Here is a 72,089-nt window from a genome sequence, read left to right on the forward strand (position 1 = left end):
AGAAAAAAATGAGAAAATCATAAATTTTTACAAAATTCTTGTAAATTTGGAACCTAAATCAAAATATCATTTTTTACTATTTTTCTCCTTGTGCAAAAGAAAGCTTCTTTCTCCTTTTCTAATTGTTCTTTGAGTTGTTCCTAGTGTGATAAGGACCTTTCTTCTTCCTTCCTTTGTTTCATTTTGGCTTTCTCATAGAGCATCCATGGGATTTCATGAAAAAAACTTGGTTTTTAGGGTTTTGATTTCGTTTGTGGTTGCTTTTAGGTTTAGGGTGATGTTGTTGAGATAGACTTGTTGTTGGAGTGGAGGAAAGCTCCTCCCTTGGACCTAAAGTTCATCATTTTCTCCTCCATTTTCACAAAGCTTTATTTTGCTTCTATAGAGGTACGGGAAGCCTTACCCTTTTCTATGATTAGGTTGCCTTGGATTGGTTTAAATTTTGTTTGAGAATTAATCATATTGTTTAAAAATGGAACATTAAGCATGTGGGGGGTTTTTGATTATTTGATGAATATTGATGAAAAGTTTCTATTTGTAAATAGTTTTGATGTTCTGTAGTATTTGAATTGATAGAAAATAGTTTGGATTTGTTTTGGAATGATTTGAAAGTCATGAGAGACAATTTTATAAAATTTTAAAATTCTACCAAATTCACATTCACTGATAGTTTTGTGTCCATTCATCAATTTCGTGTCCAGTGACCATTATCAGTTTTGAGTTCAATAACCATTCTGAATTCAATGATCAATTTTTAAGTCTAATGACCAGTTCATGTCTAGTGATCATTTTGAGTATAATGACCATTTTTTGAGTCCAGGACTAGTTTTGAGTCCAATGACCAACTTGGATGTAAATATGATTAATGTTTGTTTTCCTCACGTAAGTTAATTATTTTAAGATCTTAATAAATTTATGATGATATGAGATGCAACTAAGGTTATGTTGTTTTATTATTAGAGTTGACTTTACATTGAGATCATGATATTCATATTCATATAAAATTTTGCGAGTTGTTTGTAAGAATTTAAGGTGTTGAAATGTTTTGCTATGCTTATTGAACTATATGTGGGTTCATCAGTGTGATGAACATATGAATGGTGAATCTATGATATTATAACATTTTATGATGTTGAGATTGGTGAATGAATTTGTGATGATGTATGATATTAATTTGAATGATCATAACATACATGCATTGATGAATGACATTGCATGTGAATAGGCACGTAAGTTGGGGGTGCTAAAAAGGCCTTTAGCCTAATACTGGAGGTTGATGTGGTGGCTAATGTCGAATGTGCCTATAGAATGAATGGGTGGGTGAATTCCTAGATAGTTTAAGGTCTTTGCAAGCCTTATTGGGGTAATCCATTACTCACACTCATCCATTTTTTCAAAACCACACTTCATTCGTAGTGTTAATTCAGGTCTCCCAATTGGTCAAATCATAGAGTACGACTATGTTAAGGGACATGTTTCAATTAACCGCTCTAAAGGTGAAATCTTCCAAGAGTAAAGATTCAACATGATATGATAAATATGTGCATTAATAATTGTGACTTGAGAATGATGTGTTACCTGATGAGTCATGGAAATATTGTGTTATTTGATGATTGGTGGACTGATGATGACGATGATGCATGATGATTGAACCTTTATGTAATGATTGACAAACTAATGATTGTTATGAGTTGTTCTATCACTAGAATTCTAAGACTTGTGTTTTATGCATAATTTATGCATGTTATGTCATATATGTGATAATAGTGGATCATGTTTTAATTGTTAAGTTCTATCCCTTGTTAGTGTGTTTGTTTTGGTAAACTTACCCTTGCATTGTTATATGTGTGATTCGTGCATGTGATGATCCCATATCTGACGTACATAGGGAGTAGATGGATAAAAGGTGGTTCTATGCCATTTGGAGACTCAATGAATATGTGTATCTGAACGTGATGACACATTATCCATTTTGTTTTCTCTTTAATTTTATGTATAATGTTCACCGACTTAGAGTTTATGTAATTTATCCTTAAAGTGTAGTTTATGTTTACATGCATGTATGGAGGAGATTTGAGTTATTATGATGCTTATATATATGATATGATTTTTCTTTTGATGTTCTATGTTTTAGTCTTTATCCTTTGAGATGTGAAAAATTTACAAATACTTTCATAAATAAATTAATTGAAGAGTTTTAAATAGATTAAAATAAAATTTTGGGCTTGAGATAATTCATAATACATGATGGTGGTACTAATTCAACAAGGAAAAATGACACCTTTACCTCTCTAATTCTAATCCAAACAACAAGCAAAACAAGGCAATCTAGTGCTCACATAACAATGATGATGACGAGCCTATTCAGAACCTCTCGACAAGGATGTTATTGCAAAATTACTCATTGAGGCAGTAACAAAGCAGCACAATGTGGCATAGTGGACCTGGCACACCGCTAACATCCACATGGTGTTGTTCCACACCTACAATGAGATCGAGGACTGCAAGGTTATCTCTGGCAAGGCCACCGGCAAGTCAATGGTCATGGATGAGGTTGATGCTATCAGATTGCCCATGGTCATTAAGAGCCAGAGTGAAAGTTCAACTCTCATTAACATAAATAGTCATTTAGCATAGGGGGAGTGTTCTCTTCTTGAGAATGAAGGAGAGTGTATACTTCATGGATATTTTTGAAAAAAAAAAGGAAGTGTACTAATAAAAAGGAAAAGTGGATATAAGAATTCCAAAAATTAGTTAAGAAAAGAATGATGACAAGTTTTAAATTACTTTTATCCTATTTATCTTAACCATGAATTAAATTAGGTGATATATTTTATTCTTCTTACCATATAAGACACCTAGCACATTTTTTTCACAAAAAAAAAATGAATATCTCCTTGGTAAGTTGTTTTGTCCCGGATACACCCTGCACCTCGATCACTCCATCATACTCTATTTGTTTTATTTTACTTTTAAAATCTTAAGAAAAACTTCAAGTTCTAATTGATTTCCAAAATCTTATAAATAATGTTTTGATAGGATTAAATATGATTCTGTTCCTCCAAATATTTATTGAAATTGATTTTAGTTCTCTAGAAATAATTTTATTCAATTTGTTCTTTGAAATTTTTTAAATTCTCCTTTTAAGTTATTTATTTACCTCTATTAACTTTTTCTTTTAAAAGTTTACGGCAGTAGTTATTCTATCATTAACATTTTCATTTTCAACGTTAAATTAATATTCAACGTGCTTTGCAAGAATAAAAAAAACTAAAATATATTTTTTATTTTTAATAAATATCGGATTTTTATGTTTACTTCCACATAAATATTTTATTTGCATTGGATTTCTACTAAAATAATAATTTTATTTTTTTTATTGACACTTTTAAGTATTTTATAAATTAATGAATTTTATGTTTGTTTTTTTATAATTTTTTTCATTTGTGATATGTCTTTTTAAAAAGACAAATAACAAATAATTTTTTTTTATAAAAAAAATAAATATAAAATTCGTTAATTTATCTAAGACTATAAAAATATCAAGGACTAAAAAAATTTTGTTTTGTCAGATAACAAAAATGAAAAAAAATTAAAGAATAAACATAAAATTTAAATATTTATTAGAAATTACAAACATATATTATAAAAAAATCATATTAGAGTTGTATTATTTTCAAACAGGTGCTTACAATTAACTCATATTATCTTTGTTCTTGGTGGAACATTATTCTAGGAACAAACATCAATTGATCAACAAGAGCATTGACTTGATTGTAACAATCATATTATTCACAGGGGTGAAGCCCGTTTATATTTAATATAAAAATTAACGGAATTAAATAAATGACATAAAATCAAAATTTTAGTGACTAAATGTAATAAAATTATTTTTGGAAGACGAAAAGCGAATATATGAATGACCAAAATCACATATAATAGAAGTGTTTGTGATGAGGTTTAGTCCAATTTTTAGTTAAAAATTTATTTAAATCAAACATAAAATTATATACAATTTAATTTAAATGTAATCTTGACAGAACTCTAATCGATCGATTTGTGTGATTTGATTTGGATCAATTTTATAATTTTTAATACTTTGAATTTTATCCTAATATAATCTTTAAAAATGTTTAAATTTAACTAAGAAAGAAACTGGCACAATGTAAAATCTAGTAATTAATTAAGTTATAATCAAAACTTGAAATTGGCATTTACATAATAATAAGAAACAGAAGAACAAAACATTACATACATGATAATAATTATATTATTAATCTCTTATACAAAAAAATTATTTGTCTAAGATACCTACTATTCAGTACCTACTATTCGTCAAATAAGTTGAAGCCTTGAATAGCCAACCCCACAATGATTCATTCATAATATGTTTACTTGCGTATAGTGCTAGCAAATAAGATTGATAAAATCATAGTGTGTTTAAACATGTGAGAATAAATACATATATCTTATCCATAACAAATTACAACTATGAAATAATTTGTTTAATTCACTGTACATTTCATTACTTCAGCTTTCTTTTATTAAAAAAATTAAATTATAAAAGAATAACAATACTAAAGCGCAGCGCATACTTGAGTATGGTATATGTGGTTCAATTTGATTTGAATGATGCCAGAGACATAAATAGGATACCAAATTAAATCGAATTAAACCGATTAATTTGAGCACAAAATTATTTAAACAAATTAAAAAGACATCAGTTTGGTTTGAATTTTATTTTTTTAGCAAATTTTGAATTTTAGTCTGGTTTGAATTTCAATACTCCTAATATTTAACCTTTTTTATATATTGTTGAAGTAAACTTTTTAATACTATTAATAAATTAAAATAAATAAATATGCCTTTTGAAAATAATTATTGAAAATCAATAATTTTCAACAATATGTCAATTCTATATATTTTTTTGATACATAGATAGAAAAATAGGACGAAACAAGGAAAGGAAAAGGATTTAATTCGGATGCCATTAGGCATGGGCCCATGACATGAGTAGTCTAAGTAAATCATCATAGACAAGATTTCCCAGTTCAACACCACTCTAGAGAATTGAGTCCAAGATTAGATAGATGACCCGAACATTGGTTGCCTTCACGCAAATATGGTAATTTTAGATTAGATCACAATGTATTTTTTTATAGTATTAATATATATATATATATATATATATATATATATATATATATATATATTAATTCTAAAGAAATAAGAATTTAATTAAAAATGTGTTGGCAAACAGTTTTTATATATTATCATTTAAATTGGTATATGTGATAAATTTGTTAACATTGATTGTAAATATTATATAAATTATCTTAAGGGTGATTTTTAATTATTTTATAGCGTAAATTTTTTATACTAATAATGTCAATTAAACTAAATAGTAATATCTATTAAATTTAATTAGAAGTAAATGTATTTCCCCTATCATTTAATCATACATTACCATATGTGGTATAATTATTAACTCTTATAAATTACTTTAACACATAAAAAATTCTAAGTATTTAAACAGTATTAAATTTAAACTCTAATTTATTACACAACTATATTTTGCCTAAAAAAAACTACATGCCATGATGTTAACTTAAAATAACTATAATGAATGTAAATTGTGATACCGAAGAGTTTATCAATATTGGATCATGTTCTTCTGTGGCAATTATTTCTTAAAAAACTTTTTATAGAAGAGGACCATAATGTTATGTAAATATCACCGTGGATTTGGAGCATACATCATTATCCATAAAGGTTCCTTATCATAAACATGATGCTAATTTCTTGCACACTTAAATATTGTAGTATGTATTTTTAGACGATAGGGTTTTGTGAATGAGTGTCGGTTTATGCGTCATGGCTTGGAAGTGGAAGAGTTGGCGTTTTAAACACAAATCAAAGAAAGAAGAGGTGATACGACAAGTGCCAAGATCTTTGTCGTTTTGATCCCAACGTGTCGTCTGGCACCGCGCCTCTCATTTCCCATAGATTATAGTCTTTGTTCTTTCACCCTTTTATTTTGCTTAATTATTAAATCTCTCGTTATTAACCTAAAAAGGAGGAAGAAAAACAAGGAAAACACCCCAAAAATCAGGAATAATTTACTCCTATCCTAACATTAAGGGGAATAATTGGGTGGTGGAAGGACCATGGATATGATGTGTGGGACACCCCCTTTTCAATTCCAATCTAAAAAAGTTCTCTCAAAATAATACTCACTTGCTTTACATTTTAAGCGATTCGAAATTCAATTTGAATTTCATAATATATCATCCCTTATTAATCACTAAGATAAAAAAAAACTCTAACTCTAATTGTATTAAAAAATTATTTTTACTAAATTTAATTAAGATACAATATTAGTATTTTTTTTAGATATAAGTATCTTTCATTAAAAATAATTACTTAAATTGGATATAGTCATTATGAGTGATAATTTTTTTTATAAATATTTAATACAATTGTATACCAATAAATTAGAGCATCTCAAAACCGTTAATTCAATAATTTTATTATACTATTCAATTACATATTATCATGCAGTAAAAAAATTTACCCATTATCATATATAATAAATTTAATAATTATAATAATTACTCATATATAAACTGATCTATGATTGGTTGAGAGTGTTTATACTAGTAACGGAAGAAAATTAACTGGCACTTTTATTTATTTATTACAAAAGCAATACAATTGTGCCTAGACTTTTTTGTATGGTACTATTGTTAGCGAGTGACTAATTGTGAGCGCATTGATCGGTTAAGAGTGAGTGTGTTAATAGCTCTTGAAGAAGCATAACATTCATTTTTGGGTGGTTGGTTCCCTTGAAAATGTCAACAGATAGCTTTCTATAAATGACCCTTCCTCTAATTTAGTACAAAACATCATTAGCAATAGCATCATCAACAAAACTCCACTCAATTCTATTCCACAAGCTTTCAACCAACTTCATCAAATCATCATCACCAATGCTGAGAGGGATGACCCATATATATAACAATTAAAATTTTAAGACCCCATTTTTGATAGTCCACAAAACAAAAGCCGTGTGTTCTGTCTGTCTGTCCCATTCACAACATACCAACAACAAGTTTCAATGAGCACACATGGTTCTTACAGCATGAGATCCAAGGCCTCCTTTGAAAATGAAGCTAAGGCCACAGGGAAAGAAAGTGGGGTAAGTACTAAATAAACAAAAGCATAAAACAAAACACAAAAGAAATAAAAAGAAAAAGATATCATTTTTTTATTATTGTTATTTTGAATATTGAGAATTTATGTAATGATGAGAGGTTGTGATAAAAATGGAAATCCAGGGAGGAGGAGGAGGTAGTGGTGGAGGTGGCAAGAGTGGGAAGACAATGTCCCCCAACAGCAAGGAGAATCTGTTTATAGTTTTTCTGGTGACACTTTGGTACTCTTCAAACATTGGTGTGATCCTTCTGAACAAGTACCTGCTTTCAAACTATGGATTCAAGTTCCCAATCTTCCTCACAATGTGCCACATGTCAGCTTGTGCTGTTCTCAGCTATATCTCCATTGTGTTCTTCAAGGTGGTGCCTCAGCAGATGATCAAATCAAGGTCCCAGTTCATCAAGATTGCAACTTTGAGCCTTGTCTTCTGTGCCTCTGTGGTTGGTGGCAACATCTCCCTCAAGTACCTGGCTGTGTCCTTCAACCAAGCGGTGGGGGCAACCACACCCTTCTTCACTGCTGTCTTTGCCTATTTGGCCACCCTCAAAAGAGAGGCTTGGGTTACCTATGGTGCCCTTATTCCTGTTGTTGCTGGAGTTGTCATTGCAAGTGGGGTATGTCTTGTTCTCTTTAATTTAATCTCACTGCTTTCTTTTGATTTGTTGTATTTGAATGTTGTGAATGATCATGGATGTGTTTCTTTTTGAGATTGGGATAGGGGGGCTCTTGATTGATTCATATTGGTGTTTGAAGGGTGTTTGTGTGACTATAGAGACATGTCAATGCTGCATCATGTTCCTTGTGCCACTCCAGATCTGGAGTGGTGTTGGACAGATTAGGTGATGGTGGTTTGTGTGATTTAGTTGATCTTGATTGTTTGAAAGGTATAAGGAATCTGTTTTTCATGAAGTGAAACCTGCTTGGAAGTTAATGAGATCTCAACTTTTCAAGAACTGCAAATCTATGACAATCACTGGGAAAATGATGCTTCTTGGCATTATTCTTTGTTGTCTTCTTCTTTTTGGATCTGCACTGTTCTAGTTTATTAGCTTTTATATCAGATAGCCAGGTTTTTGGGATTTTTTAAAAAAATAATCAACTAGCATTGAAGTTACTTAATTATCATTTTATTTTATCTAATCATGTTATATATATGATTATGATGCCTCCCCTAAAGCTTTTCATGAATTAGGCTTTTTGTAGTTATCTACTTATTAAATGCCATGGCATTCTGTGTATTGCACACCACAATATAATTTGTTATACGACTGGCAAGTGGCAACATCATAGCAGTTCCTTTCGACTGGCATCATGCATATTTTCCTTTTTGTTTTCCCGGCTTATTCATTTTGATTCTGTAGAGCTTCATATTTTTCTTGGTGATTGCAGGGCGAGCCAGGGTTTCACTTATTTGGATTCATTATGTGCCTAAGTGCAACTGCCGCAAGAGCCTTCAAGTCTGTCCTTCAGAGCATTTTACTTTCTTCTGAAGGGTAAAAATATTTTACACTGTGTCTACGATTTCTAATTTCCTCTTTTTCATCTAACTTCAAAAGCTAACTGGCTAAAAATTATAGTAGTATCAAAGATTGCTGAAATCTGCTATCAATATGCTTCCCTTCAGCTTATTTATTTGAAACAAGAAATTGTGCATCAATAGGGAACTAGCTGTCTAAACTTATTTTTCCTGGAAAACAACCATTGAAGGATGTTTCAGGAAGTTGTTAACTGTACTGTGTGTCGAAGATATGATGTCATGACTCATAAGACATACAATAGTATTTTTTTTTAATAAAAAAGCTGGAAAGTGATATGCTGTTATATGTAAAAACATACTTCAATTGTGATTTTGCTGTAATTGATCTGTAGCCAAGGTTGTGGAGTGACTAAGAACCAAAGTCACATTTGTTGAAAATATTAAGTTATTGTGCATTGTGGATTCAAGAACACATGTTTTAAAATTTTATTATATTGCTTTATTGGACAATGTTTATCCTTTCAGCTCTTTATAGGTATTATTGGTTTGTAATTGAAAATTGTGTCACTAATATTGCTTGCTTTTAACCCATTCCTTTAATCTCATTTGTGATATGTGAGGAAAAACAAAATCTTGTTGAATTCACTTTTTTCTGCAAACTACACTTTCATGAACCGGAAATCATTTGGTAAGAGAAAAAAAAGATACTCTTTTCCAACTTGTGTAATCATGCATGTTTTTTGTATCATGATTACTTGATGCATGAAAGATGGACTAGCAGAACACTTCTACCTGAGGAACAAGTTTTTCTTCTCCATTGTTCTTATACGATTGAAAAAAGACAAATGAAAGTTCTAATACCCTGATGTTTCTTGCTTAAAACTTTTCATTGTTTTTTATGTTTCCTACTTATTTACATTTTAGTCATGTAGGTATGTTTCCTTTTCATATTCATAAATGAATTATTCTTAAGCAAGACCTATTGGTTACATGAACTATATTTGTTTAAGTTATACCGTAAATTAGTAATGAATGGCCGTTTAAATACTCAGCTTCTTAATGATGTGTATATGTGGTTCTCTGCAAACTTAGAGCCAAAATTATAGCTTAACTTGAGTGGAGGCAGTCACAACATGATAATACAACTTGAGAATCAATATTCTTTTTCTTCATTATAATTGAAATCTTGGATGGTTTTAGATTTGAATAGTCTTCGTTGTCGAGCAGATTGTGTCTATCATGATACCATCTATGCCTTTTCACTTGGCTTTAATTTCGAACCCAACAAATAACTATTTTTTGCTGAAAGTTTTGGCTAACAGCATGTTACTTTGAGAGTTTTAGTTACTTGACAATAGGAAGTTTTTATACTATATGCATTTTGGTATATGATTAATTTTAAATATATAAAATAGGAAATGAGCAGTAGTTGTGAACAAAGGTGTGATTAAAACTTTCTCATCCGTAACTTAGATATAGGATGAGTTTGTTTAAACTTTTAAAAAAGCAACTTTAAAATAAGTGTTTTTTATATAAGCATTTTTTTAAGAAGCAGATAGATTTTGCTTCTTAAAATAAGCAGAAAATTGTTTTTTGTAAGCAGAAACAATTTAGGCAAACACACTATTAAAAATAGAAAGTTGCTTATTTGATTAAAATAAACACTTATTTCAACAAATAAGTTTAAACAAACTGGTTCATAATTCCACTCTTGCCTTTCTCTACAGTGAAACTGCTGCTTCTCAAGTGTCCTTAAAACTGTATTACATCACCTCTCATGTGTTATCCATATGAAATGCTTCAATTTTTGTAAAGGATTAATGCCTAACATTATAGTAAACACACATTCTTATGTATTTACTTATTGTGTTCAAGTACAACAGGGTGACTATCTGTTTCCTTTTTCTAACTTTCAAACTTTGGCTAAATTATTTGTACTCAAAACACAACTTAAGATACTGGAAATTTTTATGTTCTCCAAGTTATTAGTATTAGTATGACAATGACCAGAACTTGAGGTTCCTCCTCCCCATTATCTCATGGACTTCATAAACCATAATTGCATAAGCCTTTTTTGGCTGATACAAAATGCTTATAATGTTGCATCCCCTTCAACTTAACAGGGAAAAGTTGAACTCAATGAATTTGCTCCTGTATATGTCTCCAATCGCGGTTCTAGTTTTGTTGCCTGCAGCACTTATAATGGAGCCAAATGTCGTAGATGTCACATTGACGCTTGCAAAGGACCATAAATCAATGTGGCTACTTCTTTTTCTAAACTCAGTCATAGCGTATGCAGCAAACTTAACAAACTTCTTGGTGACTAAACATACCAGTGCTCTCACACTCCAGGTTTGCCTCTTTGTCACTACTAGAACTTATGAAAAATATTTAGTTAAAAGCTAAAATAATAAGACCAAATTTCTTTTATTCATTAAAACTGAAAATCACTTTTACCTAAACTAAATGTTTTGACCCTGTAACATTAGACTCGAAATCACATAGGCTAAAATAGAATTTCCTTTTGTTATCTATATTTTTTGTTTTAGTTTGATGCTCTAAGTTCTAAATTCCACTTTTGTCTCTTAAAGTGTCTTTCTTAGACTAAATTAAGTTCTTCTACCAATTTTTGGCACTATCAATGTCAATTTTGACTGATGTGGCAAATATTTATTTGATGTGACATCTTTCATTATTTGTCATGTATCTCTAAGTTAACCAAGTGTGATAAACTAAAGGAGTTGTAAGGTAAACTTGATGGTAAAAGAAAAAGAGAGAGGAAAAGATTATGGGTTTGATTTGCCTGCTAATAAAATACTAACAATTAATATTTATTAATAAAAAAAAAAGTGTGATAAACTAATGAAAGGATTAATTTAGATTACCTGAGACTCTTTAAGAAAACAAAGTGAAACTTTTCAAACTTAAGGATGAAACTGAAACTCTTAAAAATTCTATTTTATCCAAATCACATAAAAAATTCATGTCAAAGTGTGCTTAAAGCAAACTTGCTTTGTTACTTCATGAAATTCATACACTGAATTCCCTCTAAAATTATGTTAAACAGGTATTAGGCAATGCAAAAGGTGCCGTAGCTGTTGTAATCTCAATACTCCTATTCAGAAACCCTGTCACTGTTCTTGGCATGGGTGGCTATACAATTACCGTGATGGGAGTAGCTGCATATGGAGAAACAAAAAGGAGGTTTAGATGAACAATCTCTAACATTCACCGATTGTCTGATTCGTGTATTTTATTGTAGTTTATTTATATGAACAAGATTCTTTGTAACGTGACTAGGAGTAGAAGGGAGCCATTTTATAATGTTATTCTGTTGTATCTACCACATAAATATTTATTTATCACTGGTACATTTTGTCCTAAGTAAGTGTACCAAAAAAAAATTGTAATGAGTTGAAGCACGAGAATTATGCTTAGGAATGCGTCAGAGGCAATAGTTACTAATGAAGAGAAAGTTGATAGCAAACTAGGATCTGAGCACCATCTTGCCCTCCACCCTTAATGTCATTATGCTCACGTTCATTATAGACAAACATATGAAGCAAACAAATGAAAAGGGAATGATAAAATATAAAAGTTAAAAAAAAAAATAGAAGCCTCTCAAATAAAGAAAATGTAAAAACAAAAAAGAGATAGAGAAAAGTTATACTCATCTCAGTTTGGCTTTATATTTTTTCACCTTAAGAAAGACTTAAAGACAATGACAAAGGCAATAGTAGGAATCAATGCAATGGGGATGATTGTTCAGAACATGTAGTCTGAAAAAATTTCAATGTTGTGGAAATTAAAGGAGAATCTGAATAAATAAAAAATCAAATGCAAAAAATGAAAGAAGTAAATTTTTTTAAAAAATACTCATATTGGGTCTCTTTTAAATATACACATTCCTTATTTCTTCTTTCATTTGTTGCCTTTTCTTTTCCAACTCTGTTTGAATTTTAAAATAGAAACATTATGATACTAACAATTCCTATGATAAAAAATAATTTTAATTATATAGTCCATAAAATCAGGTTACATTAAATCTTAGATTGATGTGAATTAATAATTCAATTGAAATAAAAGAATGTATAGAAAGACGACACATAAGATTTTTATGTTGAAATGTGCTAATATAGATTGACATGGGATAGATGAGTAATTTAGGAGAGAACTTTTAGGATGAAATGCACTTATAAGTTGACATGTGATCAATAAGAACTCCAGATAGAATTATTTTGTATTAGCATAGATTTTAAATAGTAATGTTATATCCTCCTAGGCATTCTCCTACTACATTATAAAGCATTAAATGAAAAAATAAATACATTTAAGGTGTTAAAAATATAAACATATTTAATACTTATAATTAAAAAAAAGTAGTAATATTAGTGAGAGGATGTAGTTAGAAGACTTAGAAGTTAGAATTATTCATTATGAACTAAGGAAATATTTAGTTCAAAGGAGAAGAGGAATAGAATTTTAATGGAGGGGAGGAAAAAATTGTTTAGACATTATGTTTGGTTAAGAGGAGGAGAAAGATTTTAATAAAGGGGAAGAAGTAATCATTTTCTTGTTTGGTTCAAAGGGGAGGAAAAGATTTTAAAAACTAATTTAATTTTGTAATCTTACACTTTTAAATTTGAAAATAGAAATAGAAATATTTTAGTTATTATAGTTGAAATGTTTTAAATTTCCTTCTTTCCTCCAAATCTTCCAATATTAGAGGAGAGCAAAAATTAGATGACCCCCTTTATTCCCCTATCCTTCTTAAAAATTGAAACAAACAATAAAAATTATAAAAATATTCCTCCCGTATTCCATTTCCCACTAACCAAACACTACGTAAACACAATTCCAAGGTAGACACTACCTATCTACCAATAACATTTATTTAATATTAAACATGTAAAAAAAAGTATATTGTAAATTACAAAAATGTACCAGTGAACTATAAAGTTCGAGGACTACCTAGTTTCTGTTCAACAAATATGAACGCCATTATCTATGTAGCACGTGCTGAGATCTTTGTATTACAAGCCAAACGGACCAAACTCTGCTCAAATGCAGGGGTGCAAAATATGTGGGGTTCCCAATCGGCTTGCTTGGTAAAAGATAGGATGAATATCCCCCTCGTCATGCTGGTAAAGCAAGGGCGCAGGAAAGTTTTTTTTTTTTTTTTTTTTAGTTTTGCACAACTAGACTCTTAAATGAATTTATGTGAACTACGAATTGCAGAAGTTTGGAACTGTTCTCAAATAAAAATGCTCCTCAAAAACAGCTGGTTCTGACATAAACAGATAAACATACACTAGTTGCGTTCAGTGCGCAGAGAGGAGAGGACTGTTGTTGGTATTGCCTTCAATCATTTCTTTTCCAACACCCATATATGTTTTGTCATGCCTGGAAATTCCGTATGGTATCAAGTCTTTACAAAATTACATAAATTTGCAATGCCGTAAGGAATGACAGCATTAAAAGCACACTACACTAGTAGGAGAAATCAGCAGAGCAACCAGGGTAATGCCCTAATGTAAAAAAGTAGCTTGGTTAGGCATTCTTGTCAATGTTCATCTATCTAGTTGTTTTTCGTAAGGTTAGTGTCCTAAAAATCAAAATACGTAAACAAAAATGTTCATGACCCAAAAACAAAAGAAAAGGAAAACGAAACCATACTCTTATAATATTTTATGCCAGCTCGGGACCAGATGGCAGTGCTTCATAACCATCATGGTGCTGCTTACTAGTATCTCTTTCAACTGGGATGCACTTGAGGATAGCAGCTATAGGCATGCTAACTGCTCCGATTACCACACTTAGTAACCAGAATTGCCAGTTTAGAGGCACAGTGCTGGCAAACGTTCCAAGGAATTCAACTATCACCACTTGAAATGCCACGGTGGCGAAAATTATCGCCAAAAATATCCGGCTGTCAAACATGCCTCTGAATATGTTTATCTTATCAATATCTCTGCTGTTTATCTCATTAAACACCTGGAAGAGTAGAAATGGAAAACAGCTAGGTATATAAATGGAACCATTTTTTAACAGGTTTGAACTTTTATTTTACATGTTTGGAGTCTATTAAGTATAAACAACAATTAGGACATGATGCATGCAGAGTGTACCTGGCAAAATACAAAGGAGTTGAATATCAAAGTGTTGAGCACTTTCGTTGCATCTGAACCACTAAGTCCGAGTAGCCTCTTCCCGTCAAAATTTAGAATCCCTAGGATGATTAATTGATATATGCTTTGACCTATGATATTCCTCCACATAGGTTTGGTGATAAAGTTTGCTCCCCTTGCAACTGGGGGTCTTTTCAAAAGTCCATCGTTAGGAGGTTCAGTAGCCAGGGCTAATGCACCAAGAGTGTCCATGATCAAGTTGACCCAAAGCAACTGAACAGCGGTGAGTGGAGCAGATCCTGAAAGAAGGAAGACTATCAACCATGTTGCTTGAAACAAAGTCAACAGATTATAAAAGGGAAAACAAATTCTATTAACCAACAAACCAGTGATGCACGCAGAAAAGAAGTTGATAACCAGAGCAACAACATTAACTGTCAATTGAAACTGCACAAATTTTTGAATGTTTATGTATACTGCACGTCCCCATTTGACAACATTGACAATAGTCGTGAAGTTATCATCCATTATAATGACATCGGCATTTTCTTTGGCAACCTGTAAATGGTATTAATTATCAAGCACAAAAAATGCTACTAGATATGAATGGTAGCAAAGAGTCATTAATATAAAAAGAGGAAAAAGAAACCGCCACGTATGGGACAATTATAGGGGAGGATAGACAAGATAGCAAAGGAAAAATTAACGAATCAGTTAATAAATTATGAAACTAGAATAGAAGATAACGCTAACGCCTTATATCTTTAACATAATGTAGGACTATTATACAAAACTAAGCGTACACTTAACTGCCAGAATTATCGTAGTAAACAAGAGATACAAACCTCAGTTCCTGCTATGCCCATTGCAAGTCCAATGTCTGCCTCGCACAGTGCAGGAGCATCATTAGTTCCATCACCAGTAACAGCAACAACCTCACCAAACAATTTCCTCAAATTGGTTACTAATCTGTGCTTGTCCAGAGGTAAGGATCGTGCCATCACCTGAAACCATATCAAGTACATAAGAAACCATCTCAATAGAGGATACAAAACACCTAACCTACCCTTTTCCCTGTCCTCAAGAACTGAAAGTCACAGAATTTGAGATGAGATCAGAACCTGGATTCTTGGTATAACATCCTTCATTTGCTCAGGAGACAAGTCACGAAAATCTGGACCTTCTATGGCTAGACCACCCTCTGTAAGTAAACCACATTCTTTAGCTATAGCTTTAGCTGTATTTATGTTATCACCAGTAACCATGCGGATAGTTATTCCAGCAGCTATACAAGTTTGAATTGCTTCCTTAACCCCAGGGCGTACAGGATCCTTGATTCCTACTAAGGCTATGAAAGTATAGCCACTATCTGAAATGTTGGGTTCATGGGTTTCATTTATCTCTTTAAAGGCCAAGCAAATAGTTCTCAAAGCTTCAGAGGCAAAGGCATTTATAACAGCAGAGACATTATTTGCCCGGTCTTCAGGAAGATCAACAACTTCCCCATTGCAATCCATAATTTTGTCACACATTTTTAATATTATTTCTGATGCACCTTTGCAGAAAGCTCGGACTCCTCCATCAGGAAGACCCACAAGCACAGACATTTTCTTGCGGACTGAATTGAATGGCTCAACTTGGAGTATCTTATACTCTCTACGCTGTGCATACGCATCAAAATCAGCACCCAAGAGGCAGCCAAATTCCAATAATGCTGATTCTGTTGGGGTTCCCAATATAGTGTCCTTTCCATTTTTATCCTTGACTACTTCAGCAGAAGTATTTTGAAATATAGCCTGCAAAAGGATGTTTAGAACTCCTTCAGATGTACATGTTTTCAGTTCGTCTGCACTCTCATTACCTTTTATCTCCATGGATTTTTCGCATATCCATGCTTTAGTAACCACCATTTTGTTAGTGGTCAATGTCCCTGTCTTATCTGTGCAAATGCAACTAGCTGAACCCATAGTCTCACAAGCAGAAAGATGTCTTACAAGTGCCTTGTCATTCATTAGTTTTTTCATTGCAAAAGCAAGACTGAGTGTCACAGCCAGTGGTAATCCTTCAGGAACCGCAACAACTATTATGGTTACAGCAATAGCAAAGAAGTCCAGTAACTTCTTTGCATCATCTGAAGACCAACTGGCAAACTCACCATGAAGCGCTTTTTCGACCACAAACCTAACTGTCAACACCACAAATGTCAGAATGGCAAATGTCAAACCAATTTGACCAATAATAGTAGCAACTCCATTTAATTTAACCTGCAATGGGGTTTCATCCTCTCCTCCCTGGTTTAGAGTCTCCATCAATTTTCCCCATTCAGTCCTCATGCCAACAGTTGTAACCAACATCTTCCCCTGACCATCCTGCACTTTGGTTCCTGAGAGAAGAAAAGGTTTTTCTTCATTTATATTTACCGGTTCGCTCTCACCTGACAAACTCGATTCATCAATAAGCAAAGAGTATCCTGATATAAAAATCCCATCAGCGGGAACTTGATCCCCAGTTGACAAATGAACAACATCACCAACTACTATATCATAAATTGAGATCTTTTGTCTTTTCCCATCTCTATTGACCTGAACAAATATCTTTTTCTTCTCTTTGTCCAAATCCCTGAACTGCAGGGACTGCTTGTAATCACTGACAGCTGTAACAATGACGACCAAGAATATACTGAGTATGATTCCCACACCATCATAAGTTCCCTTTGGCCACCCTTCAGTGGCAATCCCTATACCTATAGAAACTACAGCACAAACCATGAGAATGATTAGAGTTAAGTCCTGCAATGCATCCCACACAAACATCAGGAACGACCTAGAAGGTTTTTCGGTATAACGATTGAATCCATAAATCTGTTGTCTGCTATTTATACTCTCTTCGTTGACACCTCCATCTACCGAAACTAACAATTTCCTTGCAATGGATTCAACTCCACCAATATCATTTAAGGTCTTGTTATCATGACCACGAACAATAGAAGCAATCTCATCTGGATGAATACCAAAACCAGCATCTCTTACCTCACTTGATAGTTTGTACTCGACTCGATTACCAGCTGCACAAGAAAACCAGATTAGCTTAGAAAACATATGAAGAGAAAGTGATTAGTTCTATAGCAATGATAAGAACTTTGAATACTGAAATTGGATCACTGTACCATCGATAAATTGTAATGCTGCCTTTTGAACGTAGAGAGCAATTCGAAATTTTTCCTGATAGAGTAAACCAAAGATAAAATAGTAAAACTGGTAACGACAAATTGTCAACATACAAAAAGGTAGGTAGAAAAATCCTCATTCAAAGTAAGAAAATAGTCCCATATCTCATTGCATGAAATTAAAACTTTATGAAGTTAAGGAGAACTCTTTCAAGAAACCTCAGTTAAAATTTAAGAAAAATGTTAGTATTTCCATCTTAATCATGATTATTTTTGGAGCAGGTTAGATAACCAGCAAACGAAATATTGAAAGTTACATTTTTCACTCGATACTCACAAGGAATGGTTAATCATAATGCAGAGAGGTCACCGTTATCAATATTGTCAGAACGATTGGAGGGGAAACCCCTTTTGAATGTGTCAACATATAAGTGAATAATGAAATGAAATAAATCTGCATTTTTTGCCAAAGGATATGCTAGTTGGGTCATATAAACCTCGAGTTCAACTTTGAGGTAACTTGGAGAAGGTGTTACATTCTGAGTCTAATCACTTTCTCTTAAACAAACCCTGATCAACTTCCAATCACCATGATTAACTGACCTCTGAAGAGCTCCAATGAGTCTTCTCCAACCTGTCTCTAAGAATTGGACCAAACAGGTTTTTTAAGAAAGTTCCAAAAACTTCTTTAACCCTTTCAAAATTGGCTTTGAAGTCCTTGGAGGATTCAGATTGGGATTTAAAAGTTTTTTAAGTCACTGCACAGGATGGCTCTTGGAACTATGACTTTTTTAAGGAAATGCTCCCAAGCCACATAGTTTGTATTATTTGTGGAATGCTTTGGAAATGGTTCCTTGATCTAGAAGTTTTCTACTAATGGGAATTTCAATCTTGCCTCTGCGTATCGTAACTACATCCTACTCAAGAGTATTTGGGACTGGCCAGTTCCGGATAGAGTGACATTTTTTCTTTGGAAGTCAGCCCATAATGCTCTCCTAACTAACTATCTTAGGCATCAATGAAATATCACCACAAATGCTGCCAACAGCATGAAGAGACTACTCTCCATGCTCCAAAAGATTGTGGCACAGCAAAACAGGTTTGGCTCCTAACGTTCCCTCTTCACGGGTTCAAGGAACAAAAATTTTCAGAACCGAAACCTTCATTTTTGGTTTCAAACAAACCTGGACGGACAGCACTCCCAGGGTGTTGGCTGGTCTCTTATTTTTGGTTTCTCAATCCATGTCATTTCGGAAAGAAGTTAGAAGTTGTTTTTGCCCCTCTCTTTCACTGATTTGTCCATTCATAAGGCTGTTTGCCATTCAGATTAGGCGACTCTAATCAAACATCCACAATGCTTCATCATCCTGAGCAAATTTTTTTCTTGAACTCCCCCTGATGAGGGATTCATAAAAATTAACCGTGATGGAGCTTATGCTTATGCCTCTCAAGTAGAAGCATCTGGCAGTATCATCAGAGATCATAGTGGCCGTTTCTTATCAGCCATGGCTTGCAATTTGGCAATTTTTCATGGTTTAAAATTAGCCATCAGCAGGTGCTTCTCCAGAATGTGTTGAAAGTGATTCCCTCTTAGCTATCAACATGAAAATATTGGGGTTCATATCCACCATCCCGGTTATACTCTGGTTAGATATATCAATTATATGCTCGAGTCTCTTATTATTTATTTCTGTAGACATATTGCTCAAGAGATGAATGCACTTGAAGATGCTCTTGCCAACTATGGAATGTCTTTAGATAGTGGTGGTCTTAGGATTTTAGATTGTGTCCTGGACTTCTTGTACTTACATTTGCTAGCTGATGATTCAGCAACTTTGTTTAGTAATTTGTAGGTAGCTTTTCTGGTTTTCTTGGCCTCTAGCCTCTAGGCCCTTTGCTAATAAAAAGTACTAATAATAATCTAAACTGAACACGCACTAAATTTAAATTCACCAAAAAAATGTTGCTTCAACAGAACTGCAGTGCAATAGAATTTAAATTCACTAAATTATATGTTTTATTTAAGATATCTCACAAAGCTCGTAGCTAAGATTATCGAGTGTTGCCATTACACCCAGGTTGCTGGTTTGTAGGATAAATTCGTGGAAATCAAAAAATAATTTATTTGAAACTTCTTTATAACTTCTTAACTTATATGAATAATCTTTTCAGAAAAGCTTATCAAAATAATCTTTTTAACTTTTTTTTTTTGTGATTGATCTTTTTAGCTTATTTCAATAAATTTCACCATTAATCTTACGAAGAATTTATTAAAAAAAATCTCAATTAAATTTTTCGTTAACTAAGTAAATGTTAACAGTAAATTTTTCACCAGTAAATTTTTCAATCAATTATCAGGATTAGGATTCAGGCTAAACCCTCGTTTTCCAGTAGTCTGAACCCTTTTACAGTAAATATTTACTTTAAACCGACATCCGCCATTGTTGACATCTATACGGCAGCAGAAATTTCGGCAACAATTTACATTGCCATTTCAAAATGTTGCTGTTGCTGTTGCCGTGCCTTTGTTAACACTCAACTTACTAGACGCGTCTATACCGCGTTTTTCAAGTCATTCTTAATTTCAGCACCAAAAAAGACTAGTCAAGAGTAGTTACGCTATCGCGCTGATCGAGACATGTTGTGATACTTGACTTTAACCAACATTACTTATTCTGGAGTAAATGATATGACCTTGTTTAGCATTGTTTTGAACATTTATATCATAAATAATATATTATTTTTCAAGTATTATAAAACTTGTAAAATTAAGTTTAAGATTTATTAGCAAATGAATTTTTGTGTAGAAAGTTTACATTTATATACAATCCGATGTTCTAATTAACAGTAAATTCATATTATTTTATAATAAAATATAAGGCACGTTTATATAATTTCACAAATTTTCCATAAACCACTAATTTTCACTATTAACAGTATGCATTTTTAAGGTACTTTTAACAACAAACTAAAATAACTTTTGTATCCAAAAAGTTATATTATAAGAGTTTTTAAACGTATATTAAGCTATAAAAATGTATATTAATTGCCCATAACTTTCAGACAGATACAGGACACGAGTGTCATTTTCAAAGGTTGCTAACTAGTAGAAAAATGATGTGATAAAATGAAAAGAGGAATGGAAAAATAAAATAAAATTTAAATAAATAAAAAGTGAATGTATTTGGAATATTTTTTAAATAGTAGTAGTAAATACCAACTTCCTTCTTATTTTTATTTCTTACTATTTGTCTCATTGTCTCTGATCACTGATGGCTGTTGATTTCTATGAAATCTATTATTGATGTCTTTGTAGTGTCAAAATGTTCCCAATCAGATTTTGCCAAGGAAATTTCCAGGAAGTTTCGACTTTCTTGTTTGCTGTGTCACTAGGATAAATATGTTTAATTGCTAAAATAAAATACTTTTGTAGTGGGTAGTACAACTGTATGCATGAAAAATACTTTCAAAGATACCTTAAATTTTCCATTTTTACATCACATCTTTATTCATCAGTTGCTTTAGATGTGGCATGCCACAAGATAACTTCGGTGCAAATTGCATGTTAAATATTCCAAATAACTTTAGTATCCATGGTGAAAACATTTGTAACATTTTTTATGGCAGTAATTCATAAAATAGTATTAAGATTTAAGAATTAGATATAAAATCGAACAATATAAAATAAATAGTATAATATGAAAAATGGGCTAATTATAAATAAATCATTAAAATAATTTATATTATTTATTCACTCATTTATACTTTTAAATTGCAATAATCAATATTTTGAAATTGCAGTTATTTTATTTTATGTCCACTATTTGTTTTTTCTTTCAAGTATAATTTTTTTACATAAAATTACATCTTAAGTTTTGAATATTCCAAAAATTTCAATATTAAGGATTTGAAAGATTATATGAAGAATTTATGTGAACTAAAAGATCACATATTTTATTAAATTAATAAATTGAATAATACAATAGTGAAATAATTTAAAATAATAGTTTAATATTAAAAAAAACAAGCAAAAAAATAGTACCAATTAAAAACGAATAGAATTATTTAGTGATGAAGTAAAATCAGAGTTTATCCTAAATGTAAAACAAATACAAATGAAATTGTATTAAAACATGAAAAACTAAATACAGTAAAAATATATAACTATAAATTATAAGCTAGTTGAAAAAATTTATAATTTATAAGATATAAACTAGTAAAATAAATTAATTGGGATAAATACTGGAAATCAAAACTAACAAGAAGATAAAGGAAGAATGTTGACCATGAATGTCCCGAAAGTCACAACTCACAAGGTAGACGTACATTCTTACCGAGAATCTACGTTTAAAAAGTGTTGATCTAATCTCTTCAACAAACCCGCTAATATAAATCAAATCGTAATCTTCAGATTGATTACCTTTCCTAATCTCACTCCTAATTAAAAACAAAATAAAATAAAACCAAGCTAAAATGTCAAATCCGGATGATACATTGGCACGGCCAAACGTGAAAGTAACATTATCTGCCGTCCATCCAATGTAAAGTATCAGCACCTACTTTTTTTAGCTCAGTGTTGTTTGGGCCATAAGTCATGTCATGACAACAGCCATCATGAAAAAAGATAGCACCAACGCAGTATGGACCCATCCCATTTCTCCCATTCAGTGCTTGTTTGATTTGTTCTTAAGAAAGTCACAAATTATTTTAAAGATTTAAATTGAGAATTTAACACACACTATTAACTATTAGTATTAGTTAATTAGCGTACTTCAAGGGGGTAATCAATAATCGTATGTATTTTGCCAATGGCAGCTATTGTGCAAATGAAGAACTACCCTTTTTCTTTAAAAATTTTTTATTGCTAGTGGTAGACTTGACCTTGGGATGTTGGAACCACTAAACACAGTACAGACAGAAAACTGTACGACAAAGCATTAGTTTTCAGTAGTACAGACACTAACGTCACGAAAAGACGTTCACACGTCACAAAATGTGGAAAAGTCACTAACAAAATTTTATATTTTTTAATGAAACTTAACTAAAGTAAAAAGAGTTTAACATTATTCATGCTTATAATATAGAATAATTTTATATTATTATTAAATTATAAAATATTATTAATATAATTTTTAAAATAATTACTAATTTATCATGATAAATTATTATTAGATATTAATATATAATTATTTTATATTAATAGTACATATTTTATTTTCTCTAATAAAAGTATATTTGAAAGTATCTTAAAAATATGTTACTTATAGGATATTCAAAAATAAACATTTTGTGTCATTTGTGTTAAAAGACAGAAATAGACTATTGAGTTGCATAATAATCCTATCAGACGCCCGATGAGCATAAAACAAGAAAATTAAATACGTATTTACTTTTTCCTTAATCAAATTTTTATTTTATTTTTTTCCTATACTTTTTCTTTTCTTTATTATATCTATTACTTTTCTCTTTATTTTTTTTTTCCTTTCTTCTTTCTCTTGTTTGCTCTCCAATCCACTCCAAAATAAAGTATATATAAAGACAAAGAGACTCATCTAGCAACAGCCGCAATATTTAACTCCCGTTCACTAAATAAGGAATACCATTTAAATATTTTGTATCATTGCAAAAAGTGTCCTTTTGCTTTGAATTGTTCTTGGGTTCAACGTTCTCACATTGTGACACACGTCCAAACCGGCTATTTAGTGAAAGGCAAAAACTTTTGACTGTGTTTAATCTCCATTTGCAACTTATTTCACACGAAATCAAATCCTCACAAAAAGTCAGAAAAGAATATTTAAAAAACGACGCCACTTCAATTCTTATCTCTATTTTATCTCCGCATACGATTCCACATGTAGACCTCATTTTTAATATTCTTTCCTCCGTCACTTTTTATATTTCTCTCTCAACAACCAGAACTCCGAGAGCATGTGCTTGTGATCTTTCGCATATGACCAAGAAATAAACAAGCAATAATAATACTAGTACTCTAGTAGTAAAAGTTTTCTTAAACTCTCGTGGCTAATTCCATTTTATTCTTCACTGTTTTTAGGCTCAATTTACGTAGACTTTTCTAAAGCAGCCATAAAACATTCACAGAAAAAACAGATTAATATGCTAAAAGTTTATTTCATTTATTTTTTTCAAAATTTAATGCATGTACCGCATATTGATTTAAGCTGATAGAGAAGCTTAACCTATTTTATTTAATTTTTATTTTGTTGAAATTTATCTGCACAAAGTGTATTTAACTTTTTATTTGATTTTTAACATCAATATTCATAGGATCATTAATGATAGCACCTTTCTCTGCTTTACTTTGCTATTTTTTTAATATTTTTTTTGGAAGTTTCTACGCCGTGGTGGTTAAGAATATTTCGATAAACTTTCAAACAGATATAGTTATAACAGATAATGAAATAAAAATAGAGGAGGAAAGTGGGAAGAAAAACCTTGATTCCCTGCTTAATCTGCTCGGCTTCGACGCGCTTGTCGAGATCGGCGACCATGCGGAAGCGGCGGCGGTGGTTCTTGACGAAAGTGACGGCGGATCTCCATCGGCGGAGGGCTTCGACGGAGGGATTTTTGTGCTCGAGCTCGAAATTCTTGAGGAGAGTTCTCTCCATTGTTTGGAATGAAACGGAATCGGAATCAGAATCAGAATCAGAAGAAGAGGAGGTGTTGATGTTTCGAAGAGGCTAGAGAGGGAAGCGGCGAGTGAAAATCTCACGCGTTTTGTGGCGCAGTGGTGGAATACGTACACATAAATGGAAGAGGATTTAAGAACGGGTGAAAATGTGTCCGCGATAACGACGAACGGAAAAACAAAGACCGTACGGAGATATAAGATATAGTGCTCTGCACGATTTGGCAATATATAGAGGAGTTAAAGAGGGATACCGGCTGCTACGTTTACTTTTGTTTCAAAGTAAATCATGTTAGGAATGTTAAAATATTATTATTTTACTCTTTTTGTATTTTTTTGCTTTGAATTTTTAGGTTTTTATTTATTTATTTTAAGTTTTTAAAAAATAATTTTGTTTTTTGTTATTGTTAAGTTAATATCATTTCTTTTTTATATTTTAAAATAATTTATTTTAACAAAAGAGTTAAATGATGATGCACATTGTCATCCAAATATAACTTAGCATTTATATAATTTTAAAATAATTATTTTAAAAATTAATAAATTTATCTGAAAAAGAAATTGATTCACAACAAATCAATGAAAAATGCTTACTTTGACAATTTTAAAAAAAAAATTTAAAAAAAAGCAAATCAACTTAAAATAATTGTTATTTTTATTCTATATATAAACTTGTCATTGTATTATTGTGTATCGTTAAAACTTAAATTTAAATATTATAATATATTTGATTTAAATTTTTGTGAGGACTTTAAATGTCAAAAATTTATAAAAATAATATTTTATCTAAGTTTTTAGTGTTATGAAATTATATTTTTAATATTATTTTACATGTTATTTAATTATTATTTTATTAATATTAATTTGACCGCATTTTGGTAATGGTTGCTGAAATCTTAAATCTAAACTAATGACTTAACCAATTCAAAGACGAATCTGATTTTTAAAAATACTGGTTTGTACTCTCCGAATGCTTACAAAACCTCTTACCAATTAGGCATTTATCATGTTACTTGATGGCCTGCTTTTTTTTTTTTTTGTTAGTACACTTCATTCTAATGTGCGTATAAGAATTTAAAAAGTTACTTTAGTTTAATTTGTCTATAGTTGACCGAGAATCTGAGAAATGTTTAACAACTATATTCTTTTTCTTCTGTAGAAAGACTTTGGGGGTTCATTTCTTTTTCAAATATTTCTGGTTCTGGATTATTATATTTTGTCTTTTAATTTACCGTGTTATGACGCTTGACCCTCTTTTTTCTGTGTAAGGTTCTGTATCTATATATCAATGGGGCAATTGTGTTAATAAAACCATAACATTGCTTAAATTAGAAAAAGATATAACTCAAGCATTCCCATTAGAGTTACTCAAGTACCTCAATGCATACATATGTGACATGCTGATTCACGTGATGTCATGTGCCTCTGAACCCTCTTGCACTTATACAGGAAGAGCATCCATATAAGAATTAGCCAAATGAAGAATCAGATGTAATATATATGTTTTCCTTAATTTATTTGTATCATGCAGACGCAATAGACTTTTAATTAATTATTTGGAAATTGCATGTGAATGATCTCTTCAAAGAAGCCAGCTACCTCTCTGCCCATATAAGGGCATCTTTCTTAGCATAGGAAAAAATTGATGATATCTTATATTTTCTTAGTCATCTTTTCATCTGTAATGGCTAGAAGGAATTTGGAACTGCTGTGATCCTTTTGTTAATTTTACAACACTTCTTGTACTTTATGAAATGATATATTTATTTTTTTTTTTCTTCTTCTTTCATCCACATGCAATAGTACATGTGCGTATGTAGCTGGGATTAATCTTCATATATAACGTTTATTTTAAAAATCTTTTCAAGATCTTGATAAGAAAATATTATCTTTTTAAAAGAAATTGAACAAATAAATAAGATTAAAAATGTTTTAAATTATAATAAAAATGTTTTTTGGTTATTTCAATCAAAATAAGTAATACATATTATAATATGCTGAAATATTACAAGAGTGATAGTGGTTACATTTAAAAAAAAAAAAAAAAGACTTCGTGTAGACGTTGAAAAGTGATTTTGCATGATGAAGACTTTCTTCAAATCAATGATATTTTATCGCTAATAGAGTAATAGTTTCTTTGGCAAAAGGTATAGACTTTAATTATTACACTCTTAAAAAAAAAGGCTTCCTTAAAAACAAACAAGATTCACCTAAAAAAAATCTTAAGCAAACAAAGAACTGAATTTTTTTTAAGGTAACGCATTTATTAATCATTAAAACAGGCCATATGCAGTCAAAATAAATGGATTTGTTTTTTTAAAGATAAGAGGCTTCACAAATTATGAAGAAAGCTTTTGAACTCAACTTAATTATACGCGCGATTGTGAATAAAAAATATATATATGCGAGTAAATTTTCCATTGTTTTTTAGCTCATTATTTGAGTGGCGACAACACGTAGATACTAGACTAGATACCGGTTGAAAGGTTTACATAATTTTGTGGTTTTTAACAAATTCCACTCAATAATGATAAATATATTTGAAAAATGAAAGGCCATAAAGATTTTTTAAAAAAATTATTTGAGTTTTAGACAAAATTATCACATTACAATTGATACTAAGTGATTGAAATAATTTATAATGAAATATGCGAGAAGTTAATCCTCATCATATTTCATATAATTATATATAAAGAGTAAAAAATTATTTTAATTAATTTTAATTTTAACACTCTATTTTGATATTGTATTTGCATTGAGACTTACACTTTTACACTTTCATCCATCACCCAATACATGTTATCTTCAACGGTTTATAAAATTAGCCTTTCATTTTACACTTAAGATATCAAGATTTTAAAGTAGTATTGAGCCACGGCAAATTAAAGGTACTTCAGCCTCTACCAACAAAATTGTTAATGGCCACAGCAAATTAAGCCACAATCTGCTTTATCTTCTAGAGACAACATTCTTTTGCTTCCAAGAGTTTTTGTTTTTGTTTGAGCATTCAACAACTCTTCAGTAGCATCAAGAGTCATGTTTCCAACATAAAAAGAAGAAAAAAAGAGTCATTTTTGTAGCACACGTCCCACAAACTTCATCTTCTAGCTAGGATATATATAGAACGAATCAGGAAACCAACAATGAAGTATGGAACTAGAGCTGGAAAATTCTAATTTGGACATTGATAACACAATAATGCTCTACCTACCAGTATGGATCTGGTGCATGACGTTAGAAGTAACCCCTGTCCTTCTTGTGTACAATTGTGCATATATTTCTAAAGGTTTTTTTTTTTTTAATTTAAGGAAATAAACCTTCATCCGATCAGAGAGGAAATAAATTCTCTTAAACTTTTAGGTATATATGAGCATTCGCCTTAAATTTATTAAGAAGTTTGAGAAGGAAATATGTTCACTAGAATGAAGATTTGAGTTGTCAATTTGAAAAGCAAAACTTAGGTATAGTGCTTCATTAGTGTTCTCCATTTTAAAGTAGTGTATGATAGTGGAGTTAACTTTTTGCTCCTACAAATATTTTTTTTATTTTAAATTTTTGTCCTTAACTGTTAGATTTATTTTAGAGTAACTTACACTTTTTTAAGAGATATTTAAGTTACAGTTTTTTTTTATCAAGTTATAAGTACAAAATATTTACAAACTTTGTTGATGATTAAATCTTTAAGATCTTATTTAAGAAATTTAAATTTAATTCCTTCCGTCTCGTATCATTGCCCAAGCCAAGAGGAATCACTACTACAAATAACCGAAAATAAAAAATGAAATACCCAAGCACAAGCTGTCCCTTCTATGTCTAATGCTCTAGCAGAATCAGAACTGAGGTTCAATCCCTGCCACTGCATGTATCGTCATTCAAACATAAAATCTGTATTGGATGCAGATAAAAGAACTCTCATTGCAGTAAATTACTATATTATACTCAATAAAACATCAATATGCAACTGCAGAGATAAATCACATACTTAAGCAATAGTTAGGAAATAATAGAGCAAACACACTTCATGAAAATGATTGACCTCAACTTGCAAACAATTAGAAACATCCACCTATGTGTGTATGAAAATTTCCTTGCAAAACAAAATACTATAAAATATTTGCATTTTCAACTCTCCCGTCTTTTAAATTTCACACAGAAATAATACCCCGCAACCTTCTAAGGTCACACACACTTTAATGTCCTCTTTATATTTATCTATAGCAATTTCACCAACAACCAGAGGAAATCAATCTTAATTTAAGGTATTACCCAAATATTTTCTTATGAAGGCATGCTAATTCTACATAACAATACTCTTCGAAGATTAAAATGATTTCAGAAATTCCAGCCCTATGAATATACACCCAAAGTTGGTCAATTAAAACAGTAGTTAGAATACATGTTATCCACCAAATACTTGCAACAATTCTATTGCATCATACCTTGTCCAGGAAAATAAACTCTTAACAAGATTTGAGGAATGTTATTAATGAATTTCTCCTATACATCGATGTAACATAGGATATTCCCTCCTCTCTCCAAGAAAATGAATAGGAATCCTATACTAGGATTTTGGCATGCCCAGTAAAAATTGGTTGAAACCTCTACTGCTCTTGATTTTTACTTGATACAATTTTCTTTATGAATCTTACAAAGACATTTTTCTTTGGCTCAGGAGAAGGGTCCATTTCCTTGTCAAGTGATTTATCACACATTAGATAGACAGCTGTCTTCTTGACCACCAATAAAAAGTTATGTTAATGTCCTTGTCAAGTGATTCATCACACATTAGAAAGAATTAATATTTACCACTTTTTAGTTTTCCCACTTGGTTTACGCAATTAAAAACTCGTGAGGTTGTCACTGTCAACTTAACTAGGAAAAAGGCAACAGGTCCTAATGTCCTATTTTGATATAATGTGGCCCTTACATGTGGAAGGGGTTAATTGCAACAAAACTGAGAGCTTAGTAAAAGTTGAAGATTGGAGTATTCACTCCTACATTTAAACAATTGTGCAAATATTAATTTCAAACAATGGTACAATACACTGCATATTTTAGTTTTAGACCTTTTGGGGACATGGAAAGACAAAGGCCCAAAGAACAATACATAGCAGAGGTTCTATATCATTAGTGAATATTTCAGACCTTGCATATTATAAAAATAAAAAATCTTACTAACCAGTATCCTTAAGACATTAATTAAAGAACTATTGTGAAAATCATAAAAAAAACATAAAAAAAAATTATAAACAACATAATTTTACACATCTCAATAAAAAAACACTCTCTTTTTGATTCGTTAACCAATGTATTAAGGATATTTGTTAACATTTGCCATAAAAAAGTGATTAAAAACCAATAGGTATGTTCCAGTTAGATTTGGTGCTTTTGAAGTAAACTTCACTCTATTTTAGACCTATTTAGATAAACTTCTTATAAGAAGAGAATAAGGTAAAATTAATTAAGTGTATCCCATAAGTTAAAATCAAACTTATACACTTAACTTTTATAAAAGTTCTCTTATCTAACTTCTACAAAATTTGAGATGCATATCATTTACAAAAGAAAGTAACAAACATGATTCTACATTTTACTAATCAGTTTACTTATCAGACAACCAAATCATTTTCCGAACTCTAAAAAATATTGACTAAAATATGAGTAAACATTAATCAAGAATGTAACTCTGATGATTCCCTCAATGACCCTTCTTTTGCCACGAATGCTGCTTCACCTTTCTTCAACCAGTTCATGTACTGCTCATGCTCTCTTTTGTGTAGGTAGTGGAGAAGGAAATTGGTCAGGCTTACCCCAATGCCCTTGGCTATCAGGTATTCCTTGAGAGCATCTTGCAACTCATCATCCAATGTGCTTCACATGGATGTAGACAAGACAATGAACAAGTATTAGTAAGAAGACCCGTATAATTTATTAATGGTTTACTAAAATGATGATACTAAAAACCAGCTTATGGGTGTTGATTTGATGAAATTGAAAAAATAACATGGAGATGCATTTCTGTTAATCAGGCCCGTTTAACTTTCTAAAGAACACGAAAAACAAGTTCTTCATTTTAGCACAGTTTAAATTTTCACAGGCTTAGATTTATGGTTTTATCAAACTACGGGCCTAACCAGTTCAGAAGATGAGTAGCCAAAAAGTTTACAGTAACAGTTAAGTGGCTTGCTTAGTTGCTCCAAATTTACCAGCAAGAACTATAGTCAAAATGAGTAATCCTGTGAAAATGTATTTCTACTATCTAATCCATCAGGACTATTGGTTGCAGCATAAAAAAAAACTTCGTACCCCATTGCCCGGAGGCTCTTCGCTATGCGAAGGTATGGGGGAGGGATGTTGTACGCAGCCTTACCCTTGCATATGCAAAGAGGCTGTTTCCGGATTCGAACCCATGACCAACAAGTCACCAAGGCACAACTTTACCGCTGCACCAGGGCTCAAGGTCCATAAAGGATAGATGCTTAAAATAGACAGTTAGGTAGAGAGGTCTTGGTTATGAAGCCAAGGTACATAAAAAGATAGAAGGATAAGCAGAAGTCCTGGGAGATTAAGTGTGTGCTTGGAAATCCATTGTTTTCAATTTAATGCAATTCTAACACCCACATTGCTTTTATGTTTGTGCATTGGAATGTGTAAAACCTCCGTTTTAACACCGACCAAACAGGTTTCCAAACACATTATAAGCCATTCGAGTAAAGTGATTATATGACAGTAACAATTGCAGCATAAAAGAACTAGAAAATTACGAAGCACAAACACTTCTCTTTTATTATAGGCTTGTTATCGTAGAAAAAGTATATAAGATTGGTTTAAAAAGGTGAATATACTATCAAATTAGATATTTTGTTATGTATCTCATATTTCATTTCATTAGAGTCCTCTTTTTGTGTATGTGGTGTCCAAGTGTTCTATATTTTAGACATTAGCCGTGTCAAATTGTCCGTGTCCGTGTCATGTTTGATGTCTGTCAAATTCTACGCTTTATAGCTAGAAATATGTTACATAGGGATATAATGTGCAATTTTTTTTATCAGCAAAGATAGAATATATATATATATATAAATGACTAAAATATGTTTTTAGTCCTCATAAATATGGAAATGTTCGGTTTTCGTCTCTGCAAAAAAATTTATTTGCTTTTCGCCCTCATATTTAATAAATGTGTCATTTTTTGGCTCGAAGCGCTGACTGTGCAGGTAAGCTGGCTCATTAGCCAATTAAATATTGACACGTTAAAAACTCTTTCTCTCCTTCTTTCCTCTTCTTCGCTGGAAACCCCTTTCTCTCTCCTAAAGCCTCTCCTTCTTCTTCTCTTCTCATTCCACTCCCTCCCGCCACCTCACTTACCCTCTTCTGATTCATTACCCTTTCCTCTCGTCTCAACTCTCCTATCTATGAAACTTCCCACTTTGCATTTACCCTTTTTATCTCTCTCTCTCTCTCTTTCTCACTCATTTACAAGTTCCAAGTCTCTCCTTCTTCTTCTCTTCTCATTCCACTCCCTCCTGCCACCTCACTTACCCTCTTCTGATTCATTACCCTTTCCTCTTGTCTCAACTCTCATATCTATGAAACTTCCCACTTTGCATTTACCCTTTTTATCTCTCTCTCTCTCTCTCTCTCTCTCTCTCTCTCTCTCTTTCTCACTCATTTACAAGTTCCAAGTTCCATTACACAACACAACACGCCTATTTGTATTTGTAGACAAAGCCACATAAATAGACCCAAGAGGTTAACTTAGGCATATTCATGCGAACGAGGAGACACCTCTCTTATCCTCCACTTCCAGCTCCAACCATGTCTTGCTGGAAAAGACAAAAGACTTCTTTGACTCTCTCCCCAACGACCTCGTCCTCTCCATCTTCTGCAAGCTCAGCTCCACTGCAACTTCCCCCTCTGATTTCACTAGTGTCTTAATAACATATGCAACTTTCTCAATCTCCTAAAAAAACCATTTTTTTATGCTTTTGGTTAATTTATTGATTTGTTGAAACTGAACAGGCGCAAGAGACTAAACTCCTTAGGCCTTCACTCTCTTGTGTTTATCAAAAGCTTCCCACAAAACATTCTCAGTCAAAGCCAAAAACTGGTGTGACTTTCTTCACCATTTCCTCAGACATTGTGCCGATGTCGGAAACATTGAAGCATGTTACACTCTCGGCATGGTTAGTTAATAGAAGTTTTCTGATTTGGGAGCTAGGGGTTTCAAATTTGGGGGTGGGGATTTCTGATTTGGGAGTTAGGATTTGGCTTGGCTACTTTGAGATGGTGGGCTTTTTGGTTGGAGGTGGTGGCTGTTTGGTTCAGGTGTGGTGGTGATGGTTCAGGTGGTGGCTTGTTTTTTTATATTTATTTACAATTTGTGGCGGTTAAAAAATGCCACAAACTATATTATTGTATTTTTTATTTTTTATACAATTTGTGGAAGCTTTTAACCCCCATAATTCGTATTTTATATTTTAAAATAAAAAATAATACCACTTAGGATCGGATATAACCAAACCTGGCTTTGAGCCAAAAAAATGACACATTTATAAAATAAGGACAAAAAGCAGAACAAAAATTTCACAGGAACGGAAACTGAACATTTTCATATTTCTGAGGACTAAAAACATATTTTAGCCAATAAAAATTGGTACTAGTGGTACCAAAGAAGATCATATTACAATAAAAAAAAAGGTGAATGCTTCAGTACATAGCCTAACATTTCCCTCAGCCAACACTAATACTAGATGCAAAAGAAACTTCAAGTTAGACTACGTAACTATGCATCATTTATGCACCTGCCTATCAGTCCCTTTCTATTTCAAAGCATAAAAGAACCTACATGGCCTACTGTACCAGAATTCTCCATCAGCAGAGAGTATTACAGTATTGCTTGAATGAAATAAGCTAGCAGCATTAAACATCAAGCACAAACCGTCAGGCTACCTAACTTAAGAATCATTTATGTGACTGCATACCAATCCCTATTTAGTAAAATATCACTGATCTCACTTGGTTTTCCTGACAGCGCAGCTCTCTATCCACATAACTATAATAGAATAATCTGTGTATGGTAAATATACTGTAAGCTAGAACTGTTACCCTCAAAAATCATGATGTTCACCTGTTCCTGCATTCGTTCATGACTGAATAGTGGCTGTGAGGATCATTCGAAAAAGGATTGTGAGAAAGATCTTGTTTTCTGTTTTAACCATTTCCAAGGTCTGATCTAGATAAGGTCCAGCACTTGCTCAGCATTCAAAACTGCACTGTTCCTGTGCAACCATAATGCCCATATCACTGCTGCCCATACTGTCCCCCATGCTATTTTTTTCTTCCTTCCCACACATATGCCAGTATACTGACTAAAATGTGCCTTAGTGTCTATTGGCATGTGCCCACTTATAAACACTCTTCCAAACCTGGTACCAGAAATTGCTCTCAAACAATAAATGTGCAATAGACTCTTCAGTTTGATTGCAAAGCATGCACATGTAGTCGTTGTTTTCCATCACAATACGTCTCTTTTTAAGAGCTTCCTTTGTCTTTGTCTGCACCCTATCTAAGACCACCCTCCAAAATGAAAGTTAATACTTTTGAAGGCGCTGGTGTAGACCATAGATTCTTAAAGAAATCAGATTCCTCATTGTTACTTTGCTGTTGCAATGTCTCATAAACTTCCTTAACAGAGTAGGATTTGGACTTGATCCCTTTCCATAGCCTCCTATGCTTTATCTCCTTCTTTGGTACTTTCAGCTGTATTAAATCCATAAGCTCATCAATCATTTCCTTCTCCCAAACAAACCAACTTCGTCTCCACTTCAAATTCCAAACCCATGAATCCCCCTCCAAATGTCCCATTTCCTGCACTCGGCAACTTCTTTCTTCTGAGTTTGAAGCTAACCTTCCATACTTTCTACTCAAACTTTCTCCCCCACCCATATGTCTTCCCAAAAACTAATGAGGTCTCCATTCCCTAGTTCCCATGTTAGATTGTCCGTAAACCATTGTTGTCCTCTACTATGAAGTCTCCTAAGTCTCTCCACCACACAGAACCCCTTTGGACTTGTTTCTCACTTAATCTCTCCCCAATCGTCCCATATTTAGAATACAATGTGCACAAAACGGGGAGAGGTTGAAATAATCTTTGGGATTCTGAGTATACACCAAAAGATCAAAGCCGAGCAAGTCAAATGTGTAGGCACTTGGATAAAGTTATACAGCTATAGAATAAATAGCCACTTTTGTCCCTAGATTTGGTGGGTCATTCACATTAGACCCTAGATCAAAAGAAAATTCTCAAAAAGTACCCGCCACTCAAATTAGTCCAACACGTGTGGCTTTAGTGATATTTTTTTTGCACAACAAACAACTTATGATATTAATGAGGGTAAGCATATGTTCAGGGACCAAAAAGACACTAGGTGGTTAAATTTAGGTACTTAGATGGAACGAATTATAGTTCCGGGGACTTTTTTTATATATTTTGTTAAATCCAAGAATTAAAGTGACAAATAGTAACAGTTTCAGGAATTAAATAAGCGATTAACTCTAATCTATAACATAAATCCAATCTTTGTTTATTGAAGCAGATCAGCCACTGAATGTATCAACAACAACATTGTAAAATCAATACAAATCGACTTGCAGTCAAACTTGAAAACCAAAAATGTTAAAACATAGATTATAGGGAACAAGGGGCCAGTAACAGCTTACCGGAATAAAGGGCCTCTGTAAATGGAAGGGCTGAGACATGTAGGTGATCTGAGATAATAAGCATTGTAGATGTCAAAATCAGAGCCCTTATCAGTTTCCTCATAAACATCACAGTCAAACTGCAACATGGAGCTCAATGCTGGCTTTTTCACACAAACTTTCACAAAAGCATCCCTTGGAAAAACAAGGTCTTTCACGTAGTTGGGAGGTCCCAGAATAGCAGAAATTGCAATTTCCTCACCCGAATCGAATTTTCTTCGCAAAACCACATCTTTGGAACTGGGTGAGTTCGGGTCCACCACAAAGTCCCCTAAGGAGGAATCACTTCGAGCATTCTGCAACACCCATGAAAATGTGAAGTGTCATGTGTGTGGCAACTGAAGATATCGAGCATTATGAAGTGAAAAGTAATTTAATCACTGATTGAAAGAACCTGAAAGTGATTAGAGGCAAGCTCGAATTGAATCTCAGATTTGAAGCACTTGAGCAATTCGAGATCTTGAAGATGTTTTTGTTGCGTGTCGCAGAAATGTCGAAGATGTGTGATACGCTGCTTCAACTCTCTATACAACTCCGTCCTACGGCACATCATTTTCTCAACCAAGTTTGATCTTCGGAGGCGGCGCTGTCTCTAATCTCTCGATATTTCAAATGTTTTCTTTTTCGAAGAGTATTTTTGCGTTTGGTAAAGTTTTTCTTTTTTTCTTTTCAAAGAGTTTGGTACACGGAATCATTTTCTTCTTTAAATTGGTTTTTAAATACTAAAGAGCATTTTTATGGACACATATGCTAATTAACACCATGATAAAAGAAAAAGAGAAAATAGAGAGAAAAAATAATAATATAATAAATGATATAATTTAATAGGATTTTTTTAAAAGTAATAAATAAAAATTTATAATATATAAGTGTTCATATATCATTTTATATCATGGTATTGTTACAAAATTATTCCACCAAAAGCAATATTAAAGAGTGTAATAAAATTGATTGAGCATGTGAGTGAGTACCATAAGTTTCTTACTATTTGTCTTCCATTTGAATTAAAAATTTGTTTTCTCAAATAAATATTAAAATAAAGTAATAGGACATAGGGGATTTTTTTTTTAGTTTTTTTTATAATGTTAGTTTGTGACATAGTTATTAAAATTTGGAATAGCCTCATCCGTGTAATTGGAACCCCATATCATATTTAAGATTGTCCAATTAGGGAATAAGACCGGAAATACAAACATCCAATTTGATCAAACCTAATGATCCAGATTGAGTTAGCTCAATTTGACTCGATCAATAAGTTTTTTTAATTTTATGACATGTTAAATTATTAATGACTAAATATTGAATGACATATAATATGTTGTTATAATATTTTTTTTTATAACAATATATAATAATTAATTATTATCATATTGATCATGATATGATGTTTTATATATTTTTATTCGATTTATTTACGGTTATCCAATAAATTTTGTATTCAGTCTTAAAAAATAATTTTTTTTAGTTATTTAATGAATGATAATATCCACAAAATAATTTATACTAATATATGATATTTACAATTTAATAATGACAATAAATTTAATTTTTGAAGTATAAAAATATAAATTAATCATATATATATATATATATATATATATATATAAGGTTAATAAGTGACTTATCGATTGAATCTCTAATCTATTTATTTAGTATTTCGACCAGATCAATGACTAAATCATTTTTTTATTATCCTCTTTTGAAAATCTTGTTTCTCATATTTGGTATTAATTATAAAAAAACATCATTCCAAGGAAATATTTTTAGCTAATTTCCTAAAAAAATTATTTGATTAATTATTTTGATAAATAATATCACCCAACTCTTATTTTTTATAAAAAAAAATATCATCTAATTCTTTAAGTTTTTAGAATATTTAAAAGAAATTTATCTAAATATTCTTAAAAATATTTATCATCAATCAAATAAATTTTATTAATTAATAATATTTTTTAGGATTTATAATTGTCGGAAATCGTCATTCTAAAAAAAATTATCTCCTGCCAAAAGTCCGTTATATTTCTAGAGTAATGGATTATTTTGTTCCTGAACGTGTAAAACCCAGTGAGGTCGCACCGCCGTCGCAGGACCACCACCGCACTAGGCCGCGTCGAACATCGCACTAGGTCGCACGCTGCTGCTCTGCACCGCCGTCGCCGATTTCGCCTCCGTTTTGCGAACTGAACTGCACTTCTCCTTATTCCCAAGGTTTCTCTACACTGTTAATTTGTTCTCTTCTCTCATATATGATTTTCACTGTTCACTTGGTCTCGCAGCTCTTTTGTGTGTTAGTATTTTGTTCTTTGTTCTCTTCAGTTGGATTGTTCTCACAGCTCTGTTGGATTATGTATTGTATTTGTCCATTTGGATCATATCCCTTGTTATGATTATGTATTTTCAATTTAAGTTTGTTTAATGATGTGACTAAGAGGTTTTCTTCTTGTTGTTGTTTTTTTTATGCATATTACTACATATTAAATATTACGTATAATTTGGCATTTTAGATAGGAACGTAGGATCTTACTATTCGAGTTATATTTCCCGAGTTATGAGTTTTCACCCCTTCCTGAATCCTGATTCTATAGAATCTCGAGTTTAACAACGTTGTCGCTGCCAAAGTTGCTGTCAGTTGGTTGATATTTTAAATTACAGCTTTTGATCTATGGAAGGTAAGGCAAGGGGTTGTTCTTCAAGTGAAGATAGTGATGATGAGGTCTATTTGCAAAATGCAAGTGATGAAGACGAGCTTGGCTCTTCATCTGGTTCTATGCCCAAGTTGCAGTTCAGGTCAAGCATATTTACATTGTAAATTAGTACTTTCTAGTGAAATATCTCTGTTTCCCATGCTAAAGTTAGATTTTCAAAATGAACATTTTGCATTTCATTTACCAGGAACATGAAATCCAAAGGCTGTTGGAATGAAGAGATGGGAATGGGAGAAGTCATTGAGAAGAATGGCAAAATGTGGGTAACAACTGGAATAGTTCGCAGTGGCAAGATTTATTCTTCAATTGAGGAGACTTTGTAGGTGACATGCCATCTTTTTATATATACCCCTTGTTTTGATGCGACATTCAGAAGTAGAGAAGAGTTGCATAATTCTTAAAGCCTTAGCTTTCTGTGAATAAGAAACTATGTAACTAGGCAATACACTTGTTTGCATGAGAAAAAAAGTTCATATTAAAATTTCATAATGACTTTTGAAAACTTGAGCTTATGTAAAGGCTGATTTGGCTGGTATCTTATGGAACTAGGAGCCTTACATCTTGTAGATAATGGTGGTAGAAGCATATCTCTAACAGAAATGTATGAAAAGGTTGCTAGTGGGAAGAGTGGATGTTGTTGGGAGCTGTTTGAGGTTTACAGGCATCTCAAGTCTCTTGGCTACATAATTGGCTGTCATGGTGTTGCTTGGAGTTTGAAGAGTATATAAAAACTTCCCATAAACCTGTTGCTCTTGAAGTCACCGAAGAAAGCAAACAACTAGAAGACACAAATTTCAAATCAGAGCTTTACATCAATAAGTTATGGGTCTTGCTCACTAGTGCGCTTAGAGCATTGGTTAAGAAACTAAAAAGAGAAAGTATTTATGTAGAAATCATAGGAGAGCATAAAAAAAGTCATAGACAGCATGATTTTGCGCATTCCAATAAAAGCATTTCTCATTTTAGTTTCTTAACTAATGCCTTTAGGGCACTGGTTAGCATATGCCATAAGTTATTTGGAAAGTTGCAGATAAATGATTTGAGGCCAGATTTTGATGTTTATCTTCCAAACAGCAGGTTTAGAAAGTCTTCTCCCGGTGATCCGAGTTTTCTACTGTACTTATCTAGGTAAATACTACATCTCTCATTGTATCAGTAAGATTAGTTTAGATTCAGAAATTTAATTGGCTGGTGATCTTTATATTATTATCCAATGGAGTAAACGATAACACAACTAAGAGTAATTGAAGCATATCATGACTTAATTTTGGCACTCACTCTATTGTATCAGAGGAATTCATGCTGGCAGACATGCTACTTCATTGTGTGGCATGTGTGGTTGGGGGTGGGGTCTTGTAAGGTGCTGGTGGGTGGCAATGTGGCTATTTTATTTCTCAAAGTAAATACTTGGAATTGATAAAGGCATTGCACCTGTCTGTTCTCTGATAGGATTTAAAGGTAATGGCAATAGGAAAATGAAACTTTATGTCTAAAGATATCTGTTGTCAGTTAAATGCGCGTCAATACATCCATGATAAGTTGATAGCCATTTGGGACTTGGAGGAATAGTTCTAATTCCTGGTAGAGCAAGTGTGAGCAACTAGCTGTAGTAGGTATTTATCTATTAGGTTAGGACCACTTAGGCACAAAGTATGGTTATTTATTTTAAAAAATTGAACTGAAAAAGAACCTCACTGATTATTTTGTCCTTATTAATTAATATCTAAGCAAAATTTTCCTTGCCTCCAATTTCCTTTTCCCCCCTTTCTTTTTGTTATATTGTTATGGAAATGTATTTAATCAGTTATAACATGTATCTTATGTTATTAGGGGTCATCCATCTAGAGCAGAAATTGAAGCCCTTGAGAGACAATGTGGTGGCATTCCTTTGAAAATTTGCTTGGCCACAGAGGGAAGGGTCAGCTTCTTTTCCTTTGACAAGGTGGAACTTCCTGTTCTACCCTGAACTTTTGGTACCCGTGGTTTCTGCTAGCAATTGTTATTAGTGCATAGCCACTTTTATTTTGGGAATGCTTTTTTATATTTATGTGATTGCGAGTTTCTAAGATAAATAATTCTTATTTTAGTGAAAAATACTTTTAATTTTCTCAAGGAATATATGTGGTTGGTTACCTTCTTGAAAGGTAAGGTATTCCACTGGTGTAAAAATTGGGAAGCCTTTAGTGAAAATGTTATGAATTTATTGCTACACTTTCATAATGCACTGATTCATAATTCTGAATGTTATTCTGTATATATGGTTTTACTTCATCCGCAGGAACATTTCGGCTTTTCCGAAAAGTTGAGTACGACGTCACATAAAAAGATATGATTTTTTTATTATTATTATTTAGTTAAGAGATAAGATTGAATTACTTCCAAAATTCCTACAATTGTACTGATTTTCATGACTTCAATTGCAACACCCCAAACTGCAAAACTAAAACCTCAAAAGGTTAAATTAACGCAAGCTATGCACTAATAATAGAATTAAACCCCCGATGGATATGTAAATCAAAGTTCACATAAAGTAGAGAGCATTCATTACCAAAGAAAAAAAAAGGTGGTAGAGAGCATGAAATAAATAAATAAATAAAATTCAAGGTTGCTTGCATTAGCAACTTTTAATTTACATTTTTTTACTCATTTTACGTTCAATTGTTGTGCAATGAATTTGCTCACACTCTAATTTCAGTTACTTTTTTTGTATAATGGCATGTTATAAATTAATCTCATTTTCCTCATCTTATCAGAAAATAAAATAAAAAAGGCGAAGAGACATGCCCTATTGGCAAAAACATAAATTCATAAATTAAACCTAACATAGTTAATAAATAATAAGAGATATTGTTATAATTAAAATGCAACATTGACGCTGCAACTTTTAAGGGGCAATGGTTTTGCTGCCTGTATCAGAAATGATCAAGGCAATTACATTGCAGCAACCACTTCATATTTTCACGGTTCTCCCTCAGCAAATGAGGCAGGGGCAATTGCTCTACTATGTTCGATCAAATAGGCTCAGCAGCAAAGTATGCATGATGTTATTTTTGAGTTAGATTGTAAGCAAGTAGTTAATGCTATTGGTTCTTATGAAATCATGAATTTTAAGTTTGGATTCAGAAATGTAAACCCATCAATTGAGTTCGTTCATAGACAAACTAATCAAGTGGTTCATTCTCTTATAAGGGTGTCTTTATTTTATGTTAGTCCACATAATTTTAAGTTATTTTTATTTGTATCTTTGATCTTATTATGATTGAAATATGAGTATCTCTATGTAAAAAAAAAATAGACATTGTTATAATATATTAAATTTAATGTCTTATATCTATTATAATATTGCCTAACGTAAACTTACCTAATAAAAAATAAGTAAGAAACATAAATAAATATAATTTCTTTATAAATAAAAATGAATATTGTCTCAAATAAAGACATACGTCATGATTTGTCTGAGAAGAACTTATTTAATAAGAATAATTGACTATTTTATATAAAGTACTTTATATGACTTATTTTTATATAAAAAAAATCTTAAATATATTTTTCATATATGGAAAATAAGTTATTTTTAAGTTATTGTCTAAAATTTACTTTTTGTCATCTATATACCTAAAAATATTTTATGTTTCAATGTAATACTTGTTGTTAGTCTCATTCTATGAAGTAATGACGTGATAGATGGAATGTCACGCCATCAAATCTAGTCCCTTGACATGTTAGTAATTTGAAGTCATATCATTATTTGCTACTTAATTTATTTAAAAATTTAATTATTATATTTTATTGACTAATAAATTTTTTAAAAAAATGTGATTTCCTTTGACAAGATCAAGTCTGCCGCCATGCTCCTCCACTCCCTCGCCTACCTCCCTCGCGTCGCCTCCACTCCTACCACCTCATCATCTACCTTAGGTTTGTCGACCGCATCGTCAACTGTGCCCTTGCCGTTGATCTCAACCTCCGCCTTGTCCATGTCGACACCTCGCGCATTAAGGAGATTGCAGACACTGTCATAGCAACGACGCAAGGTGACAAGGTTGGTGGTGGCTGTCACATGCACACCAACCTGATATGGTATAGGGTCGTTGTGAGGTTGTGATTATACGCAAAGGAGGGGTGGCGGTGAAAGGATGAAGAAGATGAATGGGGTGAGGTGGCGGGGCTAGGGGTGGATTGGAGGTTGGATTGTGAAGGAGGAGGAGGAGGGGAGGGAGGTGGCAGCAGGGACGTTGTTGGCGGCGATGGCAGTAGCGATCATGATGGAGAGCGACGACGGCACTGGGTGGAGGATTTTTTAAATAAATTAAATAATAAATAATGATATAGCTTCAATTTGTTGACGTGTCAATTGATTAGGCTTTTATGATGTGACATATGTTTGTTACGTCATCACTTAATAGAATAAGATGGATATTACATTGAAACATAAAAAAAATTTAGGTACATAAATGATAAAAGTGAATTTTGTAATAACTTGAAAATAACCTATTTTTCAGGTATAATAAAAATATTTAAGAAAGAAATGACATTTTTATATTGAGATAAAGAGATATACACTATATTGTAAAATAATTTTACACACTCCATTCAATTATAGTTTTATCATGTATGACAAGTTTGTTGACTTTTGCAATAACTACAATAAAAGTCATAACAAAAATGATTTGTGATTTAACAACTGAATAAAATTATTAATGTTAGTTCATGTCCATTAAATTTTTAAAATTAAAAAATTAAATGATAAAAAGTCATTAATTGTTAAGAATTAAATATTTTTTTAAACTATACTACAAAATTCAATGCCATATTAATTATTTGTTGAGAAAGAGCTTCGTTATTCATTTGGTCCCTTAATTATTTAGAAATTTTCAATTAAATGTCTCAATTTTTAAAAAGTTGACCATGCCAATTATTTTTAAAAATTGCTTCCATTATACCTTTTCGTGAATTTGGTTAAGTTGACACCACCAAGGCACCAACCTCCATGAACAAAGATCCGCACTCATCACCCAAACACCATACCCAACCGTGCATCGCCACCCACAACACCACTAACCTTTGCATCAAACTCAAACCAGTGCCACCCTATTTAGCAAAGCCAATTATCCAAACACCATCGTGCCACCAACAACCTCCACAAACTGATATCCACACCCACAATTGTAATTGTCTCTCTCACAACCACAATCACCCCTCTTATTGTCCTCTTCTAGATATATGGAGATTGAGAAAGCCTCAAATTCGAACAAAACACCTTGTTTTCATTTCTAGATCTGATTGTGTTGATTTAAGGGTGGTTAGGATTCTTATTGTGATTGATTAAGGGGTTACGGGCGAAAGTAGTTAGACTGCCCATTGGAGACCTATGATCCAATGTTAGATGACTGAGAAGTGCACCAAATTGTCACAAGTAGTAAAGTAAAACAAAAGTTCGAGTGTCAAGTCCACATGAACTTTGTTTGTACTTAAATAAATGAATATATAATTTTCAAGTAATAAATAAATTGATTTAAAATGTTTTAAAGAAAACAATAAATTAAATTGGCATAAAAATAAAATAAATAAGAGAAGAAGAACAAATATAAAAGTAAATTACTTAATTGAAACAAAAATTAGAAGACAAGCCAATAGTATTGCAGAAGTAATTCAGAAGACGAGAATATTGATAACTTAGCCTACCAAAGCTACTCTTGATGTAATATTAATGATTTTTCTTTTAATGATTATTCCAATTTACACCTGTAATCTACTCATATACTCTAACCAAGATCCCTCACATGAAAGAGACTAACTTATCTATCTTCTCTCCCAAATCCCTTTAACAGGCTAAATAAAATCAATTTATCCCCATTGATGAAGTTATTTAGATACCCTTTCCCAGTTCTCTTAGAAAATAACGCTTTCCAACGCTACCCTTAAAACTTATCATGCAAATGATGATTAAACCATAAACAATAAAATTAAGCACATGAAATGATAATGTAAAAAAGTAATATTCATAATAGTTAAGAAAAGAAATTACATTAAGAGCAGTTGGTAGCTGAGTTCCCAACAACTGGGGGTTTAGCCTCTCATTATCATAGGAAACCTTACAATTGCAAGAGGATTATGATATAAAAGGAGATAGATAAGAAAAGGAATTAAGAGAAAGAATGAATCCTAATGATTGTTTCTCTTTTTTCTAATCTTTGCCTTCTATAAGAAATTATATTCTCTTAGAATTTTGTGTATTTTTTCCTCCTTCTCTCTCATTCTTTTATAGGTGCAATTCAACTTGGTTTTCACGTAATCTTCACGCTAAGCCCGATTGTTGCGCTTAGTGAGTATAGAGGTATTCTCGCGCTAAGCATGCCTTTGGGTTCCATACTTTCTGGTCGTAAGCATACTTTGCCCACTAAGCTTGTGCGTCGAGCTAAGCGCCTTAGACGCGCTAAACGAACAACTTCATATCTTCAATTTTGCTTCCTTGGACCTTACTTTGTTTTTCTATGCCAATTAGTCACCAATCACTATAAATTTATAGACTTTTAACACTTTCTGCGCAAAAACTTAAATGATATTAAAATTCTAATTATTCACATAAAAAGAAAGAATTAAGAGAGAAAAATGAACAATTTTTACATAATTTAATCTCAAAATATATTTATACATAGCAATTAGCATCCAACCCATTTAAAGATGACTCGGCTCAACTTGTCTAGCAAAAAGATTAGGCTCAAAATTTTTTAAAAGATCAGGTCATAGGCCTTAAAATAAACTATTAAGCATAACAATCTAAGCTATTTTACTAATATGAATTAGTGGAAACGCATGCGTTGTGTACCTCTGTGTCCACATTTCTATTATGCTAAATTTGATATATTATACATTTATCTGAGTTGATGTATTTATTAATTTTAATTCAATATATTTTTTAAATACATGTATATTTATATATGTAATTATTTTATTTCTTATACCTCAACTATTTATAAACATGAAATTAGTTTCATAGTTTTTTTTCCCATCACTTCTTTTTGGTGCTTGTCTTTTAATCCTTTTTTTTATTTTTCACTAATCCTATTCAAATTAAATTTTAAAAAGCCACAAATTATCATTAATAAATCAAATTTATTTTTTTAAATTTCCCTAACATTTATCTTTCTTAGCCACCTTTACTTTTTAAGGGAGACAGATAATTAAAAAAATTGTTTAAAAATGAAAAAAATATTGAGTAAGTTGAAAACGAAAAATGGGAAGTTCTAATTAATAAATTTGTAGATTTTTAAAATTAACAGTATGGGTAGATTTAAATTTCAGTAGATGAAAATGATAAGTAAAAAGAAGCAAAATAGAAATTAGTTATTTTGTTGCTCTCATTTTTTTTTATAAATTAAGACAATTAAAACTTAACTCCCTTTATTTATTCTAAAGGGAGAAAAATTATTTTAAAAAATTGTTTAAAAACTGAAAAAAATCAGTAAGTTGAAAACCAAAAAAGAAAAGTTCTAATTATTAAACTGAAAGATTTAAAATTTTTAAAATAATGGACATATTTAATTAATAGATTTGTAGATTTTTTAAATTTCAAAAAAATTATTTTCATTAACAAACTAGTACGTACTAATAGTCTCAACGTAGGAAGACCAAAAAGTAAAACTGTTAAAATATAATCTTATAGTAGGCATTCAATGAAGACTCCCATGAAGTCAACTTAAATTGTATGCATCAAGACATAAATATGCAACCAATAGTCTCAGCGTAGACAGACCAATCAATCCATTCAGCATAGGTTCTCTTGCTTTTGCATTTCCTTCACCGTGCTAACATGCATTTACGTGACAACATCTTTCTTGTTTGTTGAATACATCATGCACATAGGCTCATTTTTTGACATTTTGTGCAATCACTTCAACTTCATGAATATGTTTCTCCCTAAAATCAAGTAAGTAGCAAATAATGCAACAAATAAAAGCATTGATACAGTAGGAATCACGTCCTCATCATACACCCACCAGTATGTTGTTTAGTTAATTGCACAGTATTTTCTTTAAGCTGAAAATTCAGTTATCTCTGATAGAACTTCAAAATCCATCTTGGACAATCACGACAAACTAAGATTTTTTTTGAGAAAAGAAGAGAGGAAATTAGACCAAAACTTACTGAAATTAATTTACTTCTTCAATCTGGTGTAAGTTGCTAACATCTTTGGACCGTGGTTGACATTGCAACATGACAATTATAAAGTAGCAACATGTCGCGATGTTTTATTGTGATGTATAATTGTTAGATGGGATGCTTTGGTGATTGGGGTATATATGTTCCATGTGTTTCTTGTAGGGACATTTGCTTTGCATGTAATATGGTTCTGTTAGGGGTATCAGTTATACCCATGGTAATATATATTTCATTTGCTGATCCATAAAATATTGAAGCATCACTACATCAACAGCAAATTATAAATAAAAAATAGGAAGAAAATGGCATAATAGAAAGGGGAAAAATTTATGCTGGATATATGAATGTGAATTGACAAAGATGATAAAAATGGTGAAAATCAAACAAAAAGTAAAAGCCTACGGGTGAAAGTTATGATTGAAGGGGATTGGGAATAAACGATGTGAATATATAGTGCAAACAACACCATACAAAAAACATTAATAAACAAAAAATCAATCTTCAAAAATAGATATTAAAGAACATCATATTTTATAAAAATGACTACTAAATTTGCTTCATACCAAAATTCTTATCATTAAAAAAGCGTATTTGATCAAATCGACAACATTGGATTCAAGAAGAAAAAAAATATAACCACTAAAAACAGCACAAAAAATAGCCATTACTGACATAAGAAATTGACAAATAAAATGACTGTGGTCAGTACATTATGGAGAGAGTGGATAATATTTGAATATGAAATGTGGGCACAAAAAAAAAATTTGCTTTTATATATTGTTATAGATTTTAAATTTAATTATTATTAGTTTTAACAAGTAAAAAAATTTCTTTCTCAAGTTTCCGAAGCCACGAGTAAGGAAACATGAAAATGGCGCGCTTTTTTTGGGGGGCGGTTTATCTGAAATCTCTATTCTCCCACACCAAACCCCTCTCTCCTCAATCCTAATAATGTCAATTCTCAGTGCTCTCTCATCTTCATCACTACTCCACCATCTTATCTGCCACGCCGCTATTCTCAAAGTAGAAGATTCGTATTTCGTAGCGCTCTTCACCTCCTCTTTCCTTCATGTAAGTTGAGTTCCCTCTCCTTCATTTTATTCATGAATCTAAGGGTTTAATTCATTGGTAGCTTTCGATGTTTGTTCGTTTCTTATTCATTTCAACTTTTAGGGTTTTCACTCCCAAGTGCTTCTTGAGCTTTATTGGAGCCAGTCAAACCTTTTGTGGAGTATTTGGAATTTAATTTAACGTATGAGCTATGGAATTGAATCTATTTCTCTTAGGATATTGTTTCTCCTAGCAATGGATCTATTTATGGCATCGCTTCAACAGGAGAATGGTTTTTAGTGTTAGAATGATTTTTTATTCTTAGTTAGAACTGTATAATTTTCTGCGAATGTCACAGTAAATTAGACGGAGGTTTTGATGTTTAATGGAGGAAGAATTCCATCTTCTCTCATACGCGAAAGCAAAACCATCTTCTATGTATATTGAACCAATGGAGACTCCCCATCGGTGTCATACTTTTTGTACTCATGTTTTTTCATTACATTACATAGAGTGACATAGGTAGTTCTCAAGATGATTTTCTTTCGTCATGATTGTGTTACTTTCAGAATGTTCTGTGGTCCTTTTCTTGTTCAATCTATTCCCTGTGCCATGTGAATCTCCTATATGTTTGGATTTGCTTCTGTCTGGATGTGTGTTTGGCCTATTTTATCTTTTTCTTACATTTTGTTAATGATTTCTTGGGTTCTGTTTGGATAGATTTTGCTGTGTTTGTCATTGTTTGGTTAAGCTGATTTGTATCAAGCTGAAAGCATAATCGCTCTAGCTTAAATGATTTAAGAGGATTCACTTTCTTCCTGCTCTGTAGTCTTTTTCTCTTTTATAGTATTTTTTTTCCCTGTAAAGAAATAATTTTGACAAAGGCCATTGTTTTGATATACGATTGATGTATCATACCTATTATTCATGCTTAAGCATGATTTCATCTCTGTAAGAACTTATGCCTTAAAGAATGCTGGACAGACAAACAAAAGGAAATGCTAGAGGATGAAACTGCTTATGAATTTATATCTATCACTGCATTCTTTGCCAGGTGCTGATTACACTTCCCTTGCACACTGCCCAAAATTGTGTCTAGTCTCTTACATTCCCTCCTAGGTTTCTTAATTTACCCCCATGTTGTTATGGATTTATATCTACCACTGGTGCTGCATGTGGCCAGCTCCAAGGTGTATCATGCTTTGCAATTTGACAACTGAGGATGCTCTTAGCTGCAACTATAATGATTGCATATGAATTGCTTTGAAAGTGCTATCATGGCACCACCAAGGTGACAGATGAGCTAGTGCAGATCATCCTTGGTCAGGTCTGGAACTTGGAGTTTCAAAGGCCTTTCTTGAGTTTACTTGTGACTATACCTGAATACATTCTATCAGGTAGTCACAACCTTCAGCGCTATTTTTGGTGCCGTAAAAGATGTTGGAATCCAACATGTTCCTCTAAACCCAAGAGCTTGATAGGTAAATAATAGTAATTTAATTAAACATTATGCATTGTTCTCCTATGTAGTCTAAAAGATACATTATGTAATTAATTGAATTAACATAAGTAGTTTCATTATTTCTGGTCACAGCTGTTGGGGATTGGATGAGGCCTTATTGGGTACTATTGATTCCAGTTCCCCCGACAGTGTCGCTTCATCAGTGGCATCCAAGGAAACATTGTTTCCAGGAGAAATCGGAGGAAGAAGCTCAATGAAAGGCTTCTTACGCTTAGATCGGTGGGGCTCCTTACATTAGCAAGGTAAGCACCATGCTTGTCTTAATTTGGTGGTCGATTAATTCATTAATAATAACTAGCTAATACTGTTCATCTGGTGTGCACATATAAAATTTTGAATTGGGTAGAAGAGCAGTACTACTGCAGTAATTGGGAGTGTTGTAGAATCATGGGATGATTTGGTACTTTTTTTTTTTTTACAGGAAAATTATAATAGCACAAATGAAATATATTATAATTCTGCATTAAAAAAATTATATTATAAAGAAAACAATAATTAGTACGATTGTTTACTAGTTTCAATTGTTAATTGAATATGATTTATTCTGTTAAAAAATTGAATCAAATAAGACAAAAAAGCTCACGTGACTCATTTCATAAAAAAATTAAGTATTGAAATATGGCCGGGTTTTTATGAATGAAAGATGAATTTGTAAATTATCAATTATTTTTTTATAAACTCTTATAATTTTAAATATTTTTTAAAAAATTATGATATTTTAAAATCTTATAAATTTATAACATCCTTTTAAATTTTATGAATTCATATTTTATAAATTCATTAAAATTTAAAACTACAAAATCTAAATTATAAAAATCTTTTTAAAAAAATCTTAAAAATCGTTATATTTTCATAAAATCTTTTAAATTTTATACGATTTTCTTATGCTAAAAAAAGTCTTTTAAAATCTCAATCTAATATATTGGCTATTCAATTAATTAATTTTATTATGTTTAATGTTGCACTCATTAGAAAAATCGTTACAATTTTAATATAGTACAAAATAAAAAATATTATTGCTCCTAAATGCTTGGGAACTAAGCGGTTGGATTCCTCACAACTTTTTACTTCTGAAAGTACTGACTTTTTTGGTAGTTAAAATTGTTAGCAGCATGTTTACTCATTTTGTAGTTGTTAAAAATTGTTAGAAAATACCATAAAGTTGTTGGTATGAATAAAATATTAAGCAAAAGTCTAGAATTTGAGTTTTATAAATAGAAAAAATATAGTTAAAAAAAGATACCTCACTAAAAATATTCAATCAAGTTCTATGATGGAGCAGAAAAATTGACAAGTATTCTACACAAATGTCATAATTACCAAGTTTGAAAATGCAGTTTTTAAGGGTTCTAAACAGCCAAAATTTGTACATTATGTTTTGGACTTGCGGTCACTTAAAAACTGCCAAAATCTGTTTTTTGACAGTATGTTACAGTATTTAGCTACCAAAATCAGCATCCTTTTTTTACTCCATACCAATAACAGCATCTGTGATTGCTAAACATCACAGTTTTTTTAGTACATCCTGTTATGTTCGTACTTGAATTTGTTTAATTTCTCATCTCTTTTACTTTATATTTTCCATCTTAATTTTTAAATTAAATTTTCATATTTTTTATCAAAATTTTAAAATAATATCATATTACAGTAAAATTTATCATAAATCTAAAATATAATTTATATTTTAAAAACGTTTTTTATTACAAATTACAAACTGTTCTGGACCACATTTTAAGAGATTCGGGCCCAATATATGACAAATTAAGCCATGAGCAAGCCCTAACCCAAACCCAATTGGTAACTTTAAGATCCTGTATGGAGAACCTTTTGTGGAAATTTCTAGGGAGCATCTAACATTTTTGTTGGGACACCCAACAAAATAGTGAAAGGATAAAAATGCCTTATATAAAAATTAATGGTCCAAGCAGGATAACGCTCAAACCAATTGAGTTAATAAACATATTATGTTATAAATAAATAGTGTCGTTATATATAATAGACACAAAAATTATATAATGAGCTTTTTAATATATAAAATATATTTTTTAAATTTGTTTAAAATTTAGTAATCTTGTATTTTACAATGCAAAATCAATTATTAAAATTTAGTTATTTTTTTAAAAAAAGCAATACCTATTAAATCTAATAATCAACTACTAATAGTGTAAATTACAGTTGAAAAACACCTAAAATTCTAAAATATATATTGTTCGAAAATAAAGTAATATATTTTTACAAAAATATCTTTAATTTAGTATCAACTCTTAATTACTAGTTTTATAAAAATTATTTATAAAATTTCTGGAATCCCACAAAAGTAGGATCTTAATGGCCCAGTTTATATATTATCGTGATAATAAAAAATTTTAAAAATTATTTTTTTAGAAATTTTTTTATTTAATTTATTTACAAAATTTGATAATTTAACAAATTTGATATTTAATTGATTGATGTATTTAAATATTTATTATAATGATTAAAAATTAAATAAACATAATATTTAATTGAATGATGTATTTAGATATTTTTTTTATAACAATTGATAATTAAATAAATTTGATATTTTTTTACATATATAAATACTTATTAAACCTATGTTTTTTATTTATAATTTATATATGTAAACAAATTAATTATTAGATAAAAAATAATCATCACAAAATTTATTATGTAACATTAAATATAAATTAAAAATTTTAGTGTTATATATAACGACATTATTTATTTATAATATAATGTATTTATTAGTTCAGTTAATTTGAGTATTATACTAATAATGTAATGCAGGAGATACAAGTTTAATCCCTAAGAACTAGTTTGATCCCTAAGCACTGGATCATAGGCTAATAGCCCAGAGTCCATTAGAGACTAGTGACTTTTACCGTGTTCGCGCCCATGCCTCTTCATGAAAAAAACCCATGGTCGCCAAACAGAGAATGACAAAACAGGGTAGAAAGGTCTAAAGATACAATACAATAAAATACCGAACTTTAGCTAGTAAGAACATGTGGAAATTCCATCTAAGTATTCCCCCCTTTGAACTGTTGCTGAAGAATATGAATAAATAAATAAATAGATGAATTGGTACGTGTCAATTTTATTAAAAGCAGCTGTGTATGGTCGATTGGTTATTTTCCCACCTAAACAAATTATATTGAATTCGTTGCTTGTGTTTTGTTTGGTTTTTGCGTTAGCGTTCACGTGAGCAATGCTAGTTATACAATCTTTTCACGTGGATTTCACGTGGTTTCTACTAAAAAGTTGTACTATTATTTTAATAAATATAATTCTGGTGAACCCCACTTCATAATAATAAAAGTCTTTGGAAGAATTTATGAACAACTTATTTAGACTTAAGTAAGCGTAAGAGTATTTAGGAGAACTCATAAAGGTATCTTAAGATTGATCCATATTTTTATCCTATTTTTAGAAGTTTTCCAAAATAAGATATGGAGTAATTGGTATGGAGCTTATCGGATTGGAAGATAGCCTTCGGAGTGTTTGATTTTACATTGAGAATTGATTCTGAATTTTGAATTAATTTTGAATAAATTTAGATTTAAAATTGATTTTAGATAAAAAATTTATGTTTGATTTTATGGTAGAGAAAAATTCGGAATTGATTCAGAGTCCATTGTTTGTAAGTTTAAGCTACTTTGAGAGTAGCTTTTACATTAAATTCAAAATTTTATACCGAATTTTAGTTTTAACTTAATTTTATAATAAAAATATTTAAACATAAATCATATCAATCCAAAATCAATTTAACCCAAATCAGTTTTATCGACACATTCAAACACACACGAATTTAGTAAAGCATGTTTACCAAGGCATAGATGATAGATGTATATAGTTATAGTTTTGTTGTTGTTTACTTTAGATCATATGTTGTTTACATTTTTGTTCTAATTTTTCTTTGCATAAACCAACAAACAAACGATAATCAAATAGTTTGTACACTCATTTAATGGTTTAAAAGGAAAATTGTTTTAGAGTGCGATTGGGTAAATAAGTAAATTAAAGATTTAATGAATAATTGTTTATCATGTATAAATTATTTTTATAATTGATGAGAAAAAACTATTTTAGCAAAAGTTATTAGGTATTTTCATAAGTTATTTTACAGAGTTTATTGAAATAAAATAATTACGACTTGTACATATATCATAAATTGTTTGCATAAATTCTCAGGTATACTTGCAAAATTAAGCTTTTTCGAGCACATCTTTATTAGTTATTAATTTATCAGTTTTTTTATTAGTGGAAGGAATTCAAACTTAAGATCTCTCTCTTTTCTTCTTTCAACCAACCAATCTTATAACTTCCCATCTTAATTATTAGATTTAAATATTTTTTTAGTTTTTGCAATTTAGTGCATTTATGTTTTTTTATCTTACAAAATTATTTTTTATTTTTAATTCTTGCAAATTATGTATTTTTTATCCTTAAAGCACTTCAAGTAACTTTTTGGATAGTGAAAAAAAACATTATCCAAAGAGTTATAAGAAAAACAAAACAAACATAATTTGAAATTTAAAAGTTCGAGACAAAAAAAATAATTTTACAATGATGAAAAGTAAAAAAAAATGTTAAATTATAAAAATTAAAAATGTATTTAAGCCTTATTTATTGTTACTAAATGACTTAAATATATTTTTTGTTTTATAAGTTCATTTTTTTAATTTTAGTCCCGTTAAGTTTACACCTTTTTAATTTTGGTGCTATAAGATATTTTACTCATTTTTAGTTTTGGTATATTTATATTTTTTTTTCAATTTGTCCTTGTAAGCATGAACTTAGAATTATAAATGAAAAAATTATAATCCTAAAGTAACTAAAACTAAAGAAACATAAACTTACAAGAATTAAAAATAAAAAAAATACTTACAAAAATCAAAATTGAAAAAATTGTCAACTTAAAAAACTAAAATTAAAATAATAAACTTATAGAAATAAAAAAAACATTAACTTAAAAGAAACCAAAAAAATATTTAACCCTGACTAAATTAAAAATAAACAATTTCTTATTTCATAAATCTAACTTAAGTAACTATACAATATTCGAAATCCCAAACTAACAATGATATCTTTCCATTCACTTAATGTAGTCTTTATACTCCAATCCACTAACAATATATTTTTATATTATTATTATTATTATCTTCATCATCAAAAACAAACGCCTGGTTTGTAAATGACATGGATTTGGACCAAACTATCTAGTGATGTGCGCAATGAAATCATCCAGTTCCACGCGAGAAACACCCCCTTCATCCCTGGACCTGCGAATAGCATTTTTTAGGTTCATTGCCCTTTGTCTCATCTCATCACCTTCTTTTGTTGCTATCAATCTCCTCACGGCATTCTCAACATCTGATGCTGTCACCAACTCATCCCTGTGGTCCCAGTCCTTCACAACCACCCCAATCTTGAGCACTTCGGTCACCAAAACCCTGTTCCTCGGCTGGTCAGAGTGCATAGGCCATGCTGCTATTGGCACCCCCATTGTGATGCTCTCCATGCAAGAGTTCCATCCACAGTGACTCATAAACCCACCAGTTGAACTGTGGCTTAGAATCTCCAATTGGGGTGCCCAGTCTCTCACAACCAACCCCGTGCCTTTCACTCTCTCTTCAAACCCCTTTGGAAGCTCAGAAGTTCTCACACCATCCTCAATGAACACATCTCCCTTGTCAGCATCCCTCACCACCCATATGAACTTTTGCTTGCTTTTTTCCAACCCATTTGCAACCTCCTTGATTTGCTCCTCAGAGAAGCATGTTGTTGTCCCAAACGACACATACAAAACTGATCCTGCTTCTTGCTTGTCAAGCCACTCAACACTGAAGTGCTTTGTGTTATAGACTCCCTTCTCAATGGACAAAGGGTTGAAGGGCCCCAAGGCCCAATGAGTCTTGCTACTAATGATCCTCTTTATTAACTCCAAGTAAGGACTCTCAATTACCCTTGTGGTGTTGTATATAGTCCCTTTGCTGAACTTGTGGAACTCATACTGTGAAGTGATGAAATCTATGAATTGGGTTGTGAAGCACCCTTCAAGGGAAGGAACTTCAGGGATGACGTGGGACACTTTTTCTACTGGGGGTCTCCCCATTGCATCCCAAAAGTACAGGAACATAGTGAAGGCAGAAACACTGTGGAAAGTGTAACTCTCACAATTGGGCACATGAATAGCATCTTGCACCACAGATGCCATGAGGGAGTCATAGATGACAACGACCCTTCTGGCTACAGATGAAAGGGATTGCAAGAGTGCATACACGGGGACTCGGAGACTCGTGGAGGCCTCAAAGGAGGGTAAAAGATGTGAGGGGAACCTTGTTTCAGCATTTGGGTTGGGGGCAGGGGAAACAAAAGGAGAAACATTGAAGTCGTGAATCTGAATGTTGTAAATGAAGTTTGGGTCCCAACCTTGGGCACGAACTATGACTTGGCGATTGTGGGTGGGCGAACCTACAAAATGGACGGGTATGTTGTGTGCCAAGATGAGGCGAGAGAGGTTGAGAAGCTGGTTGAGGTGCCCTTGTGCTGGGAAAGGCACCACAACCACCACCACTTGGGTTGGATGGAACATGTCATTGTCGTGGCTTTTCTTATTATGGCTTCTGTAGTTGGAAGCCATTGGTGAACTTTGAAAGCTAGAAGCCATTGAAGAGTTGTAGTAACAGAGGTAAGGTAGGTAAGTCTGTGCAATGCTAGGTTGGTATGGCATGTTCGGTATTTATAGAAACGAAATCAATGTTGGACACCACTCTTTTCCGCCATAAATTATGGTACGGAAAATGCTAAAATCATTTTTTTCCTACATAAACGGTTGTTAAAATTTATTAGGACTCATAAAGCTATGTACATCTCATTTAATATTTGGAAAATATTGGTAAGTATCAATCTCGATCGACCTTACCTAGTAGAGAGGAAAAGAGGACGAAGTATATCTATAAAAGAGACAATATGATGTAACACAAATAAAGAGAGAGAAAATTTTAAGCATTGATGGAAGGTATAATATGTAAAAAGTAATGGATTTTAATTGGTGAATTTTATTTATAATTTTATATTTTAAAATAAGTTTTTAACTAATGGATAATGTGTTAAAAGTACTTATTACATTATTAAAGGTTAGAGAAGTGATCTGTATGCACGAGATTCGGTTGGTATTTCAAACCAAAGGAAAGAGAACTTATGTTGTTCACTACTAGAAACAGATTCGATTGGAATTTCAAACCAAAGGAAAGAGAACTTATGTTGTTAACTAGTACCAGTAGTAAGCAGGATTGAATAGTCAGAACTATTGGTCAACAATGGTAATTCCTCCATCTCTAATATCATGGTTTCTTTTAAAAATTTGTTTATTCTTCTTGTCTATAAGATTTTTTTAATTGGTAAATAGTCATTTTTGTCATTGAATGTGTGGAGCGTAAACAAGTTCATTCCTGAAAAATGAAAGTTCAAATTTTAATTTTCAAAAATGAAAAAAGTACAATAAATTCTTTCAGCAGTTAATTTTCGTCCATTATTGTTAATGAGCATTTAGAATAATAAATTATAATAATAATAATAAGCGTAATATATTTGTTGTTTTAAAATTTTTATTGTGATAACATTAGGTAGTGATAAAATTAAGTTAAATCTTATTTTTTTTAAGAATTAATTGAATGACTGTGTAATTTTGATTGAATCTCATATTTTATGAGGTATTGTTACATTAGGAATTTTAGAAAAATAAACAAATTATGTTTATTATTATATTTGTTCTAATTTATGTTTGTTTTCTTTTTTTTTTAAGTGTTTAATAAAATAAGTAGATAAAGAGATAAGAAACATTAATTTTAAAATAATAATATAATTAATTAACAGATTTAATATGATTAATTAAATTAATTTTTAAAAAATATGAATTAATTTAAAAAATCTTATAATAATAAAAAAAGTATTACACGATTTACCTCAGAAAATCTAATTTAAAATGCGCGAAATATGAAGCTTCCAATCTTATCTACCGCTTTATCACCGCATGATTGCACGCATGCAAGGTGTCTGAACAAGACGATCAAGAGTGTATGGTGACGCAGTTGATGTCATTAATGGAAAAGAATCCGACCTTCGCAGTCGAACGTAGCAAATACTAGGATGACAACATTGTTCTCTCTCTCTCTCTCTATCAGTTTTCACTTTATTGTTATGCGTAACAGATGATAGTGTATGCCTGTATCTGATTCATCCTATATTTATTTGTCCCAAGTGGTAGTTGTACTTCTCCGAGGAACCTCACCTCCATGTATTATCATATCTACATTAGTTAGATGTCTTTCTTTTTCACCCTTTGGCATTTAATCACATGGGAAGATGCCTTTACACATCTTTTGATCTTTGTTAGTTGAGTTGTGACTACGTCCCATGTGCTTTCTCGGAATTTTTTAGGACAAAGTTTTTTACTTTAAAATTAGAGAAATTGTATTTTTACAAGATATTTCATGAACCAATGAGATTTCAAGTTTTAATCTTTTTATTTGGAATGAAGAGGAGATCGTACACATTTGTTTTCTTTAGGAAGATGTTTCTAAATTTCATTTTCCATTTTTATTGATAGTTATAACATTTTCTTATCGAGCAACTTATTTTTTGGTTTTTCTAAAATATGTGTAATTGGGAATCGATCCTTTCAAACTTGTTGTTTCATTTTAGTTCCTCTAAAATTTTACTAACATGTTATTGTATTATCTAGTATGCTAACTCTACTAGTAATTAAAGTATGTTCATCTAGTGTTTTGATGTGTACCACCACCTTTTAAAAAAAATTATACAAATGATTTTGATAGGATCAGTGTTTAGTCTTGTATGTCACTAAGCACATTCATTAATGGAATTAACATTCTGAATGAAAAGTAACATATTGAAATTTTAGAGAGACTAAAATGAAACATAAAATTTTGGAAAGACTAAAATGAAACATAAAATTTTGGAAAGACTAATTTTAAATTTCATATATTTTAGAGGAACCCAAAACCTACTTCACCTATACTTATTTTACTACTTCTACACTTTTTTTCTTCTTATTTTATACATTCTATTTTTGTATTAACTTTATTGAATTACTTAGTTTACTAATGGAAACCGATTTTTTGCTTTTTGAAAGAATTCAGGTGATTGTCTTGGATCTTATATGATATTTTTTTCTCTTGCATTTGCACAGATCACACTTATCTTTATACATGTTTTAAAACAACTTAAAAATAAATTATAAAGAATATATATTTTTTGAATTAAAACTAAACATCGGAATGATAAAGGAGCAATCTACTTGATTTCACAAATCAGGATTAATGTCATTGTCATGCGATGTTGAGGATTTTTCGTATTTATATTTAAAATATGAAACAATTAATATGATACATAATTAAATTAATATTAAGGTAAAATATTTTAAATCGTAGTAAACGTACACATTAAAATAAATGATGATATAATATAAAATCTCAACTTTAAATTTGTATTAATTTATATTGTAGATTTATTTTCAATAAGGCTTAATTGAAGAAAAAAGAAGGAAATGATGGTTGTGAGAAGATCTAATAGAAAAAACTCAAGTCTCATATTGCCTAGAGATACACTCAAGACATAATATATATAAGTGGAGTACAATCTTCTTTATGAACTAATTTTTGAAATTTAATTAAATTTAAACTCACATTCTAATAGTGAAAAATAAAAGAGCTCAACCTTCATGGCCATGAGAAGGAGCAATTGGGAGATTTAGGGAAAAAAAGTAAACATACGATAAATCTCTCCCAAAATTAAAGTCTGAGCTTAATAGAAGAAAATTTGAACCACTACAATTCAATATTTTGAAATTTAAAAGTTGAAATTGTGATTCAAAAAGAGTGGGATATTTTGAAACAATGAATCATAGACAGCAAAGATTAAAAAAAATAACAAAGGAAAAAAAAAAAGAAATGAATGAAAAAAGTTGAGCGTGAAAGGTTAAAACGTGTAGTTTAAGGATAAAATGATAAATATAAGATTCTTTGTTTTTCGTATATAATAGTAAATATAAGAAAAGAGAAGAAGAAAAAATAAAACTCAATAATATGTGAGAGATTCACATGTGTATTTAAAAGAAAAAAAAGGATAAATATGATAGTTTATCCTTTTCTTATATACTACCTCCCGTTATTTATATAAGAAATAAAAGATAATATTTTTTTTAATTATAAGAAATATATGAATATTTTTTTATATTATTTTTTATCATTAATTAATTATGAGATCTACCAGTAATATATAAGTTTATGTCTTTTATTGATCTATCAAAAAAAGAAAGTATATTCATTGAAAAATTATCTTTTAAAAAAGAATTACCTCTTAGATCATTTAATATCATGGATAATTTAAAAATAAAATTTATAACAAATTAGTCAACTTAAATTTTTTATTATTTTAATGAATTATATAATTATTTCTTATATATAAGATGCAAAGTAACATTTTATATATATATATATATATATATATATATATATATAAATAGAAGTCTGATATATAATTATAGAGGGAAAAAAGTTTATTAATATATAGTTTTCTCCAAAACATTGACTTCATCCATCTTTGATGTCTATTTGGTGTCATTTCATCAAGATTTATACACTGTTGACGTTTTACTTTGACTCGGCATATAAGCTGTTTTGCAAGTTGATAAATAGTTTAAGTCCACGTTAATTTCAAGAAGAAATTTTTAAATCCATGGTCACGCAAGCATAAGAATTGGAACAAATGGTTACATGGTAGTAAGTTAATTTGATGAAGGATCTTTTAAATCCATGGTTACGCAACATTAGGATTGGACGAATGATTTTATTTTACATGGTAATAATTTATTTCTTGCTCCAAAAATGATAGATAGTTAAGTTTGGTGGACATCCCAACAAATTGCTGTGCCATTGGATGTCAGTTTCATAGTCGTGAATTTAAGTTATATATGGAGGAAACTTAATATTCTTTCCATTCCTTTTTTATAGTCCAATTTTTTAATAATTTTTTTTATTTATATGTTATCTTTTTGTCAATTATATTCTTATTTCTACCTAATTGTTAATTAATTTACATTTCTTGATTTTTAGATAAAAACATTGAAAGACAAATAAAAAAGAAACGGAAGGAGTACAAATTTATAAAAGAACAAATAAGATAAAAAAAATAAACTAAACATTTTTTTATAAGTTAAAGTTAATTAATTTATGAAAAATTTAACTAATAGTTCTCTTTCATAAAAAAATGAAGTTCTTCAATTTAGCTTTTTCAAAGATTGATTTTATGTATAAATTAGTCTTAATTTATAAGAGAAACTTAATTCTTTGAGTCATGCTAAATAGTATAAAATTAGAATTAACGAGTTATTGTAAATTAAAAATAATTAAATTAGTTGAGCATGATGTTTGAGTTGCGATAAATCTTTTGGTATCTGTTTTTAATTCATTCATATATATATATATATATATATATATATATATTCTGCATACAAAGGACCAAAAAAAGAGGTTAGGAACAAATTATATTGGGTAAACTTTAGGGTGAGCAAAAATTATATAGATTTTCAGATTGATTGATATTATAGTATTATTTTTTTTATTGGTTATTGTTTTCAATTTGTAATGAAATGTTAAAATATTTATTCTAATTTTGCCTTCTATTTTTTTCTTAAAATACTTAATAATATATTTATTGAAATTAAGAAAGAATGTATAAAAAATATTAAGCAAGAGAGTAAGAATACTTTAATAAAATTGACCTCTAATAAATATCATTGTCTTAAAGTACTTGTTTTGCTTAGTCTATATGCAAAAACTTAAATATCAATCAAAATAGAAAGGATGAAACACTATGTAAAATTGCTTTTAGATTAACATTATGATTTTATGAACTTCATTTAAATTAAATCTTAATTTATGATAATGTTAGATAAAAACATTTATAAGTTAACCGAAAACTATAATGCTATTTGGTAGTTAAAAATTATTAATTGAAATATGAAATTAATAAATTATAAATATATGATAAAATTATCGATTGAAGAAACTAATAAATATGAATGACAAAAATGGATTTGTTTATCTGATTTCATTTAATAGTTAAAAAATATTTGAGTAACTATAATTTATATTTTTATTTATTTAAAAGTCAAATATTTTAATTACAACTTTTAGTTTTAATTATATTTTCATATTGTGCATTCTACTGTTAATCTTATATTATATAGTCAAATATTTTCTATCAAGTGTAAAATAAAATAAAAGGACCAATGATAACTGATGCCTTTAGGTAAATATACTGGTTAAAAGAAAATGGTTTTTTTTTATTGAGATACATAAAATGCGTTTCCATATAATTCTCAATAAAAAAACTTTTTCTTTTAATTTCTTAATTAGTATTCTAATGAGACTAATTAACAAGATTCAAATAAAAATAACATACACTTAATTAAATATCACACTTTATTATGTTGATTAGTGTGGTAACACCATTCTGTAATTAAAAATATCATTATGTAACAGTATTGTCACACTAATTCATTATCAACGTCAAAAAAGAAAATAGGTAATGTAATAATTTTACATTATTATTCAATCACATGTGTTAAGTTTGTTAATTTTTTTTAATAATTATCTTAAATTTATAACAATAATAATTTTTTATTGGATAATAATATAAATATGTTTTACAATGTTACTATGAGACCATTAAATTCAAATCTTAAATTATAATTCTAAAATAATAAAATATATAATTAAATAGTATTAAAATAAATAGTGTAACATAAAAAATCTAAAAAATAATAAAAACTACGAAAAGGAATATTAAAGCATACCTCATGAAAAAAGATAGAATGTAAATTTATAAAGATAAAAAGATAACAAAATATAAAAACATATAAGTTATTACAAAATGTTGCAAGTACTAAAATCAACTTATTTACTAAATAATATTAATATGATTAAACAAGTATTTTAGCCGGTTAAAAAAGTTAGAAAATAATACTTATCAAAAGTACATTAAAGTAATGCGATTTTTTGTTTAGATGATAAATATTATTAAATCATTTTTTTAGAAAATATTATTTAAAAATTTGCAAGGAAAATTAATTTTATGTATGTACATACATAATAAGATAATGGAGCTACAAAACATAAGTTATAATAAACGAGGAGGGCTAATACTACACTATATACTATTTAATGCATTCTTTGTTATTTGTCTATTTTCTCTAAAATTTATTAGAAAGTATAAAATTATAAACTCATTAAATAAAATTTATCATAAATTATTAAAAAAAACTCATTATGTAAGAAAAGAAACTCATAAAATTTATATTTGTTTAATAAATTTCTGTGAATTAAAAGATATATTGTGACTAGAATGTGTGGTAACATTTCTCACAAAAATTAGAGGTATGAAGGAGAAACAGATCTAATTACAAATCTGACTCACGTATAATTTGATATCCCTCATGCTTCAGCTTTGACTCACGTTTATATCCAATACCCAAACATGTCTTTGAGAGCAACACACTAGTACCCATTTTTTGTACTCATGCATCCAATATCTTCTCTCTCCCATCAAACATTTATTGTGCAATTAATCAATGTCGTGATTAATCATGTTTTTTTTTTTCATTTGTGAAAATTCATAAGCAATTCCCACTCAACATCATTAGTATAAAAAAATTACTACTTCACAAATCAATTATTTTATTATTAGAAAAAAAATACTTCTCATCTTAAAACTCAACAAATTTATTATACACAATAAATTATCATTAAATAATAATATAAAACAGTTTTAAATAATAGTATAAGATAATAGAAATAAACATATTTATGTGATATTTTTAGATAATTTATTGTATTTTTAATAAAATTATATATTGGAGTATTTATAATTTTAGTTTTTAATTAAATTTAAATAGTTTTAAGTTTTCTACCTATAGATCAATCATTTTAATTATATTTTTTGCTTTCAATTATTGTATTTTTAATATTCATCTTGTATTATATCCTATAAAATTTTCAATCAATTTTTTTTTTTAAAAAAAATAACATACTTTTAAGTAGATATCACACTTTCATTAAGCTAATTAGTATAATGGTTAAAGTATATATATATATATATATATATATATATATATATATATATATATATATATATATATATATATATAAAAAATAATAGGATCAAAAGTGTCTAGGTGAATTAGTTAAGCAGAAGTGTGAGTATTATAAACGATTTGATATCTATTTTCAATTTCTAGAAATAAAGAAAATATTAGAAAAATATTGAGAATGCAGTAATGGTTAAAGTAAATAATTTAATATTAAAATAATAATAAAATAAAAGTAAAGTTAAAAACAATAAAATCTAACATTGTGAGTGGAAGAAGAGAAGGAAAAAAACTTCTTACCTTATATGGAAAAAATTAAAAATGAAATATAATAAATATTTAAGGATAAAAAAAATAAATATAAAAAATTAAAAGTTAATAACTAACGTCTTAAAAGATATTATTTAAAGTAACATTCAAAATAATGATAAAAACTACTAAAAAAAATGTTTGTTTATCAAATAGTAATCAGTCAAAAAAGTTAAAAATTGTTTAACCAAGTATTTTTTTATTCTTGGCCTTATTAAAATACTATTTATATTTTTTTATGCATCATTAAATGTTATATACACACACCTATGGTTTTAATCAACAACAATTGAAAGAAAGATTTAACCATTAATTTATATTATATTTAACCACTTGTACCAAGCAAATGAACCAAAATAGACTTTATCAAAGAGAAAGTACACATATACAATAGCAGCTGATCCTTGGCTTAAGATAAACCAAAAAAAAAAAAAATGCAAATTCAAGCCGGAAGCCATTATGAAATATCAGTCCAGAACCAAATACATTGAGAAAAAACAATTATGCTCTACCACCACACTTGTCAATTAATGCCTTCTCTCGAGGTATCATTCTTCTATGAAGATTTTGAATATGATCTCCGAGCAACGTACAACAAAACATAAACAAAATTGAGCTTGTCTTTTCAAAAGAGAGACATTATTAATTCTTCAATGAAACTTATGGAGTTGATCTGTGACCAACAAGAATACCCACAAAATCTTGTCAGTCCCTACATGGGACCTAGTGTAGAGTATGTAGATACAAATAAGTTTCCATGTTCATCAAAGGATCAATATCTTCATAATAAATTACACTTTTCTCATATTTAATTTCAACTTTTCAATTTGCTAAAAAGATTGTCAAACATGGCCACTGAAGCAAAATCTTCGTCTCATAAGGGTTTATCATAGACAAGCTACAGTAGTTGACAAACTTGGAACAGAAATCAGTGGAGCCCAAAAAGATGGAGTACAATTTGTTAGAATGTTAAAAATTGGATCAAATCGTTTGCAAATTGTCACACTGATGTAAAAAAAATGAAAACCCCTTAAATAAAAATCGCCAAAACCAAAAATTTTAAAAATAATATACTTTTTTTGTGATTTGGTTTAATTTTTGGATTCCTTTCCAAAAAATCTACCAAATCACATATTGTAATTATATTATTTTTTACTATGGTAATTAGTAATAAGTATTTAATAATTTATTAATGTTTCTTTGTTTTATAATCGAGATGCATATTTTACTTTCATAGGTTAAAAAAAGATGTTAAAATAATATTAAATATCAAGTGATTCATAAATTACTATTATGTTAAAAAAAAGCTAGTAATGTTTTATATTAATGTTATATAGAAGTGAAAACAATAGATTTTAACTAAAATATGTTAAACAAAATTTAATAAAAAAAAATTTATTTTTAAAATAATATAACATAATAATTATGTAAGTTTAGTTGATAAATTTTAAATTATGATAAATAAAAAATTGTTAAACTAAATTGAATCAAACTAAAAAAAATTGATTTAATTTGATTCAGATTTGATATTATATTAAAATTGAAACAAATCAAATTATATCTTTATTTTATATTTAATTTGAACAAATTTTACTCGAACATACTTACTTTACAACTTATAAGAAGGATTTCGTTTTACTCGAACAAATTAAAAGAACGCATAGATCAGAAATCACTTATGATTTAAATTTTATTGCGTTTGTTTGATCAATATTATTATGAATCGAGATGTTTCTAAAAGAAATTTCGTGATAATCTAATGTAATATATTCATGGTGTGGTGACCGATTTTATAAGGATTTTCTAAAATTTTAAACGGTAAGTGTATATGTAGTTTTAAAATTCTACAATTGCTTTAAAATTTATCAAATTTAACTGACAATAACTTCCTAAGCAAATTCTTAACTTTTTTAAAGGCTAAAATCAGAATAATATTATTGAGAAAGAAGTATGAGTACAAGGTATACCCAGGCCAAATTACACAAGATCGGTTATATTACAAGAATAAAATTCAAAACCCAAATATTAAAGCAACAAACTAAACCCATGATTATCCGCATTGCCTTCTCAGCGTTGCACCTATATCCAATACCCCCGAAACACCACCAATTCGAAACAGCCACTATCAATAGATCCCAAAAGATAATAATATCTGCATCAAGAAGATAACTAACTCCTTTTCCCATCTTCTATCATGTTTCATTTCATCTATTTCTTTTGGGTTTATTCAAATAGTTAAAGAAAATAAAAAAAAAGGAATTAATTGCACGTAATGTTGGACACACTTCCAACTTACTTTTGAAGTGGTCCATAATTCGTGGTTTAACATCGAGGAAGATGATGTGTAAAGGGGTTGAGATGACCAAGCTGTGCCTCGTTTGATCCTTCAATTAAGCAACAAGTACACTATGGTGGTCCAACTTTAGGTGTGCTCGCATCGCATCGCGTCTTTTCATGTTTCAATGCATGTTTATAATTGGTATAAATAATTGAGACTATTTTTCATATAGTAGGTAATGGTGGAAATTTTTTCAACTTTTGTGCTATTTTGATATAAGATTTACGTGAATTTTTTTAGTATTTTTTACACTTTTGATTCTAATTAAAAGTGCATGTAAAATGTTGATAATAAACTATAAAGCACGTAGCTCATTTAAATTTTAAAAAAATTCATGTGATTTAAGTGATAAAATTAACATATATCTTTAAGTACTATAATCACAACAAATAAGTTTCTAGTTTAAATAAAATTAAATTATATTTTTTTAAAATAAAGTCTCATATTCAAATCTTATAAATTAAAAATATATATATAAAGTAAACAATAATACTCTACTAATGATCAATCAAAGTTTTCAACCTAACAATAAATTACATTTTTACCCTTGTTTAGTTGGCATGAAAGAAAAAAAAAAGAATTGTGTGGAAATGTAGTGTGCACAAATTTCGTGGTTTGGGAGATATGAAATGCATGAAACATTTGAATTTTTGGATGGATCCCACGGGTAAAATCTCTCGTTCAGATGCAATGAGAAGTTAGTGGAATATTCTTTTTTTTTTTGGCAAGCTATACATACTTTTCTCTCCAATGCTGGCAAGCGTTGATTAGTTGGTTTGCTCTCAAATCTCATCCCCTCTTACATGAGTTGATTTCTTTTATTACACATTAATATCCCTTGTTTTTTTCCTTATTAAATAAATTTAATTTAAATATTTTTTATTCAATTATATTTTTCTTCTATCAAATAATATTTATTTTTATTTTATATTTTAGATTTAAATCTATTTTTTATCCCTATAATTTAGTATTTTTTTGTCTCTGAAAAAAATTATTTTAATTATTGACAAATGTATTTTTTTAACTTTTTATTCTTAAAGTGTTTTAGATAATATTTTTTTCATTTTTTAAAAGTATTTTTATTATTCAAAATACTATCTAAAATATTTTAAAGACAAAAAATAATATATATATATATATATATATATATATATATATATATATATATATATATATATATATTATAAGAACTAAAACAAAAAAAATATTGCATAAATAAAAATTAAAAACACTAAATTAAAAAGATGAAAATATATATTTAATTGTATATTTTACTTATTTTTCTTGTTTTATTTTCTCAGTTACTATATTCTTTTCTTTCATTTCTTCTGGCCTATACCAAAGGCAGCCTTAAAATAGTAATTAAGATTGTACCGGAATAAGTTGCAGTTTTGAGTGAAACCAGAGGTGCAATCATAGTTTGTGTTGTTGAATTTGGTGGATACACACACACATGTATGGCCATCAATCCTTCATCTTTTATCAAGCATTGGACAGATGACAGATAAGAGGCGGGTGAAGGAAGAAGGAAGGAGGCAGAGAGAAATTCAACTCAAACTCAAAACAGTGCTGCTATTCCCCACCTCTATGTGAGTATTAGTTGCAAAACTTTTTCCCAATGGCAACGGAACCATCACCATCCATCACTTTGTCTAGTTTTTCTTTTCAAAAGTTTTTATTCATTAACTGTTAAAAATTAAGATACAAAATCATGTGATTATTAGATATTTTTAATTTTGATATTTTTAGTCAATTAAATTAAGAAATGTTATGTAATTTGTAATCCTCCAAGTTAAAAAGTTGCCTTTTTTAGTCATTCAAATTCAAAAAAAATTGTTTTAGTCCTTTGGCATGATAGACTAAAATATACCAATTTTAATTTGAGGAAAAGATTAAAAAAATATATTTTTATATTTTTTGTTTAGATGAAAAGTACTTTTTATTGGAGACAATTTTGATTGAATTGGATAAAGTTACTATAGGCACAAAACTTTTCCTCTAGATATTTGCATAGCCACATATTCAAAATTTGAATCCTAAACATTTGGTTAAATTATAATAATTTTACGACAATTGATTTGATTCATGCAGCTATTTGATAATAAACTATTTTTGAATTTGGTAAATTAAAAAAATATAAACTTATGTTTAAAAAACTAAAACAAATATACCTACTAATTGAATGACTAAAAACATAATTAAATCATTTATATTTTTATGATCATAAAGCTCTCTATGTTTTTATCTCCAGCTCATCCTAATGGCATATGAATGCATGAATTGACACGTTCCTACATGAGTGGAGTTGTGAGTTAGGATTACATTTTGTTTCAAAATAATAATAATAATAATGTTGAAATCAAACATGGGGAGACATTCTAGATTAATATTCCACTCAAAGGTGCTTTATGCTAGCTACATGTGGAATATGTATGGCTAATGGATATTAGCACGTGGATGCAACAAAATAATGGTTCAGATAGTCCCTCGCGTGGGAGGAATCCTTTCTTCTCTGTAGAACCACAACATCATTGTTATTTTGTACTTTGTTAATAATTTATCGAATTAAAGACCACATCAAATATCTTCTAACATCAATAGAACTAGTATGTTGACTCTGTTCTATTGGTACAAAAAAAGAACTTCAATCGATGCTTAGTGCGATAGAGTGTTTTATACGTTTACATTCTATTTTTTCATTTAACTTAATTAAATCTTTAGTCTCTTAATTTAGAGGTATATTTCTTTTTTCTTTAATTTCCCCCAAAAAAACTATAATTTTTATTCTCTCAAATTCTAGTGGAATGATTAAAAAGAATATTTTTTGTAAAAAATTTTGAGAATCTAAAAGTGAAAATTTTTATTTGGAGGATTAAAAAAATAGACCCCTAATTTAAAGGATTAAAAGCATGATTAAACTTTTATATTATTGCAATTTTAATATAAATTTTCAATTATTTTTAATTTTATAAAATACATATTAATAAATGTGTATATAAATATTTACACATACGTATAATTTCATATACAGTACATTGATTAATAAACAAAAGATTCCTGATCCAACTATGCTACTACACTTGGTGCAGGTCACCCACGACTACATTGAAGCTTGTAATAAAATCTAATGACTATAAATTCTGAGCTAAAAACTATTGGCACGCATGAGAAATCATAGGACGTGGCAGGTTCTTTTGTATTCTATGATCAGTAGGGCTTTTTTGCAGGCCCAAAACTATTACGTGAATTCCCTTTCAACTAAAATGATAAGTAAACTAACATTAAAACCCGTGCATTGAATTTGCACCAATTAAAAAAAACAGTAAAAGAAGGAATAATAGACTAATTAAATAAAATAAACGAAAAAAAATATTCAAAAACTGTCTAGCCAACACGTGGTAATAACAAAAACTAAGGGTGTATATATGGTTTGAAAATATTTTTAAAAGTTCTAATTTTATTTTCATTGTAACATTTATTGTTTGATTTGATGTATAAATTCTTAAAAGTAAAATGGCACTTATAATTATTAATTAAAAAAATTACAAATTAAATGTATCTTAGAATCATCAAAGATTTGACCTTTTTAAATTCTATTTGTAACTCACTATAAACTCAAGAAATAAACACAAGATGTGTTTGAACGAGATATCCAACAACAAGCAAAAGAATTAAATAGAAAAACCCCTAACATTTAGCAATTTTAGATGTGTTGATATTAAATAATAACTTATTATTTTGATGAATAATTTCTTTGAATAGAAAAAAATTATGTAAACAATTTTTCAAAATCACACTTATTAGATTCCATTGTGTCTTCCACAATGGACTACTATTTCACTACCAAAGATATCTTGAAAGTAAATTGTATTCCATGAATATAATATATATACAGTGTGATGTGTAAAATATATGACAAAGATAATGTTAAAGTATTTTTATTGATTGGTCTTGTCATATAGGCTCCAACTAGATATTCAATTGATTCTATTTAAATTAATTAGTAGATATCTTATTTATATATATCTATGTAGATAGATATTTTATATAAAAAAATGGATTAATTAAACCTATTTTTTAATTCAATAGAAGAAAAAAAAAGTGAATTTAATAGGATCTAAATAAAGAGAAACATTTGTCGAAGCTAATCACAAACCAAATTTGTAAAACTTAAAGGGGCTGATAAATGCTAAACAATCGTCTATAATTTTAGGAGACCTTAGATAGAAGCATTATGCAATTTGTGCACAAACCTAGTATGAAAGTAAACGATCATGCAGTTCCCAAAGCTTTAATTAGTCTCCAGTCTATAATTTTAGGAGACCTTAGGTAGAAGTATTATGCAATTTGTGCACAAACCTAGTATGAAAGTAAACGATCATGCAGTTCACAAAGCTTTAATTAGTCTCCAACCAGCGTCAGATTCAATAGTATCTTGTATAATCTACAAAGCTACAAAAGAATTGCTAAAGATACACTCTCCAACGTACTTTTTTTAACACATTAGCACTAACACACTCCTACAACACACTATTGTTATTTGTTAGTTAATTTATTAAAATTACAAAATTAAAAAGAAAAAATAATGAACCCTACAAAATTGAGATTTCCAATAAACTTCATCTAATAATAAAAGATATATTCAAAAAAAAAATTAGAGCATTTAGCATTTCTCATGCTACAAATAACTATTACCCTATATGACCCAGCAATTTCAACGCAAGTGCAAAATGAGCTTACTATCATAAAGGTTGAGCTAATTCTATATATCAGCGGTGCCTCTCCCCTAGAATTCTCAAATTGGGAGGGTTAACCAAAATTAATGTGCAGTTAGAAGAAGAAAATACTAATAGAAGAGGCATTTTCATTTTGAATTAAAAGTATAAAACAGTTCAGTAGATCCAGAACAGAACGTTCCAATGGCATCTAAGTTGTTAAATGTGGTCGCTATTGTTTTGCTTTAAGGACTGCACAGGTTCTTCAAATCATCTTCTTTTGCATACCAGCTTGGTATTATTTTTGAAACATGGGGATAAAGATCCTTGTATGAGTTCCTAATGGTTCCTTCTGCAACTCCTGTGGCAACTGATATATCTGCACCAACACCGTAGGTTAGATTTTAGATCAGATACAAATGTGCAATAGTTCAGCAGCTTAACTCCTATGATTACAAAGACCTTCATAGATATGAATATTCTTTTAGAAACCTATTTGCAATCAAATTTAACTGCAAATTCAAAATTCACTGCACAAGAAATCGGAGAGACGATTTTCACGATTAATTAAACCAATCAATCTGTTTGTATTTCATTGATTTCATGTTTCACCCTAAGAAGTTGCACTGACCTTTGAGAGGTTTTTTATCATCAGAAAGCTGAGTTATGATGTATATAACTGCTGCAGCAATTGATATGGGACTCCTCCTGGCAGATTAAAGATGTTATTAGTATCTGTCATAAGAAAATAATAGCATCCATCTGAAAAATTGTGGAAAAAGGAAGAAGTGGATTCGTGCAAAATTAAGGTGCAATGAAATAGACTGAAAAAAAAATTGTGTTTCTACTTTTCTCAAACATGCCAATGATACACAGTACACACCCCTCAGTTTCTCATCTCACCAACATGCCCCATGTTCCCATAGTCTCCACTTCCCCCATAAGTGCAGCACACATCTCGAGAAACTCAAAGATTTCTTATCCATAATGACACCCTTGTACTCAAACAGCAATAGCATTAAATCTAAAGCTAATCTGCACAACCTTGAGCACTAATAATTATAAAGTCCTAATCTTAAGCTGGTATTGTTGGTTCATTTTATAACAGAAACACTGCCAAGTTTTTACTTTTGCTCCCTGAAATTTCTCTTAGAAGCAATTCTAGGTATTTATTGAATTCATAATCAACAATAACTGTAGGCATGCATAATGTATTAGTATGAAAAACTAAATAATATGACAGGCCAACCTTATCAGTGAACATCTATTCCATCCTCTAATTTCTAAAGAACTACAAGACAAACTAAAATTTACCTTATATCAAATTCTTCTGATTTCTGGACAGCTTCCTGAGCAGCTTTAACAGCTTGATTAGTCATTCCGAGATTAGAACAAAAACGTCTCTAATGATTGAGGAGAAAATAATGTTAGTGACACAAAAATAAGATTAATTAGCCAGCTAACACAACGATTAAATTAGCAAACAGTGCTACGTAAGTAATCATCAATTAAGAAACTCACCATAAAGTCCCCAGCATGTATTGTTCCCATCTCTACAGATTGGCCCTGTTCCAATCCCAGTTGTTTTACTATGTATTCTTTCGCTCGGCCAATTTCCTTCTTTGTGGCTCCATTGGCAACAGAGCAAATTTCTATTTGAAATTCATAGGTTCAGGGAAGCTCAGGGAAAGATAAATCAGGAAGCATCTAAATGTCAAAAAGAA

General features: G+C 30.2%; 5 protein-coding genes, 1 long non-coding RNA gene and 1 pseudogene across 8 annotated transcripts in view; 3 read left to right on the forward strand and 4 right to left on the reverse strand.

The window, feature by feature from the left end:
* Nucleotides 1–6,887: 6,887 nt before the first annotated feature.
* Nucleotides 6,888–12,129, forward strand: LOC100782949 (UDP-URONIC ACID TRANSPORTER 1). The gene is made up of 5 exons (XM_003554116.5): nt 6,888–7,198; nt 7,338–7,829; nt 8,605–8,708; nt 10,816–11,044; nt 11,760–12,129. The coding sequence occupies exons 1-5, from the start codon at nt 7,118–7,120 to the stop codon at nt 11,904–11,906; spliced, it is 1,053 nt and encodes a 350-aa protein (XP_003554164.2). The 5' UTR covers nt 6,888–7,117; the 3' UTR covers nt 11,907–12,129.
* Nucleotides 12,130–13,570: 1,441 nt separating this feature from the next.
* Nucleotides 13,571–24,953, reverse strand: LOC100783489 (putative calcium-transporting ATPase 11, plasma membrane-type). 3 transcript variants are annotated; one of them, XM_006604280.4, is made up of 8 exons: nt 24,439–24,953; nt 17,987–18,041; nt 15,942–17,884; nt 15,666–15,824; nt 15,207–15,378; nt 14,821–15,119; nt 14,369–14,686; nt 13,571–14,095 (listed from the first exon to the last, which is right to left on the reverse strand). In XM_006604280.4, the coding sequence occupies exons 1-7, from the start codon at nt 24,610–24,612 to the stop codon at nt 14,381–14,383; spliced, it is 3,108 nt and encodes a 1,035-aa protein (XP_006604343.1). In that variant the 5' UTR covers nt 24,613–24,953; the 3' UTR covers nt 13,571–14,095; nt 14,369–14,380. The 3 variants fall into 3 exon arrangements, with proteins under 3 accessions (XP_006604343.1, XP_003554165.1, XP_014627279.1); XM_003554117.5 differs by having other exon boundaries at nt 13,571–14,220; XM_014771793.3 differs by having other exon boundaries at nt 13,571–14,686.
* A 5,154-nt stretch (nt 24,954–30,107) lies between these two features.
* Nucleotides 30,108–36,095, reverse strand: LOC100784023 (MAM33 family protein). Its single transcript, NM_001255561.2, has 3 exons — nt 35,785–36,095; nt 35,352–35,686; nt 30,108–30,503 (listed from the first exon to the last, which is right to left on the reverse strand). Exons 1-3 carry the CDS (start codon nt 35,941–35,943, stop codon nt 30,305–30,307), a joined length of 693 nt encoding a protein of 230 aa, NP_001242490.2. The 5' UTR covers nt 35,944–36,095; the 3' UTR covers nt 30,108–30,304.
* A 1,303-nt stretch (nt 36,096–37,398) lies between these two features.
* On the forward strand, nt 37,399–40,306 carry LOC100782940 (uncharacterized; annotated as a pseudogene).
* A 6,415-nt stretch (nt 40,307–46,721) lies between these two features.
* Nucleotides 46,722–49,451, forward strand: LOC102661154 (uncharacterized). The gene is made up of 3 exons (XR_419970.3): nt 46,722–47,329; nt 48,363–48,789; nt 48,903–49,451. It is a non-coding gene; the product is annotated as an uncharacterized lncRNA (long non-coding RNA).
* A 4,385-nt stretch (nt 49,452–53,836) lies between these two features.
* LOC100783479 (zeatin O-glucosyltransferase) lies at nt 53,837–55,841 on the reverse strand. The gene has a single exon (XM_006605148.3). The coding sequence runs from the start codon at nt 55,561–55,563 to the stop codon at nt 54,046–54,048; it is 1,518 nt and encodes a 505-aa protein (XP_006605211.3). The 5' UTR covers nt 55,564–55,841; the 3' UTR covers nt 53,837–54,045.
* Nucleotides 55,842–70,362: 14,521 nt separating this feature from the next.
* Nucleotides 70,363–72,089, reverse strand: part of LOC100784014 (transcription initiation factor IIB) — a 5,042-nt gene continuing 3,315 nt past the window's right edge. Inside the window, exons 5-8 of the mRNA XM_006605149.4 lie at nt 71,887–72,017; nt 71,680–71,768; nt 70,997–71,073; nt 70,363–70,744 (exon numbers count right to left, since the gene is read on the reverse strand). Of these exons, the coding sequence (XP_006605212.1) occupies nt 70,611–70,744; nt 70,997–71,073; nt 71,680–71,768; nt 71,887–72,017 (431 nt within the window). The 3' untranslated portion in view covers nt 70,363–70,610. The remainder of the gene's footprint in view (nt 70,745–70,996; nt 71,074–71,679; nt 71,769–71,886; nt 72,018–72,089) is intronic.

Source organism: Glycine max, chromosome 19 (genome assembly GCF_000004515.6).
Source record: "Glycine max cultivar Williams 82 chromosome 19, Glycine_max_v4.0, whole genome shotgun sequence".
Lineage (NCBI taxonomy): Eukaryota > Viridiplantae > Streptophyta > Magnoliopsida > Fabales > Fabaceae > Glycine > Glycine max.

Bases quoted from the DNA above. Each gene is read 5' to 3' on its own strand.
- LOC100782949 (XM_003554116.5), top strand. From the start codon at position 7,118: ATGAGCACACATGGTTCTTACAGCATGAGATCCAAGGCCTCCTTTGAA. The intron at 7,199-7,337 runs GTAAGTACTAAA...ATGGAAATCCAG, and splicing joins CCACAGGGAAAGAAAGTGGG to GGAGGAGGAGGAGGTAGTGG. The intron at 7,830-8,604 runs GTATGTCTTGTT...TGGTGATTGCAG, and splicing joins GAGTTGTCATTGCAAGTGGG to GGCGAGCCAGGGTTTCACTT.
- LOC100783489 (XM_006604280.4), bottom strand. From the start codon at position 24,612: ATGGAGAGAACTCTCCTCAAGAATTTCGAGCTCGAGCACAAAAATCCC. The intron at 17,885-17,986 runs GTACAGTGATCC...TTTCTTGTGCAG, and splicing joins AGCATTACAATTTATCGATG to CTGGTAATCGAGTCGAGTAC. The intron at 15,379-15,665 runs GTTTGTATCTCT...TACCATTTACAG, and splicing joins TGGGCATAGCAGGAACTGAG to GTTGCCAAAGAAAATGCCGA.
- LOC100784023 (NM_001255561.2), bottom strand. From the start codon at position 35,943: ATGATGTGCCGTAGGACGGAGTTGTATAGAGAGTTGAAGCAGCGTATC. The intron at 35,687-35,784 runs GTTCTTTCAATC...TGGGTGTTGCAG, and splicing joins TTGCCTCTAATCACTTTCAG to AATGCTCGAAGTGATTCCTC. The intron at 30,504-35,351 runs GTAAGCTGTTAC...ATCCATGTGAAG, and splicing joins TACAGAGGCCCTTTATTCCG to CACATTGGATGATGAGTTGC.
- LOC100783479 (XM_006605148.3), bottom strand. From the start codon at position 55,563: ATGCCATACCAACCTAGCATTGCACAGACTTACCTACCTTACCTCTGT.